Source organism: Plecotus auritus (genome assembly GCF_963455305.1).
Source record: "Plecotus auritus genome assembly, chromosome: 7".
NCBI classification, from domain to species: Eukaryota; Metazoa; Chordata; class Mammalia; order Chiroptera; family Vespertilionidae; genus Plecotus; species Plecotus auritus.
In genome coordinates this window covers 66,689,257-66,750,622 of record NC_137774.1, presented here as the reverse complement: position 1 = coordinate 66,750,622, position 61,366 = coordinate 66,689,257, and the positions used below count along the sequence as shown (strand labels likewise).

At 48.4% G+C, this 61,366-nt stretch overlaps 1 protein-coding gene across 2 annotated transcripts; it reads left to right on the top strand.

The window, feature by feature from the left end:
- The first annotated feature begins 27,805 nt into the window (after positions 1-27,805).
- On the top strand, positions 27,806-59,811 carry ITGAL (integrin subunit alpha L). 2 transcript variants are annotated; one of them, XM_080677857.1, is made up of 31 exons: positions 27,806-27,988; positions 29,077-29,179; positions 29,958-30,052; positions 30,164-30,231; positions 32,085-32,202; positions 32,326-32,456; positions 33,388-33,533; positions 36,592-36,724; positions 36,894-37,044; positions 38,928-39,001; positions 39,090-39,222; positions 41,862-42,013; positions 42,329-42,466; positions 42,948-43,145; positions 43,295-43,425; positions 44,999-45,159; positions 45,267-45,418; positions 47,192-47,281; positions 49,407-49,463; positions 49,558-49,631; positions 49,905-50,046; positions 52,210-52,320; positions 52,456-52,535; positions 52,642-52,728; positions 53,865-53,940; positions 54,687-54,800; positions 55,023-55,079; positions 55,167-55,265; positions 55,640-55,735; positions 56,397-56,507; positions 58,449-59,811. In XM_080677857.1, the coding sequence occupies exons 1-31, from the start codon at positions 27,934-27,936 to the stop codon at positions 58,620-58,622; spliced, it is 3,507 nt and encodes a 1,168-aa protein (XP_080533983.1). In that variant the 5' UTR covers positions 27,806-27,933; the 3' UTR covers positions 58,623-59,811. The 2 variants fall into 2 exon arrangements, with proteins under 2 accessions (XP_080533983.1, XP_080533982.1); XM_080677856.1 differs by having other exon boundaries at positions 55,164-55,265.
- Positions 59,812-61,366: the final 1,555 nt, after the last annotated feature.

Sequence of the window (61,366 nt, the reverse complement as noted above, 5' to 3'; positions counted from 1 at the left end):
CCGCACACCCCCTGACCAGGGCTGGGGATCAAGGCTGCAACTGAGGTATGTGCCCTTGATCACATTCGAACCCAGGACCCTTCAGTCCACAGCCTGACGCTCTCTCCACTGAGCCAAACCAGCTAGGGCAGTGGTCAGCAAACTGCGACCCGGGAGCCACATGCAGCTCGTGAGTGGCGGTTTGCCGCTCTGTTGACTAATGAGTTTGCCGACCACTGAGTTAGGGCTATCTAACCTCTTTATATGCTAGTTTCCACTTCTGTAAAATGAGTGTCATAATCTCTGCTTATAATCTTGTGAAAGGATCATATGAAACCTCAACTACAAAACGTTGTTTGCAAAATGTTCAGCATATTGTACATGTGAAGGATCCGCACATCACTAAACGAAAAACGAAAACATTCTATTCCGCCTGTCGTCACCTCACCTGGGTTAATAAGTGACTAGATAAGTTTGTTCCTGGTTATTTCTTTGGACTTTTCCCTTTGGACTGTTCCCTTTCAGCATTTAGCACAATTTGTAATTATTTTTATCATGACTTTTTTTTTTTCTTTTTGTTGTTGTTGTTTTTTTTAATCTTTATTGTTCAGATTATTACAGTTGTTCCTCTTTTGTACCCCATAGCTCCTCTCCACCCGGTTCCCACCCCACCCCATGCCCTTACCCCCCACCCCTACTGTCCTCTTCCATAGGTGTATGATTTTTATTCAGTCTCTTCCCGCACCCCCCACACCCCTTTCCCCTCGAGGATTGTCAGTCCACTCCCTTTCTATGCCCTGATTCTATTATATACACCAGTTTATTCTGTTCCTCAGATTTTTTATTCACTTGATTTTTAGATTGACTTGTTGATAGATACGTATTTGTTGTTCATAATTTTTATCTTTACCTTTTTCTTCTTCTTCCTCTTCTTAAAGAATACCTTTCAGCATTTCATATAATACTGGTTTGGCAGTGATGAACTCCTTTAGCTTTTTCTTATCTGTGAAGCTCTTTATCTGACCTTCAATTCTGAATGATAGCTTTGCTGGGTAGAGTAATCTTGGTTGTAGGTTCTTGTTATTCATCACTTTGAATATTTCTTGCCATTCCCATCTGGCCTGCATAGTTTCTGTTGAGAAATCTGCTGACAGTCGTATGGGTGGCTCCCTTGTAGGTAACTACAGTAACTGTTTTTCTCTTGCTGCTTTTAATATTCTCTTTGTCTTTTGCTCTTGGCATTTTAATTATGATGTGTCTTGGTGTGGCCCTCTTTGGATTCCTTTTGTTTGGGGTTCTCTGCACTTCCTGGACTCATAAGTCTATTTCTTTCACCAGGTAGGGGAAGTTTTCGGTCATTATTTCTTCAAATAGGTTTTCAGTATCTTGCTCTCTCTCTTCTTCTGGCACCCCCATAATTCGGATGTCGGAATATGAAGATAGTGTAAGGAGCCACCCCCAGAGGCTCCTTACACTATCTTCATATTTTTGGATTCTTTTTTCTTTTTTCTTTTCAGGTTGGGTGTTTTTTGCTTCTTTGTATTTCAAATCTTTTACTTGATTCTTGCAATCCTCTAGTCTGCTGTTGGATCTCTGTATATTATTTTTTATTTCAGTCAGTGTATGCTTAATTTCTAGTTGGTCCTTTTTCATATCCTCAAGAGTCTCGCTAAATTTATCGGCCTTTTCTAGAAAATTCATGAAAAACCTTATAACTGTGGTTTTGAACTCTATATCCAGTTGTTTGCTTTCCTCCATTTCTTTCATTTGTGACCTGTTTCTTTGTCTCTGCATTTTGGTTGCTTCCCTGAGTTGATAGAGTGGCTTTGTGTGCTAGGTGTCCTATAGGGCCCAGTGGCTCAGCCTCCCCAGTTACATGAGGTGGACACTCTTGGTGCACCCCTTTGTGGGCTGTGTGCACAGTCTTGTTGTAGTTAAGCCTTGATTGTTGTTGGTATCACTGGGAGGAATTGACCTTCAGGCCAATTGGCTGTGAGGATCAGCTGTGTCTACGCTGGGAGAACTTCTGTGCTGGAGACACCCTTATGGGGCAAGACTTGCTTCAGTGGGGCTTTGGTGCTCACTGAGTCTGCCCCCTGAGTGTATCCCTTATGGATCTGAGGAGTTGTAATCTGGATGGTCCTACTCTGACCCCTGGGTACACTGGCTCTTGGATCTCCAAGGAGGTGCTAATTTAGCCTGTGCCTGAGGCCACCCAGCAGGAGCTATGGAGAGATCTGCAGATTCTTCTTCTTTGTTTGGGTTTTGGAGATGCCCAGATGAGGCCCAGCTGTGAAGCAATGCAAGCTGCTGCGGGGCCTTGGGCCTTCTTTTGGATGTTCTGGGTCTCACTGACTCAGCTGCAGTTTGTTAGGTAAGTTTAGATTTCAAAGGACCAGGCCATTAATATGCAAAAGCCTCTGTGCTCAGCTTGGATGGGGCGGAGTCTCAGGGTGGAGCAAACAGCAATGGCTGACCGTCAGCCCTGCCCTAAGAGACCAAAGGGTCTCAGTGTCCCTTGGTAATCGCTGCAAGCACCTCTGAGAGAAAGCCGCCCTCGAGTTCCGCCCGCTGCTAGACAGTCCAGTTTCTCCTCGTATGAGTCTGGGTCCCCAGAGTCTCGCCCGGAACTGGAGTTCAGAGCAGTCGGGAGCTTGTGTCTCCCTCCGGATTGGAAAAGCCAGCTGTGTACTCAGTTGCCAGCCCTCTCCACATGCGCCTCTGTACCTCTGGACTTTACTTCTGCAGCTCCTCTGAATCTCAGTGTGCTTTTCTCTTCCCTTCTAGTTGTAGAATTTCCACTCAGCCAGCCTTCCTGTGGTTCTGGATGATGTCCGTTTTGTCTTTTAGTTGTAGTTTTGAAGTGGTTGTGCACTGCAGCAAGTTCAGGTGTTTACCTATGCCGCCATCTTGGTTTCACCCCTTTACTTTTTTAAAAAAGTATATATTTTTATTGATTTCAGAGAGAAGGGAGAGGGAGAGAGAGATAGAAACATCAATGATGAGAGAGAATCATTGATCGGCTGCCTCCTGCACGCTCCCTACTGGGGATGGAGCCCACAACCTGGGCATGTGCCCTTGACCGGGATAGAACCCGCGACCCTTTTAGTCTGCAGGTTGATGCTCTATCCACCAGCCAAACTGACTAAGGCTATTATCATGACTTTTTAAAAATAAGCATCCATATTAGCGTGGGCAATGAGGGTGGGGATAGAGGGGAGGGGAAAGGAGGGCAGGGCGTGGAGTAGGAATTCTCCTCTATTGGTAGTAAAGCTCTAGGTTCATTCCATTGAGGATTTCATCTCCAATTTGTAATTCCTTTTTTTTTTTAATCCTCACCTGAGGATATTTTTCCATTGATTTTTAGAGAGAGTGGAAGGGAGAGGGAGAGACACACAGAGAGAGAAACATCGATGTGAGATAGACACGTCATTGTTTGCCTCCTGCATTCACCCCACCCAGGGTCCGGAGCCTGCAACCAAGGTACATGCTCTTGATCAGAATCAAACCCAGGATCCTTTAGTCCACAGGCCGACACTCTATCCACTGAGCCAAACCGGCTAGGGCCAATATTCATGTAATTACACCATGACTATCTGTTTGCCTCACTAGTCTGTCAGAGCCACAGGGCAGGGACTGCCTTTTTTCTCCACCCTGGCTTCCCTAGCACTTTACGTGGCAATAACATTTGTTGAATAAATACAGCATTTTATACAATACACTTTGCTGAGCACATATGATGAGCCCGGGCAAGGTGCTGAGCATTTCACGCTTATGTACCTGCTCATAGCAGCCACAGGAAATTAGTGTTATTATTTCCATTTTACAGATGAGAAAACTGAGGTTCCAGAGGGGTTAAGTCTTGCACAATGTCACCATCTGGAAATCAACCTGTGAAAATGCAGACCCAGGTCTGTTTGAACTGAAGGCTGCTGTTCTACCCTACATTCTGGGGGCCCACTGGGTAATTTCAATAACCCGCACTATGCCGCTTGAGGAAGCAGGACTCTTTTAGGGGAAGGTTTTTATTCATATAGTTCCCTATTGCTTCTACTTCGAAGCAATGTTCACTTGGGCCAGTGCAAAACAAGTCATGAATTTGTCTTGGCTGATGACCAACCCACTGGGCACAGAACAAGTTCATGTGCAGGCAATTCACATGGGACTCTTGAGGGTGATTTTTGTGACAGTATCATGGACATTTGAAAGCATCCATTAAAAAAAAATATTTTTCTTGCCCTAGCTGGTTTGGCTCAGTGTATAGAGCAGCCGTGGGCAAACTACGGCCCGCGAGCCGGATCCGGCCTGTTCGGCTGTTCTATCCGGCCCACGGAGCCGAAAGAGCGGAGGGTTCTCTTGCTCTCCCCTCCGCTCCTTTACTTTGAATTTATATTAGTTCACACAAACACTCCATCCATGCTTTTGTTCCGGCCCTCCGGTACAGTTTAAGAACCCATTGTGGCCCTTGAGTCAAAAAGTTTGCCCACCCCTGGATAGAGCATGGGCCTGCGGACTGAAGGGTCCCAGGTTCGATTCTAGTCAATGGCACGTGCCCGGGTTGCAGGCTCGATCCCCAGTAGGGGGCGTGCAGGAGGCAGCCAATCAATGATTCTCTCTCATCATTGATGTTTCTATCTCCCTCTGCCTCTCTGAAATTAATAAAAATGTATTTTTTAAAATATGTAATAATTAAATTAAAACATCTTTTTCTTTCTTTCTTTCTTTCTTTTTTTTTTTTTTTTTACTGAGAGATCCACTAATCTAAATTTACCATTTGGATTAAAGTGTGTAGGTCAAAGATTGCAAAGGTAAAAACCTGGAGATGAGGTTGGGAGAACAGGCAAAGGAGAAGCAAGAGAAGGTCTGAGTACCAGTCCTCATTTGTTTTTCACATACAACAAAAACATTGGGGCAAGGCTATTAAAGTTTATTCCCCATTGTGATAATAATTTAGACTTATAACACTACGCTTTAAGGTTCAGTACACTTTTTTCCAATTAAACATTTATTCTTCATTATAGTTTACACGCATATTATATTAGTTTCAGCTCTACAACTAGTGATTCAACATTTATATACCTTACAAAGTGATCGCTGCAATAAATCTAGGAACTATCTGTCACCAAACACAGGTATTACAATAATATTATGACCTCATGGCTAGGTGGGCCAGGACATTCTAAATTTCTAAAAAATTCTATTCCCTATACTGTACATCACATCCCTGTGACTTATTTTATAACTGGAAATTTGTATTTCTTTTTTTTTTTTCAAACTTTTTAAAAATATATTTCTTTATTGATTTCAGAGAGGAAGGGAGAAGGAGAGAGAGATAGAAACATCAATGATGAGAGAGAAACATTGATGGGCCGCCTCCTGCACACCCCCCACTGGGGATCGAGCCTGAAATCCAGGCATGTGCCCTTGGCCAGAATCGAACCTGGGACCCTTCAGTTCACAGGCCAATGCTCTATCCACTGAGCTAAGCTGGCTAGGGCGGAAATTTGTATTTCTTAATCCCCTCCCCCTTTTCTACCCAATCCCCCATCTCCTACCTCTGGCACCATCAGTTTGTTCTATCTATTAGTTTGTTTGTTTCACTTGTTTTTGTTTTTTATTTATTTATTTTTTTAAATATATTTTATTGATTTTATACAGAGAGGAAGGGAAAGGGATAGAGAGTTAGAAACATCGATGAGAGAGAAACATCGATCAGCTGCCTCCTGCACACCCCTTACTGGGGTTGTGTCCGCAACCAAGGTACGTGCCCTTGACCGGAATCGAACCTGGGACCTTTCAGTCCGCAAGCCGATGCTCTATCCACTGAGCCAAACTGGTTTCGGCATTGTTTTTGTTTTTTAAATTCCACATATAAGAGAAATCATATGGTATTTGTCTTTCTCTGTCCAATACTTACTTCATTTAGTATAATACCCTCTAGGTCCATACATATTGTCACCAATGGAAAGATTTTATTCTTTTTTTATAGCAGAGTAATAAAGTATTTATGAATAGGTATGTACTTATTGCCATTTTATTGTTTCTGAGGATTTTTGTGGGTTTTTTGTAGTTCTTCTCTGTTCTTTTCTTCTTTTCTTGCTCTCTTTTCTGGTACAGTAATGACTTTCTTTAGTGATTTGCTTAGGTTCCTTTTTCTTTATTTTTTTTTTGTATATCTATTATAGGTTTTGATTTGTGATTGCCATAACATTTATATATTAGAATCTATAGCCCTGGTTGGGTAGCTCAATTGGTTGCAGCATTGTCTCAATGTGCCAAGGTTTTGGGTTCAATTCCCCAGTCAGGGCACATACAAGAATCAACCAATGGCCCTGACCGGTTTGGTTTAGTGGATAGAGCGTCGGCCTGCGGACTGAAGGGTCCCAGGTTCGATTCCGGTCAAGGGCATGTACCTTGGTTGCGGGCACATCCCCGGTGGTGGGTGTGTAGGAGGAAGCTGATCGATGTTTCTCTCTCATCGATGTTTCTAACTCTCTATCCCTCTCCCTCTCTGTAAAAAAAATCAATAAAATATATTTTAAAAAAAAGAATCAACCAATGAATGCATAAATAAGTGGAAAAACAAATTGATGTTTCTCTCTTTTCTTCTCTCTCTAAAATCAATACATAAAATTTTAAAAAGCTATATTTATAGCAACCTATTTTAAGTTGATGGTCACTTAAGTTCTAATGCATTCTAAAAGCACTACTTTTAGGTGGCCTGGGTTGTAAAAAAAATAAAAAGCACTATTTTTTTAAATTCATCCCTGACCTTTGTTTTTGACATCAGATTTTACATCTTTATGTGTGTATGTGTATCCCTTAATTCATTACTGTAGTTACACATGCTCCTACTACTTTTGTTTTTTGACCTTCATACTAGCTTTATAATTGGTTGATCCACTACAATTACTGAATGTTTGCCTTTATTAATGAGATTTTTCTTTCCTATATTTTCTTATTTTTAGTTTTGGCCTTTTATTTTTTAGTTAAAATATATCCCTTTAACATTTTGTTTTGTTAATCTTCACCCAAGGATATTTTTTCCATTTATTTTTTATTTATTTTTAGAGAGAGTGGAAGGGTGGAAGGGTGGAGAGAGACAGAGAGAGAGAAACAGAGAGAGACAGAGAGAAAAACATAGATGTGAGAGAGACACATCGATTGATTGCCTCTAACAAGCACCCTGACGAGGCCCAGGGACCAAACCTGCAACTCAGGTATTTGCCCTTGACTGAGACTCGAACCCACAACCCTTCCATGCATGGGCTCCAACCACTGAGCTACCAGCCAGGCCCTTTAACTTTTCTTTTAATGCTGGTTTAATGGTGATGAACTCCTTTAGCTTTTGCTTTTCTGGAAATTATCTCTTTTTCAATTTGAGTAACTTTGCTGCATAGAGTATTCTTGGTTGTAGGTTTTTCCTTTTGTCATTTTTAGTATATGATGCCATTCACTTCTGACCTGCAGAGTTTTTACTAAAACAATCAACTAATAATCTTTTGCAGGAATCCCTTGTATACAAATAGCTGCTTTTCTCTTGCTTCTTTTAAGATTCTTTAACTTTTAGCATTTTAGTTAGAATGTGTCTTGGTGTGGGCCTCTTTGGATTCATCTTCTTTGGTACTCTTTGTGCTTCCTGGATTGGATATGTTTCCTTCACCAGGTTGGGGAAGTTTTCAGCCATAATTTCTTTTCTTTTCCTTTTTTTTAAATGTATTTTTAAAATTGATTTCAGAGAGGAAGGGAGAGGGAGAGAGAGATAGAAGCATCAATGATGAGACAGAATCATTGATTGTCTGCCTCCTTCATGCCCCACACTGGGGATTGAGCCTGCAACCTGGGCCCTGACCAGGAATCAAACTGTGACCTCCTGGTTCATAGGTCAAAGCTCAACCACTGAGCCATGCCAGCTGGACCATAATTTCTTTTCTTTTTTTGTTTTTTTTATATATATTTCATTGATTTTCTACAGAGAGGAAGGGAGAGGGATAGACAGTTAGAAACATCGATGAGAGAGAAACATCGATCAGCTGCCTCCTGCACACGCCCCACTGGGGACGTGCCCGCAACCAAGGTACATGCCCTTGACCGGAATCGAACCTGGGACCTTTCAGTCCGCAGGCCGACACTCCATCCACTGAGCCAAACCGGTTTCGGCCATAATTTCTTTAAATAGGTTTTCTGAGCGTTGGCCTGTGGAACAAAGGGTTCCAGATTTGATTCTGGTCAAGGGCATGTACCTTGGTTGCTGGCTCCTCCCCGGCCCAGGCCCTGGTTGGGGTTTGTGCAGGAGGCAACCAATTGATGTGTTTCTTTCACATCAGTGTTTCTCTCTGTCTTTCCCTCTCTCTTCCACTGTCCCTAAAAATCAATGGAAAAATATCCTTGGGTTAGGATTAAAAATAAATAAATAAATAAATAAATAAATAAATAAATAAATAAATAGGTTTTCTGTCTTTTTTCTCTCTCTTCTCCTTTTGGGACCCCTTTGATTTAAATGTTCTCTCCACTAATATTAGCAGTGGATATTTTAGCAGCCGATTGCTACGTCATTAGTCTTGTACTGACTTGTTTGGTATGTGCAACAGAAAATATTTTGCTTTCAGAGAACAAGAAAAATAGCTTTATTTGTGTTATGCTTATTAATTTGTGCAGTTATTCAGTGTCTGGTAAGTTAATGTTCAAGAAAAAATATTAATTTTTATTAAAATGTTCTATTATTTTATGTTAACGATGACTCATTTATTTAAGCCCTTTGTATTCAGCATGTCTCTATTGAAATAAACCTATGTTTCTATGAAAATTGAAACTTTTGATTTTTGCACCCACATAAACTTAAACCTTGTTTATTTGGCCCGAGTTAGCCTTTGAGTTTGACATGTTTGCTCTAGGGTGTTTTTAAAATATTAGTTATTGTATTCTTCAGTTAATGATTGGTTCTTTTTAATATCTCTTTTTGTTCTCACTGAGTTCATCTAATCTTCTTGCATGTTCATTGAGCATCCTTAAAACTTGTGTTTTGAGCTCTTTATCTGATAGATTCCTTGTCTTTGTTTCATTTACTTCTTTTTTCTGGGGTTTTGTCCCGGTTGTCCTGGTCTTTTGTTTGGAACATATTTTTCTGTCTCCTTATTTTTGCTGTCTCTCTGTGTTTATTTCTATGAATTAGGTGAAACAGCAACCTCAGCTGGTCTTGAGGAGTGGCCTAGTGTAGGAGCTTCCCCTCTGTAGACTGCATGTGCTGTGTGCTGGGTCTGTTTGGCAGGCCAGCTGGAGCTGGAACTGGAGCTGGCATGGACCACAGGGAGACATGGGGGAAAGCTAGGCTAGAGCTGGAGTGGGCAAGTACCTATGGAGTCTCTGTGGCAAGCCTTGTTCAGGCTGCCTTGGCAGGCTGGTTGGGGCTGCAGTTGAAGACAGCTCAGACCATAGGTAAGCCACTTGGGATCTGGAGTAGGTGTGGGCCATGGGGAGTTCCAGGGACAAGCTATGGAGCTGGTATGGGCCTGAGGCCTAGTGCTCATACTGACTGCATTGATCAACTGGCCAGAGCACCTCAATTGTGCTACTGCCTGTGTGATCGAGGGGGAGAGCAAGGGCCACAAATGACACTTTCCAGTGCCTCTGACACAGGAGAGCATTCCTGCAGTCCCTCCCGTTTGGCAGATGCTCTAGGCTTAGTAAGGATTTCCTTTCCAGATAGTCTAGGTACCCTTTAAGCCACTGTTTATTTGTGCTTTTGTTGTTGTTTTTTAAATAGATTTTTACTGATTTCAGAGAGGAAGGGAGAGGGAGAGACATAGAAACATCAGTGATGAGAGAAAGTCATTTACTGGCTGCCTCCTGCACGCCCCACACTGGGGATCGAGCCTGCAACCGGGGCATGTGCTCCAACCGGGAATCAAGCCGTGACATCCTGGTCATAGGTCGATGCTCAACCACTGAGCCACGCCAGCCGGACCTGTTTGTTTTGACTGTGCCCTGAGCCTTTGAGTCTGCGAGCATGCCCTTCAATGATCCCTGTCAACAGTGGGGCAGTGTGTTGGGGTGGGGTTCCCATGGTACTCTATCTCTGTCTGCTACCATTTCTTAAGTCGTCTCTCTTTCTCATTTGTGGTGCAGAAGCTGTTCAGTCAGCCTTCAGACTTTTCCAGGGGCATTGCTCTGTCTGAAGATGTAAATGTGATGTGTTTATGGGAGGAGGTGAATTCAGGTCTTCCTACACCCCCATCTTGGACCAAAACTAACACTTTAAAAAATGGTCTTTTGTGGTAAAATATACACTCAGTATATTTTCAGTACACTGAAAATACTTCAGTAAGTTCAGTACACTTTTGATTAATTGTTGTCATTGTAGAAAAATGCAGCTTAGTAAGAAGGAAGTTGAAATAATTTGAAATCCCTCCTCTCAGACGGAAATATTATTAACACCTTAGCTAAGCATATTTTAGTTTTCTTCATGTGCATGGAGGGCCCACCTCACACTGAACTTCAGGGGGCACCCTGTCATTCCCACCACACTGTGTTAAGCAGTGGACTGTGTGCTTTGTGTACTACATATACTTTTAAAAAACAAACAAACAAAAACAAAACAAAAATGGGACCATCCCGTTTTTTTTTTCTACTAAGAATGTATGCACCCCTATGTTAATAGCAGCACAATTTACAATAGCTAAGATCTGGAAACAGCCCAAGTGCCCATCATTAGATGAGTGGATAAAAAAGCAGTGGTACAGCCCTAAACGGTTTGGCTCAGTGGATAGAGCGTCAACCTGCAAACTGAAAGGTCCCAGGTTCGATTCCAGTCAAGGGCATGTACCTTGGTTGCGGGCACATCCCCAGTGGGAGGCGTGCAGGAGGCAGCTGATCGATGTTTCTCTCTCATTGATGTTTCTAACTCTCTATCCCTCTCCCTTCCTCTCTGTAAAAAATCAATAAAAAAAAAAATATATATATATATATATATATTTTTAAAGTGGTGGTACAGTTACACCAAGGAATACTATGCAGTAGTAAAAAGAAGGATCTCTTACTCTTTGAGACAGCATGGAGGGACCTGGAGATTATTATGCTAAGGGAAATAAGCCAGTCAGAGAAAGACAAGTATCACATGATCTCACTCATATGTGGAATCTAATGAACAAGATAGATCCAGAGACATAGAGGCATGGAACAGACTGCGGAATCTCAGAGGGAAGGTAGGGGTGGGAAGAGATCAACCAAAGACCTAGTATGCATATATGCATAACCCAAAGACACAGACAAAAGGGTGATGAAGGCCTGGGGCAGGGACGGGGGGGGGGGGGCTAGAAGAGGTTAATGGGGGGGGGGGATGGACATATGTAATACTTTCAACAATAAAGATTTTTTTAAAAAAAGAAAACAATGTCACTAGACCAGAAAAAAAGAAATAAAATGATGGCTGAAAAATATCTGCATCTAATAGATGCTCAACACCCTCCCTGGGTTCATTCACAAGTATTTGTGAAAGACCTCCTTTGTGCCAATCACTGCACTAGATACTGGAGCTATAGCAATGAACAGAACAGACAAAAACCCCTGTCCTCATGGAGCTGACATCCTAGTGGAGATAGCAATAGCTATAAAGAACCATTTGTTAGTTAGGGATACATACTAAGGAGAAAAAATAAGTCTGCAGAAAGGAGGGTCAGAATGTGTATTGTGTGATTGTGGCCAGATAAGGCCTGACTGAAAAGATGACTTTGAAGTAAAGGACTAGGAGAGAAATAATGCAGAAAGAGTATCTCAGGCAGAGTAAAGGGCAGTGCAAAAGCCCTGAGGCAGGGGGATGCCTAGGGTGTTCTAAGAGCAACAAGGAGGCCAGGGTGATGGTGAACAATCAGAGGAGAGAGGAATGTAGGAATGGCGTGGCACAGGGCGGGAAGGTAGCACAGGATGTAGGGCCTCATAGGTCATGGTAGGACTGACGTAATCTGACCTTGCTATAGCTTTTCATCTGCCCTCTAACCCCAGAGGTCCAAAACCTCTCCAGTTAGTCTGAGACTCCACCACTCTGGCCCAACATCCAGGTCAGTGTCCCCATTGCTGGTTCCTGACCTGGGCCTGACACAAGCCAGGCACAGGCCCGGTTCCCAACCCTCACCTCCCCTAGGCTGTCCCATGGATCTTCAGCAATAGGCTCTGCCTCAGAATACTTGAGAAATAACACCCATGGCCACATCCCAAGTGGCAGGAAGCTTCAGCTTTGTATCTGGGGTAAATGTGAGAAGCCCTGGTGAATCACCTCTTGTCATACGAGCGAGAGAGAGAGAGAGAGAGAGAGAGAGAGAGAGAGAGAGAGAGAGAGAGACTCAGAGTAATGACAGAAGTCAGAGGAAGGAGGATTCGGAGCTACAGACAGGGAATGAGAGGATGGTTTATAGGTGGTGAGGGAGAAAGTGATGCGATAATCTGGGGAACAGTATTCCAGGCAGAGAAACACCCATGGCAAAGATGAAGCAAGCCTTGTGTGTTAGAGGAACTGAAAGGAGGCCAGTATGGCTTGTGACATGTGGTGAGGGAGAGAGCAGGAGGAGGTGATGTGAGGAAGGAAATGAAAGGCCAGATGTGTATAGAGGGCACTGTAAGGCCTTTGGATTTGGCTGTGGGTAAGATAGGAACCATTGGAAAGTTCAGACCAGAAGAGTGACATGCTGTTGAGTGAGGTCAGATGGGGTGGGGAGTAGATGCAGAAAGACAGCGAGGGGGCTCCTGCAAAAACCCAGAGGAGAGAAGATGGTGGCTTGTATGAGGTGGTTACATTGGAAATAGTAAGAGGTGATAAGATTCTGGCTTTTTTTTTAAGGTAGAGCCAACTAATTTCCTGATGGGTTGGGTGCAAGATCTAATGGTCATATGAAGGATTTTTGGACTTTTTATCCTAAAAGAGAAGCCACAGGATTGGTTTTAAGCAGGGGGGTGACATGGTTGTATTTGTGTTTTTGAAATATCATTTTGGCCTGGCCAGTGTGGCTCAGTGGTTGATCATGGACCCATGAACCAGGAGGTCAAGGTTTGATTCCCAGTCAGGGCACATGCCTGGGTTACAGGCTCGATCTCCAGTAGAGGGCCTGCAGGAGGCAGCTGATCAGTGATTCTCATCATTGATGTTTCTATCTCCCTCTTCCTCTCCCTTCCTCTCTGAAATCAGTAAAAATATATTAAAAAAAAAGACCATCTGGCTGCTAGGAGGAGAATTGATGGGAGGAGTAGGATGCAGCAGAGAATCAGGAAGGTGGTGGCTTAAGCTTGGATGGAGTAGCGGGGAGGGGTAAACAGAAAGCAGTGCAGTTCTCCCAGCTCCGGGCCTTTGCACAGGATGCTCTGAATCAACCAAAAGTCCTTTATTCCCAACAAACAGTATTATCTTCAAGACTCCAGGAAGTCGCTCCCCTGTGATCCCATAACCATGGGATTTACTCTGTTCTAGCATGTGTCATGCAAGGTTTTCTCTGACACCTGTGAGCTTCTCACAGCTAGTCTCCATAGCCCAAGGCCCAGTATGGGATCTGGTGCAGAAAAGGCCTTAGGGAGCATTTGTGGAATGAATAAATGGAGAGAATGTGGATGAGGGAAGATATAAATACCCTGATAGAGCTCACAAAGCACTGCAAATCCTTTATTATTACTGTTTTCTGTACTTTTTTTTAATATGTTTTTTAAAAATATATTTTTATTGATTTCAGAGAGGAAGGGAGAGGGAAAGAGAGCTAGAAACATCAATGATGAGAATCATTGATTAGCTGCCTCCTGCATGCCCCCTACTGGGGATCGAGCTTGCAACCTGGGCATGTGCCCTTGACCAGAATCGAACCTGGGACCCTTCAGTCCCCAGGCCAACACTCTATCCACTGAGCCAAACCGGCTAGGGCTTTAAATATGTTTTTATTGATTTTTAGAGAGAGAGGAAGTGAGAGGGATAGAAAGACAGAAACATTGATCAGTTGCCTCCTGCACACCACTTACTAGGGATCAAGACAACAATCTGGGCATGTGCCCTGAGCCACATGGGCTGGGCTTTCTGTGCTCTTTAGAAATAAATTCAAACACTACAGATATATATCATAGTATGAAAGCCCCCCTCCCCAACCTCATCCTCTATACTCTAGAGATAACTCAAGACATATCTACAGTCTAGAAATACCTATGCAGAATTTAGTAAAATTCTCCTCCATTTGTTTTAATGTGTACACTACAATAATAAAATGTTTAAGAGGCAGAGATGTGGGACAGAAAGACTGCCTGCTTAGCAGACAAAACAAGATGTAACACACAGTTTTGTAATTTGTTTTTTATAAAAATTTATTGATTGATTTAAGAGAGAGAGAGAGATTTGTTGTTCCACTTATGTATGCATTCATTGGTTGATTCATGTATGTGCCCTGACCGGCGCTCAAACCCGACACCTTGGCATATCAGGAGGACTCTAACTAACTGAGCCACCCAGCCAGAGCCTAATTTGCTTTTTTTAAACTTGCATTATCATGACAATCTTTCTATATTAGTACATGTCAATATGCTATATTTTGTTAAAGACTGAATAGCATTTTACAAAATGGATTTTTAAATCAATATAGCTAACTTCCTATTATTGCTGGATATTTAATTGATTTTCTTTTCTTTTATATGAAAAGATTTCTTGGAACACCTTTGTTGCATTTATTTTGAGGCACCAGATTTTAGGAGGGTAGTTGAAACAGGTGTTTCTCCTGTGGTGGCAGAGGACTTGAGTCTGTGTCTTATGGGGAATAGTAAGTATAACTGAGAATGTGCAGCCTGAAAGAGAGGAGAGTAAGGGGTGACATGAGCCCTGTCCAAATTTTTAAAAATATTTTTTAAGTTGATTTCAGAGAGAAAGGGAGAGGAAGAGAGAGATAGAAACATCAATGATGAGAGAATCATTGATCAACTACCTCCTGCATGCCCCCCACTGGGGACTAAGCCTGCAACCCAGGCATGTGCCCTAACTGGGAATTGAACCATGACACTCAACCACTGAGCCACGCCGGCTGGGCCATCCAAGTGTTTGAAGGGAGTCACCTACAGTTGCTAAAGGAGCGTTAGCATATTCAGCTGCAAGAGTTGTGGCAGAAGGGGTTGAGAATAGTCTGGTTGGTGGTGAGACCAGGGAGAAGGCCTTGTTATCATTTAGATATTTAGCAACAGCTGCTGCTTCCTGCAAACACTTCACCTCAACATGCAGTGCAAACACATCTGACAATAATGCAGGCTCCAGGTTCTGTTTGCTTTGTTTCCTAGAGAGGAACTTAAGCTACCTATTGAGAAGATAGGAAATGCTTTTCTTTTACCCACTGAGGTAGAATGATGGAAGGGAGTTCATTTTCCTTGATGTAGCAAATAAAATACACTGGGTAGCTGGTTTGACTCTGTGGATAGAGTGTGGCCTGCAGACTGAAGGGTCCTGAGTTCAATTCCAGTCCAGGACATGTACCTCGGTTGCAGGTTCAATCCCTGGCCTCATTCAGGGCGCATGCAGGAGGCAACCAATCGATGTATTTCTCTCACCCTAATGTTTCTCTCTGTGTGTCTCTCCCCGTCCCTTCCACTCTATCTAAAAATCAATGGAAATATATCATCGGATGAGGATTAACAAAAAAAGACAAAGCCCACCTAACTGGTTTGGCTCAGTGAATAGAGCGCCGGCCTGTGGACTCAAGGGTCCCAGGTTTGATTCTGGTCAAGGGCATGTACCTTGGTTGTGGGCACATACCCAATAGGGAGTGTGCATGAGGCAGCTGATCAATGTTTCTCTCTCATCAATGTTTCTAACTCTATCCCTCTCCCTTCCTTTCTGTAAAAAATCAATAAAATATATTTTTTAAAAAAAGACAAACACAACACACATACTGGGTATACTGATATCCCCATTACATATGTAGCAGGCCAAATTTGGGTGTAGGCCACTTCAGAAGTTCAAGAATGACTGGAGAATTAGGAGGTGACCCTACAGAAGACTCTTCAAGAGGGAGTAGAGGAATTTCCTAAGGGTGGGGAGAGACTCATAATAGAATGGACTTAACCCAGAAACAAAGTCTTAGTTGTCAGAGAGGAGTAGTGATCCTTCATGTACATGGTGGCTATTTTTCAAGTATATGTTGTAACTATTTTCTCTCTTTTCCGCGTCCAGCGCGGCTAGAGAGTGGGTCCAATTCCTGAGTAGAGGCAGCTGGGGATTGAGAAATAAAAGAAAGAGACAAGACACAGAGATAGAAAGAAAAGCTGGGGCCGAGTGGACCGCTGCCCTCTTCTGATGGAGAGACAGTGACCCAGAGCCAATGCAGCGTGCTTATTTTATACCCCCAATTACATTACCAGGAAGTTTCACCAAAAGGTCAAGACAAAGGAGATTATTTGCATTCTTGAGTAGGCCCTGAGCATTCCTGGTGCTAGGCTGGATTTAGATATCAAAACCCACTTCCCTACACCATGGGCTGAAATGAAGGTCAAGCTGACAACACCCTTGCCCTTTTGGCAAGGCTTGTTCCCAGGGCGTGGCTTTGCCAACGCCACTGGGTTCAGCTGACAATAATTAAAGAATGCCCATGTGCCTTCCCAGTGGGCCCTCTACATATGTCTGGCTCAGTCCCTTGAACATAATCAGGGTCGAATAGAGAGAGATTGAGAACACCTGAAAGAGCTGCCCTACTAGCCTGTACACACTGGAGCCCAGGAAGTAGTGCCTGGGGGGGACACCTGTACCATGATGTAACTCAACCCAGAGAAATTCTCCTAAACTCCACCACACCGTCCCCGCAGCTTTCGCATTTTCGAGGGTTTGAGACCAACAGTCAAGAATTGCTATATCTACGGTCTTGGCTATAAAACAAGAGCCAATGTGTGAGCTGGAGCAGTTCACATACCAGGGAGTGGAGCACAAGTAAAATACCACTGGAGACTTTCTGAAATAACACAGGAATTTGCAGGAAGCTGGAGACCTTGTAGCAGCAGGTGGGAGTAATAAGGCAACAAATGGGAGTCTTAAGATTAATATGGTCCCCCTTGACCTCACAGATTGGTGAGTCCTATAGAAGTCTGAGCTGTGTACAGAGGAAGGAAGGAAGGTCCAGAGAGGTGAAGAGATTCATCTGTACAACATAACAAAACAGTATTGCCAGGAACTGGTTCACAGGTCTCTGGCCCCAAACTGTATGTTCTTTTGGCCACAAAAATCAACCACATGCCTAGAGGCTGGAATGGAGCCCCTGGAGTGAGGTCACCCCATGACAACTGGCCCCATGGACTGGACTACATGTGAATGCCCAAGGTGTGACATACTGAGCAAATCCCTACCTGTGGTGCGTTCAGCTCAGCCCACCCTCAGAAAATCCAGGCAGAGTTTCCAGAACTTTAGAATGCTCTGCCCACTTGGCCATCCTATATAATAAAGAGGTAATATGCAAATTGACCCTCACGCCATTGCACAAGATGGCTGCCCCCATGTGGTTAAAGATGGCTGGCAGGGGAGGGTAGTTGTGGGCAATCAGGCCAGCAGGGGAGGACAGTTGGGGGGGACCAGGCTGGCAGGGGAGGGCAGTTAGGGGCGACCAGGCCAGCAGGGGAGGGCAGTTGGGAGTGACCAGGCCTGCAGGGGAGGGCAATTAGGGGCGACCGGGCTATCAGGGGAGGACAGTTAGGGGTGACCAGGCTGGCAGGGGAGGGCAGTTGGGGGCAACCGGGCCGGCAGGGGAGGGAAGTTGGGAGTTACCGGGCCAGCAGGGGAGGGCAGTTGGGGGCAATTGAGCTGGCAGGGGAGCAGTTAGGTGTCGATAAGGCTGGCAGGGGAGTGGTTAGGGGGTGATCAGGTTGGCAGGAAGGCAAGTGGTTAGGAGCCAGCAGTCCCGGATTGTGAGAGGGATGTCCGACTGCCAGTTTAGGCCCGATCCCCCAAGGGGTCCCAGATTGGAGAGGGTGCAGGCTGGGCTGAGGTACACCCCCCCCTAGTGCACGAATTTCATGCACCGGGCCTCTAGTGAGATCATAAGGGCATTGGAATAGGGTGGCCTCCAAGCCCCACCCACTGTGGGTTCCTCTGGGCTTCAGTGACCTCCTTTCCTCTGAACCCAGCCTTCTTCTCTGGGGAATTCCTCCTTGGAGCCTCCTGGCAGGTGGGAAGGAAGGGAAAGAGCACTGTGGTGATTCAGACGTTTCTGTCAGAACCATCCTGACCTCCTGTTGCTGTACCGGGAGGAAGTGGTGGGTGGGGAGCCTGGGCCAGGAGATGACAGCTAATGGCAATCAGCAGCATTTGCACCAGCAAATCTTCTTTGTGAATCTGAAGAGAGAAGGTGGGCCTTGTGGACAAAAAGGGGGTTCTATGGAAAGTAACTGCACAGGGTGACCTGATCACAGATTCCAAACTGGGCAGGTCATGGTGGGCAGTCCTGCTCCAGGCTTATAACTTCTTTAGTAAAAGGCTTCTCTTTACAATAGCAGAGATTTGGAAACAGTCTAAGTGCCCATCAGCAGATGAGTGGATTAGAAAACTGTGGTACATGTACATAATGGAATACTACGCTGCTGTAAAAAGGAAGGAATTCCTACCATTTGCAACAGCATGGATGGACCTGGAGAGCATTATGCTAAGTGAAATAAGCCAGTCAGAGAAAGATAAATATCACATGATCTCATTCATTTGTGGGATATAATGATCAACATAATTTGATGAACAAGAATAGATTCAGAGACAGAGAAGCATCAATCAGACTATCAAACCACAGAGGGTGTAGGGCGTGGTTATAGGGTTAAGCCTTGAACTGACCTGCTGGCAAACACGCAAACAAGTCCCAGCTTAGAGGGCACAGCCCTCTTAGCATAATTAAGCTTGATCTTGTGACTGCTCCCTAGATCTTTCCTGGGTAGCTAATGGGCTGTGGGAGGTGCAGCAAATGCTGCCAAAACAAGTGAAACTTACAAGAACATTGTACATTACCTTGTTTACCTCTGACTATAAAATAAAGGCTCAGCTTGCAGTCTGGATCTGTTCTGTGCTCTCAGCCAGGCACAGAAGATCCACCCCAGCTTATTCTCTTTGTCTGTCTTTTCTTCACCCTTTGCTGGCCCTCCCAAAGGCTCGCCAAACCCGTGGCTGTGCTGGTGCGGCACAAGAGGGAAGATAGGGGAGGGTGGGGGGAAGGGGAAAAGATCAACCAAAGGACTTGTATGCATGCATATAAGCCTAACTAATGGATACAGACTCTAGGGGGGTGAGGGCATGAGAGAGGGGGTGGGGCACAACTCGGGAATAAGGACAAATATGTAATACCTTAATCAAAGAAAAAAAGCCTTCTCTTTGCCTTAAGCAAGCCCTGTCCTTTGTTTCTGTGCATTTAAGTTAACACACCTTTGAAATGCCTCCTTTCAGACCCCTCCGTCTAAAGCAGACCACCCTCAAGAGAGCACACAATCTTTTTTCTTAATATATTTTATTGATTTTTACAGAGAGGCAGGGAGAGAGAGTTAGAAACATTGATGAGAGAGAAACATCAATCAGCTGCTCCTCCTACACACCTCCTACTGGGAATGTGCCCGCAACGAACATGCCCTTGACCGGATTCGAACCTGGGACCTTTCAGTCCGCAGGCCAACACTCTATCCACTGAGCCAAACCGGTTAGGGCAAGAGAGCACACAATCTTAACTGGCCTGCAATCTGATCCCACCTTGCTTCCTCCCACCTCCATGCAATCTTCCCTCCTTAATTTTAAATGCATAAAGGAAATTGCAAAACTGTTATTCTCTGGAGCATTTGAGATCCTGCTCCCTGGCATAGTCAGTCTGACTCAAACTCATAAAAATTCTCTACAGGTTTGGATGTTCCTTATCTCCAGTGCTGAGTCTGTAGGCAGTCAGGCCTGGCGGGCCGGCATGGGGGTGGGGAGGCCTCAGTCTGCTTTTCCTGCTGCCATTTATATCAGCCAGAGCCCATGCGTCCCCACACATGCCCAGAGGCTTTTCTTTTTAATACGGTTTTTAAAATTGATACTTTTAGACAGAGACGCGGGGAGAGAGAGAGAGAGAGAGAGAGAGAGAGAGAGAGAGAGAGAGAGAGAGACATCAATATGAGGGAGGAGCATCAATCAGTTGCCTCCTATACACACCCCAACCTGGGGACCAAACCTGCAACCTGGGCATGTGCCGTTGACTGGGAATCAAAATGGCGACCTTTTGTTGCACGGGACAATGCTCAATCTACTGAGCGCACTGGCCAGGGCACACCCCTTCTTTTCTACATTTTATTCATTTAAGAGCCATGAGAGAGGAAGAGTGCAGTGTAAGTGTATGTGTGGACGGGGACTAGAGAGGCCACTGAGAATGGAGGTCGCCTTCCAAGTTATTGCTGTTCCTCGCTCATAGATCTCACGATTCCTCTCTCGTGACATCTACTTCTCTGCAGGTCTGCACCATCTTCCCTTATTTCTAACTGTTCAATCCTCTCTACATTCTTAGAAGGAACCAACTGATCGCTTCCTTGCCTCCAATTTATTATTTAATTTTATATATTTAGTAAATACATTCCTGGCTCTGGAAATTCAGCCCTCTTCCTTTGACTCCTTCCACCTTTCCCTTTTGGAGGTACAGCTGTTTGCTTCTAAGAGCCTAGGCCTTGGAAAGCTAAAAGGCTCCACTCTCCTCAGGGGCGAGGGCAGTCCCAAGCAACCATTCACTCACTGGGTAAATAGTTACTATGTACTTACCTACTGTGCTCCAGGCACTGTTCTAGGTACTGGGGATACAGCAGTGAATAACAACAAATACTACTACAGCCCCAGTGGAGTTTACATTCTAGTAGGGAAGAGGGACAATAAACTGGATGAGTAAATAAATTAGAAAGGTAAGCAGATGTCTGTAAGTGTTAAGGATCAAAGATCTAAAGGAGATAAAGGAATGAGTTGTGAGGCTTTCTTTTTCTTTTTCTTTCTTTTTTTTTTTTAAATAAATCTTTATTCAGATTATTACAATTATTTCTCCTTTTCCCCCCCATAGCTCCCCTCCACCCATTCCCCCCCCCACCTTCTGCCCTTACCTCCCCCCCACTGTCCTCATCCATAGGTGTATGATTTTTGTCCAGTCTCTTCATGAACCCCCCATACCCCTTTCCCCCTGAGAATTATCAGTCCACTCCCTTTCTATGCCCCTGATTCTATTATATTCACCAGATTATTCTGTTCCTCAGGTTTTTAATTCACTTGATTTTTAGGTTCACTTGTTGATAGATATGTATTTGTTGTTCATAATTTTTCTCTTTACTTTTTTCTTCTTCCTCTTCTTTAAGAATACCTTTCAGCATTTCATATAATACTGGTTTGGTGGTGATGAACTCCTTCAGCTTTTTCTTATCTGTGAAGCTCTTTATCTGCCCTTCAATTCTGAATGATAGCTTTGCTGGGTAGAGTAATCTTGGTTGTAGGTTCTTGCTATTCATCACATTGAAAATTTCTTGCCACTCCCGTCTGGCCTGCATAGTTTCTGTTGAGAAGTCAGCTGACAGTCGTATGGGTGCTCCCTTGTAGGTAATTAACTGTTTTTCTCTTGCTGCTTTTAATATTCTCTCTTTGTCTTTTGCTCTTGGCATTTTAATTATGATGTGTCTTGGTGTGGTCCTCTTTGGATTCCTTTTGTTTGGGGTTCTGTGCACTTCCTGGACTTGTAAGTCTATTTCTTTCACCAGGTGGGGGAAGTTTTCGGTCATTATTTCTTCCAATAGGTTTTCAGTATCTTGCTCTCTCTCTTCTTCTGGCACCCCCATAATTCTGATGTTGGTACGCTTGAAGTTGTCCCAGAGTCTTCTTACATTATCTTCAACTTTTTGGATTTTTTTTTTTTTTTGCTTTTTGCTTTTTCGGTTGAGTGTTTTTTGCTTCTTTGTATTTCAATTCTTTGACTTGATTTTTGTGTTCCTCTTGTCTGTTTTTGGGTCTCTGTATAATATTTTTTATTTCAGTCAGTGTATGTTTAGTTGGTCCTTTTTCATATCTTCGAGGGTCTCGTTATATTTATAGGCCTTTTCTAGGATATTCTTAAAAAGCCTTATAACCGTGGTTTTGAATTCTATATCCAGTCATTTGTTTTCCTCCATTTCTTTCGTTTGTGATCTGATTCTTTGATGCCGCATTTTCACTGCTTCCCTGAGTTGGTAAGGTAGATTTGTGTGCTAGGTTTCCAATATAGCCCAGTGGGTCTGCCTCCCCAGTTAACCTGAGGTGGACACTCTTGGTGCACCCCTTTGTGGACTGTGTGTACAGCCTTGTTGTAATTAAGTCTTGATTGTTGTTGGTATCACTGGGAGGAATTGACCTCCAGGCCAGTTGGCTGTAAGGATCAGCTGTGTCTATGCTGGGAGAAGATCGGTGCTGGAGACAGCCTTATAGGATTAGACTTGCCAAATTGCAATAGCCTCTGTGCTCAGCTTGGATGGGGTGGAGTCTCAGTCTTGGCTTCCCGTCAGCCTTGCCCTTGCGCGCATGTGCGCGCCTTCGTGCGCCTTCAGACCTCTGCCTTTCCCAGCTCGAGTCTCTGCCTGAGAGTCCAGATTCCCCCCACAAGAGCGTGGGTCCCCAGAGGCTCGCCTGGAACTGGGGTTCACTGCAGTCAGAACTGGGGCTCAGTGCAGTCACGAGCCTCTGACTCCCTTCCACCAGGGAAAGCCTGTGGCAACCTCCGCAGCCTTTGTGCGCACTGGCCCGCGCACGCCTTCAGACTTCTGCCTTTCCCAGCTCGAGTCTCCGCCCGAGAGTCCAGACTCCCCCCTGTAAGAGCGTGGGTCCCCAGGGGCTCGCCCGGAACTGGGGTTCAGTGCAGTCAGAACTGGGGTTCAGTGCGGTCGGGAGCTTCCTTCCCCCTTCCGCCAGAGAAAGTCAGCCAGGCTCTCAGCCGCCCTTCCTCTCTGTGCGCACAAAGACCCTTTGCCGTACCTCCAATTCTCTGTGAGCTTTCCTCTTTCCTTCTAGTTGTAGAATTTTCACTCAGCCAGCTTTCCTGTGGTTCTGGATGGTGTCCGTTCTGTCTTTTAGTTGTAATTTTGAAATTGTTGTGCGAGGCAGCAGTTTAGGTGTTAACCTATGCCGCCATCTTGGTTTCTCCCTTTTTTTTTTTTTTTTTTTTTTTTGAGGCTTTCTTGAGGAAGCCAAGCAAGACAGCAGCAAGTGCAAAGGCCCTGAGGCAGTAGTGTGCTGGAATGATGAAAGAGTGTAACTGGAAAGGAATAAGCTAGAGAGGCCAGAGAGATAATGAGATGTCTGATAGGTTAAAGCTTTCTGGGCCACGTGGAGAACTTTGATCTGTAGCTTGAGTGAAAGGGAAAGTCAGTGGAAGGGTTTGAGTAAGAAAGTGACAAGGTCTAACATAGTTTTAAAGGATCCCTCTGGCTGCTGTGTGGAGAAGAGGCTGTAGCAGGGAGAAGGTTGGAAGCAGGTGGACCAGTTAGAGGAGTAATGCAAAATTCAGGAAGCACAAGATGATACCGTCTTGGACCAGGGAATGAACAGTGATGAAGATGAGAAATGGCTGGACACAAGGTCCTGTTTACCAGTCTTCTATTATTATTATTGTTGTTAATCCTCACCCAAGGATATTTTTTCCAAGTCCATTGATTTTTAGGAAGAGTGGAAGAGAAAGGGACAGACAGAAACAGTGATGTGAGAGAAATACATTGACTGGTTGCCTCCTGCACGAGTCCCGAGCCCCGACCAAGGCCTGGTCCAGGGAGGATCCTGCAACCGAGGTATGTTCCCTTGACCGGAATGGAACTGGGAACCCTTGAGTCCGCAGGCTGACGCTTTATCCACTGAACCAAACCAGCTAGGGCCTGTTTACTCTCTTAAGTGGAGCAAGAGGAAATGCTCTCTCATTGTTTTCTCATCCATATATAGAGAAATAAGACATAATTAAAATAATTTTACTTGACAAAGGACACAGAGGACTTGAAGCATCCAGACCACTGGCTCTGTCTTAGATGCACAGATTCTGTGTACCCCAGGACTTCCCAGTCTATGATCTCATTTGAGATTCGCCTGTGAGATTATATGTTTGAGTCATTTCATGATCCTTTATAAAACAATACTATATAATAAAAGCATAGTATGCAAATTGTCCCCTCGACCGGGAGTTTGTCCAGGAGTTCGACCAGGGGACGGAGCTGGCCGGGAGAAGGGAAGGAGGCCCCGGCCAGCAGCCGCTAGGGATCCTACCAGTGCACGAATGGGCCTCTAGTTCATAAATAACCAAGCCATCTGAAGAGAGCTGGTATCTGTTGGGTTCCGTCTATCCATGGCTGCCTTTGCCCTGGGCATTGATTTTGGGTCCCGTCAGCCATCACCTCACCAGCAGGGTCAGTTCTGACTGTTTATCTGATGTAGCCAAGATGACATCATGCTGCTGAAACTGCTTTCCTCAAAAGGGCTGCCAACACTTGGAGCTTCATGCCCTCCTCTCTAGACACTTGGTCTATCTGAACGCTGGTGAGAGATTTGCTAAGTTAGAGCCCGGGGCATGAGAGATCATGAGGCTCTTGAAAGCCATGCCAGCAAGCGTGGACTGGATTTTGTGTATGCAAAGGGGCATGGTGAGAGGTTTTAAAGCCTAAGAGTGCTCAGGCTTCTCAAGGTTAACTTGGTGGTTCGTGGGAGATAGAACCTTCCTAGGGGAGCCAACTGAGGAAAAGAAGAACTGGAGTCCCAGTAAAGGTTCTGCTGAGAACTCATGGAGATTCAAACAAAAAGAATAGAACCGAGAGACAGTTCAGGGTACTTGGGCCCTCAGAGAACTGACAGTCTGAGATATGAAGTCAGCCAGTCCCATGTGTGTGTGTGTGTGGGGAGAGGGGGGCCACATCCTGCCTCAGGGCATCCCCACGTGGTCCCAGCCTGAGACCTCTGAGGTCCAACTCTTCAGGGGAATTACCTGCTCTCTGGGCATTGAGCCTCTGGCTACTTCCCAGAATCCTTGGGGCTTGCTTGTACTTTGTAGCTTTCTCAGCTTTGTAGTCCTCAACCAGAAGGGGGAAAAATAATTCTTTTTTTTTTTTTTTTCTTAAACAGAACATGATAAATATGTAAACGAGTATACTTGCCTGCTGAAACACACACAGGAATTTGTAATCCAAGCAGTGGAGACTGAGATTATTTCCTGAATGCCTTTTATCCCAGGTGTTGCTACTGACACGCTTAAAGTTTCTATAAACTTAAACCCTAATTCAAGCACCCCAAATAGTTTTTAAAATAAATATTTTTATTGATTTTGAGAGAAGGAGGGAGAGGGAGGAGAAACATCCATCGGCTGCCTCCCGCACACCCCCTGTCCAGGCATGTGCCCTGACTGAGAAGCCACACGGGCCAGGGCGCATCCAAATGTTGAAGACCGCCTAAAGGAAACCTTCACACTGGAGAGAGCTGATTGGACTGTTAATTCTCAGTTGATGTTCTCTGCTGAGATAATTACAGTTTTTCCAAACAGGTGAGACCGGTATGGTTAACTAGAACTAACAATATCTTGTCATGAAGATTGTATGGCTCCAAACTGTTAACAATGGTTACTTTTGAGATTTAGAAGCAGGAGGTGGATGTTAAAAGAGAGTCTTTATCCTTTTACTTTACACACTTCTGTAACTTTTGAGTTTTAAAATGCATAGTTTTGTAATTTCAGAACAAAACAAAAGAATTCTGTTAGATGTAAATTGGAACTGCCATACAGAGCATCAAAGAAGCCAGTCTGAATTATCTGATTTTAACTGAATTTGAAAAAGACTATCTGACATCACCTAATTCCCAGGAGCCAGCTTGCCACCTGGTAGCTGTCGGGCAGGAGATGATGAATAACCTGCGTGCACACGCCTGCCCCAGGGCGGGACACTGGCCGTGGCCTTGCATGGGGAGCAGGCCCTCCTCCCACACAGGGAAGTCTTGGTGTCCTTCCCACTTCCCCATAAACAAATACAGTGCTTCAATTCCGTTATGTTTTTAATATCTTTATTCTTTCAAAACTTCCCATTATACATCCTCGTTGTAAAATATGTTTTTTCAGGCAATACAGAAAGTATAAACCTTATTCTGTTTGGAGTTTATGTAGGGAGCGGCTCTAGAGTTAAGGCTCGATTGACCTGTGGCAGAGCCACAAACGAGTCCCAGCTTAGAGGGCACAGCCCTCTTAGCATAATTAAGCTTGACCTTATGCCCCCACCCCCAGATCCTTCCTAAGTAGCTAATGAGCTGTGGGAGGTGCAGCAAGTGCTGCCAAAACAAGTGAAACTTACAAGAACATTGTAACTATGGTGACCACTACCTTGTTTTTCTCTGACTATAAAATAAAGCCTCAGCTTGCTGGCTGGATCCTTCTCTGTGGCCTCATCCAGGCACAGGAGACCCACCGAGCCCCCGCTATATTCTCTTTGTCTTTTCTTTAATCCTTCGCCACCCCCCTTCAGGCTCACAGGCTTGGCTGTGCTGGCACGGCACAGTTTAGTTGTGTGTCCTTTCGGATTTGCTTTACACTCACACACATACATACATAATTTCAACTTCTCTTCTTCATTTTTTGAGGTGTAATTTACATATCATAAAATTACCATTTTAAAATGTATAATCCAGTGGTTTTTAATATATTCATAAAGTTGTGCAACAATTACCACCATCTAATTCCAGAACATTTCATCACCCCAAAAAGAAACCCTATACCCACCATAGCCACTCCTCATTCCCTACTCCCCCAATCCTCGAAACCACTAATCTACTTCCTGTCTCTCTAGATTTACCTATGCCGGGCATTTCACTTAAATAGAACCATGCAGCAAGAGACCTTTTGTGCCTGAGTTCTTTAACTTATTATAATGTTTACAAAGTCCATCCATGTTGTAGCATGCACCAGCACTTCATTCCTTTTTACAGCCAAATAATATTCCATTGTATGGCTACAAACCACATTTTGTTTATCCATTCATCATCTGATGGACATTGCATTGTTTCCAGTTTTCCTAAAATGAATAATGCTGCTATGAAAATTCATGTATGTTTTCAATTCTTTTGGGTCTATACCTAGGAATCGCTAGGTCATATGGTAACTCTATGTTTGCCGTTTCTCTCTGTTGAGAAACTGTCAAACTGTTTTCCGCCATTTTACATCCCCACTGGCGAAGTACAAGGGTTCCAATGTCTCCACCTTCTCATCCACACTTATTTTCTTTTTTATTCTAGCCATCCTAACGAGTGTGAAGTGGTATCTTCTTTTGGTTTTGATTTCAACTTTTCTAATGACTAATGGTGTTGAGCATCTTTCCACATGCTTGGTGGCCATGTGTATATCATCTTTGGACAAATGTCTATTCCAATTCTTTGCCCACTTAAAATAATGGCTTGTCTTTTTATTGTTGCGTTGCAAAAGTTCTTTATATATTCTTGATTGAAGTCCCATATCATATATATAATGTGCAAATATTTTCTCTCATTCTGTGGGCATTATTCTTGATTTTTTAAAATAAAAATGAATTTCTAAATATACTGCTCTGTAACTTGCTCTTTTTACTTCACAGTGTTATTATGGGCATCTTTCAATGGCGAGAGAAGGCCACCCCATTATGGCTGCACCACAGTTTATTGGACAGTCCTCTACTGAGCTTTAAAGTGTCTCAGGTTCATGTGCCGTGAAAGATGAAGATGCGACAGCTCTTGGTGCTGTTTGCTCCTGGATGATGTGAAAATGCAAGCAGCACAGGAAATCTCTAACCTGCTTACACTTCCTCTCTGACACTTGGCGGTTTCACAACCCCTTCAACCCCTCCTTCACCACTACCCAGTGATATCAGCTGGGGCCTCTGTGAGAAAGTTCCACTTCAAGAGGCCCCAAGGCATTATCATTTCCTTCTCTCACCCCGTCTAGGTCGCCAGCAATCCCCAGGGTCCTCTGAGACCCGCCTGCTTCAAAGATGAACTCATTCACCACTGTAGCGAGGCTGCTGCTGTCTGGGCCTTTTCTCCTTGGTAAGCAAGAGAGGAGAGGCGGGGAAGGGACATGTGGCTGCGGCCAGGGAACCACAAGGCTTTACAGAACCAGAGCCCAGGAGGAGCTGCTCTCAGGGTGGAACTGGCCGTAGGTGATGTGGGGCCCAGGAATCTAGAGGAGAGGGGGGCAAAGAAAGAAAGTCAGAGTCCAAAGCATAGGCCAGGTGTGGAGGAAAGACCGGGAAGGGGGACAAGGATGGCAACAGTGAGAGATGAGGGAGTGGGCCCCTCCTCCGGCAGGTGATAATGGGTGCACAGAGCTGTGCTGGGTCTGGTCCACCTGGTCTCCTCTCTATGCCATCTCAGGCAAGTCCTGCCCCCTTTCTGGGCCTCCGTCTCTTCATCTGAACAATGTGGGGCCTCGGCTCTGACACCTGGGATGCTGTGAAACAAGCCTGGTGCCTGGAAGGCGAGCAGTTCAGAGGAAAGCTTGGGACTGGCAGCCCAGGCTGCCTGAGTTTGGGAACCTGAGATCTGAAGCTAAGGAGGAGACTGGTCCCTGGTGGGAAGTGTGGGAGCAGAAGAGGAGGGAGGAGGGAGGAGGGAAAGGAGGAAGGAGGAAGCAACTTCGCGGGGATCTTGAAACCCTGAGGCTGTGTGTGGGAGGAAGCCTGAGGAAAACCATTTGAGTTCTCTGGGCGCCTGGGCCGCAGGCTCAAGGAGAAATGAGTGTGTGGGGAGCTACACCCTGCCTTGGGGCATCCCCAGCTCCTCATGGGGCCCCTTCCGGCTGCTCCTCTCCCACGGGCCTCTGCCTTCTCATCCTTCCTTCTTTGCTGAGAGGCCAACGGGAAGTTGTGTCCTTCCCAGGCCCTGGGACTGCCAGCTCTCCGGGTAGCAGGGAGTCACCGTCCCCTATCTCCCCGGGGCCAAGGCCCTCAAGGGGAAGTCAGGGAGGCTGGTTCCAGCCCTTGCTCTGCCTGGTCAGGAGGCAGCCGGCCCTTCGGGGTCTACCCATCCCCTGGGGCACGTGGGCGGCAGCCAATCAGCGTGCGGGGCGCGGGGTGGGGTTGGGAGTGGGGGTCCCTGGCCGGAAGTGGCTGACGTTCCCCCTTTGTCTCCCTCAGCCCTGGCCTGCGGCTACAACCTGGACGTGCAGCACGTGCAAAACTTGTCCTTCCCACACGCTGGCAGGCATTTTGGGTACCGCGTCCTGCAGGTTGGAAACGGGTGAGCGGATGCCCCAGGTCCCCCCTGCCCCGCAGAGCCCGGGAGGAGTTACCCCATGTCAGCCCGGGGCTGGCCAGTGAAAGCCGCAGGTTCAAGGAGTCCGTGGTGGGACTTCTCAGAAACAGGAGCAAGGCCTGCGGACAGTAGGATGAGCCCATGCACCGCTAAAGCGCCACATGAGTGGAACGGACCCAGCCCGAAAACACCTGACAGTGCTGCCTGATTCCCGGGTCTCCCTGCCAGACAGCGTGCTCCTGCCCCAGCCTAGCACAGGGTGGCTAAGCCGTAGATCTTTTGAATTGACTGGTTGAATGAACTTATAACATGTTGGCATATTCTCTGGTCCTCAGTCTTTCTAGACTGTAGATGGAAACAATTCTTTTTTTTAAAATATATTTTATTGATTTTTTACAGAGAGGAAGGGAGAGGGATAGTTAGAAACATCAATCAGCTGCCTCCTGCACACCCGCTACTGGGGATGTGCCCGCAACCAAGGTACATACCCTTGACCGGAATCGAAACTGGGACCCTTGAGTCCGCAGGCTGACGCTCTATCCACTGAGCCAAACCGGTTAGGGCAACAATTCTTAACTTTATAGAATTCTGGCATATTGGGTGATTTCTCTGGGATTCCATAAGGAAGAAATAGGTGGGGGCCCGGAGGAGAAGGCTGCATTGCTTTGAGGTACCTGGCAGGGGATAAGATACCCCTTATTAGGTAGGAGTGGGGAGGTAAAGACCTGGGTAACTCCATCTCACAGGTGAGCTTTCTCATCAGGGTTGTTGTGGGAGCTCCGGGTGAGGGGAGCAGCCCAGGAAACCTCTACCAGTGCCAGCCAGACACTGGACGCTGCCTGCCAGTGGGCCTGAGCGGTGAGTAACGGGTGAGGGAGCTGGGAGGAGGTGCCTCGGGGAAGTCCAGGCTGGCCCCCTCCACTCCTGGATTGCCTAAATTCCTCCAGACCAATCTTATGGTGCCTACAGGTTCCAACTACACCTCTCAGTACCTGGGAATGACCTTGGTGACAGACCCCACAAATGGAAACCTTTTGGTAAGAATTTCGTGTAGTGTGATATCAGAGCTTGTGAAGCTCAATGCTAGGAAACTGATTGAAAAGAAGAAAGAAAAAAAGTGGATTAAAGATCATATAGAAGGCCCTGGCTTGTGTGGCTCAGTGGTTGGAGTGTCATTCTGTGCACCAGAGTCTTGGGTTTGATTCCCGGTTAGCGCGCATTTCCACATTGTAGGTTCAACCCCTGGTCAGAGCATGTACGAAGGGCAGTCGATCAATGTTTCTCACACCAACATTTCTCTCTCTCTCGCTCTCACTCTCTCTCAGAAATCAATAAAGTCACACTATCTTTGGGTGAGGATTCAAAAAAAAAAAAAGATCCTATAGAAGATTAAAGGCATCAGAGTGATTTGGAGTCAGTGTTTATTGAGAATAAACTATGAGCCAGCTATTTTCAAGACCTTACTTAAGTTTTTTCCAAATATTAAGTATCTATAACAATTTTTTTAAAATATATTTTATTGATTTTTTACAGAGAGGAAGGGAGAGGGATAGAGAGCTAGAAACATCGATGAGAGAGAAACATCGATCAGCTGCCTCCTGCACACCTCCCACTGGGGATGTGCCCGCAACCAAGGTACATGCCCTTGACCGGAATCGAACCCGGGACCCTTCAGTCCGCAGGCCGACACTCTATCCATTGAGCCAAACCGGTTTCGGCAGTATCTATAACAATTGGTACACAAGATGATTTTTGGTGGTACACAAACTTAATATTTGAATAGTTACATATTTATTTAATGGACTAGTAGAAAAACTTACAACAAGCATTTCAAATTCATGATTTCTTAGATTGCATTGGTTAGGATGAGGCTAAAGTATCTTTTAAAGTAAATTTAAAGTAAATAAAATATTAGGAAATAATGGTATGAATGATATACCATATGGCAGAAATTGCAAAGTGCTACACAAATGCATAAAGTTTGAAAAACACTTCTTTATCTCTTTTAACCCTCTTCACAGTTTTACACATGAGGAAACAGGACCAAAGTGGAGAGACTTGGCCATGGTCACATGGTTTTAAAGAGATAGAGCTGGGATTTGAATCAAATTCCCATTTGATTCCAAGTCCATTGCTCTTTACAATTCATTTCAGCAGCATCCAACAGCTACCTGAGAAATAAAAGACTGATTGAAATATCAATCCCGTATTTAATTGGAGCTTGTTTACTTAGCTGCTATTACATGCCAAGCACTGTGCTAGGTTATGATGGGGGAAGGGGAGTGAGATCTAAAGATGACCATGACATGAGCCCAGACTTTCAAAAAATTGCAGTCTGGCAGGAATCTATAATAATAAAAGCATAATATGCTAACTAGACCGGACAGCCGAACAACTTTCTGGATGTCCTTCTGGACAACCTTCTGGACTAAGCTGGGGGCTGCAAGGGCCAAGGCAAGCCGCTGCGGCTGTTGAGGGCTGAGCCCCTTGCACGAATTTCGTGCATCAGGCCTCTAGTTACAGTCATAAATGAAAGGAACACTGTGTGTATTCTGGGAATAGTGAGTAATTTTGGCTTAAACACAGAATGTGTGATTGGGAATGGAGGCAATGGGCCTGGAAATGTAGGATAGTGCCCACCTGTAAACAATATGAATGCCAAACTAAGGCTTTAGATCCTATCCTCCAGGACCTAGAGTGGGCAGTGAGCATTGGTTGGCATAGAGCATTGGCAGTGGATGGAGATACTGGAATAAGAAACCTTGGCTGGGTAACCAGTTGGGTACAGGGAGTGAGGTCAGGGGATGATGACTCTGAAGGGTTTTGGCTGATGATATCCAAAATACACCTCAAGAGGAAGCTGAAGCCTTTTTACCTGTGCTTCCTTCAGGCCTGTGACCCTGGGCTGTCTCGGACATGTGACCAGAATATCTATCTAAGTGGCCAGTGTTACCTCTTCCACCAGGATCTGAAGGGTCCTGTGCTGCAAGGGCGCCCTGGCTATCAGGGTAAGGAACTGGGGATGCAGTGGGTAAACATACCTGCAAGTGGCTGGCCATACATGGGAACCAGCATGGGCAGGCCAGTGTCAGAGACACTTGACCAAGTCCCTTTGTTTCTGGCTTCTGAAGAATGTCTCAAGGGCAACGTAGACCTGGTATTCCTGTTTGATGGCTCAGGGAGCTTGCGACCAGATGAATTTCAGAAAATTCTGGCCTTCATGAAGGATGTGATGAATAAACTCAGCAACTCTTCCTACCAGGTAAGTGTATTAGTTAGGATTCCTGGTTATAGGTGCCTCCCCACGCTAGCTTAAGGCATAAAAGGAAATTTTAGTATGTCTAGGAAATTTTAGGAGTTTCCAGACCCTAAGGGCATGGCTAGGCATAATTGGACCTCTGGAAGGGACAAGAACAAGGAATAGAAAGCTTCTAGAATTTCCTCTAGTTCTCATTTCTGTTTCTTTTTTACTTTTGCCTCCCTTTTCGCTTTCTCTCTCTCTCTCTGTAGAATGGCTCCCTCAGCTTCTTTGGATCACATGGGCCTGTGGAAAGTTCCTAAGTTCACATGTTAAAGTTTCAGGAGGTTGTCTCTTTCTCTCAACCAACCCCTCCCACTGCAAATTCCAAATGCTCAGAGAAAACATTATTGGCCTAACCTCAGTCAAGTGGCTATCTTTGGCTCAGCCAACTATACCCTAATTAGCAGGGTCACTCAGAAGTATAGCTACTGGGAACCAGTTCTGTTGGTGAGGTAGGCAGACCCAGAGAACAGGAGCTCAACAGATAGCACTACATAAAGAGTCAGAGATTTATTTTATTTTGTGTTCGTTTATTTTCAAAGGAATGGTTTGAGGCAGGGCAGTGGAGTTGGGTGGTCCAAGTCCTGGATAAGAAGTAGAGATTGGAGCCCGGCCGGCTGGCGTGGCTCAGTGTCTGAATGTCAAACAATGAACAAGGAGGTCACGGTTTGATTCTCAGTCAGGGCACATGCCTGGGTTGCAGGCTCCATTCCCAGTAGGGGATGTGCAAGAGGTGGCCAATTGATGATTCTCTCTCATCATTGATGTTTCTATTTCTCTTTTCCTCTCCCTTCCTCTCTCTGAGATGAATGAAAGCATAAAAGAAAAAGAAGATTGGAGCAGACAAGTGAGAAGGCTTATATAACATTTCATTTCTTCCTTCTTCTTATAGTTTGCTGCTGTTCAGTTTTCCACAACCTACAAAACAGAATTCAGTTTCTTGGATTATGTTAATCTGAAGAACCCTGATGTACTGCTGGGCAAAGTAAAACATATGAGCGAGCTGACCAACACCTTTGGTGCCATAAACTATGTCGCGTGAGTTCCCTTTTGCAGGAGAGACCCCCCCCACTCCCCGCCGTCAGTCGCTCTGTGCGCACCAGCTTCTTTAAGTTGGGGTGTAGAACTCAACAGGTGGGTTCAGCAAGGGCAGGCTATTGTAAGAACTCAAGTGGAGCAGTTTTAGTGGAGGCTCTGGGTTGTAAGTAACAGAAATTGACTTTATACTGACTAAATCCCAAGGGAGGCTGCAGGGATACTCATGAGCCTCTGAGACAGAGGGGATGGCCAGGCCTCACAAGGGACTAGAGCCAGGCCTCAGAAAGCGATTGTGAACCCCGGCAGCCACAGCAGTCACTTCTCAGATGGGAATCAGCTTTGAAGTCAGCGCATGAACAAAAATCTCAAATACTCAACAATCATCCTTGAATTGCTCATAAAATTCAATATGTTCAAGACCCATACTGGGAACTAGTATATCTCGATTTCCTAAATTTACTACAGAAAAAAAAATTTTCCCCAGTTGGATCAGATTGCTGTGTTTAAATTGAGACCTAAATGTACGTAGCTGGGTTGTGTTGAAGGGCCACATTGTATATTTTAAAAATACCTATTTTAAAACATTAGACTGGCCATGGAAACTGAGAGCAATTTGAGGAATAAGAGAATTATATCTCCTCTCCCATGTTCCCCTGGATATACACTCAAGTTGAGTGAAATCGTTAGATGGGTCTCCTATACTAGTAAACTTCTCTCCTTTGCATTTCTTTGCCAAGGATGTAGAGTTGAATTTGCACAAGTTAAACATGCGTGGGATACATCCCAAGGCTCTGCATGCGTGTTTCTAGCTCTTTTCTTCTGGGGCGTGCTTGACCTGTCATTATCCACTTCATTCTTTTCTCTCTGGAGACAGCTTTGGTGGGCACACAGTCAGGCGACGTCCACTGAAAAAATGGCAGCTTCAGTTCCTCAACCTGAATTCCAGCCTCCAGGCGAGAACGTGATTGGCTAAGCCTGGGTTAGGTCCACCCAGCCATGGCCTTGGTCTACTTTATGGTGCAGAGTCACATGACACAAACACGGATTCTGGGGTCCCTCCACGGGAAAGGGGTAATTCTTAGAGAAAGGGGTCACCACAGGATAGGAAGACACCCTAACAGGTGTCAACTGTGGGAGCAAAAAGGAGCAGTCATGGAAGTGGATTTCATAAATACTTCTTGACATTCTGGCTGTGTGCCAGGCAGTGTTCCAGATTAAGGGTTGGCAAGTTTTGTGTTTTTTTTCTGTAAAGGACCAAGTAGTAAATATTTTAGGTTTTTCTGGCCACATATGGTATCTGTTGCATATTATTCTTTGTTTGTTTTTGTAACCCTATGAAAACAAAAATATAAGAACACATTTTTAGCTCATGGACCATATAAAAACTAGCTGAGGGCTGGGTTTGGCCTGCAGGTGTTTATTTGCCATGTTCTAGGGGCCGGGACTATAACAGTGAATAGAACAAAGAAAAATCTCTGCCCTCTTGAACCTTAACATTCGAGCAGAGAAGAGAAATGTAATAAGCAGGATAAATAAGTAAATTAGTTAATACAGTAGAAGATATGTTTGAGTAAAAATAAAGCAGTACTTAATAGGAAGATCAGGAAGGTTAAGTTTGAGCCAAGACTTGTTGGAGTTGAGGAAGCGAGCCATGTGGAAACCTGGGGGAAGACCAGGCGGAGGGAATAGCAAAGGGCCGGAGATGAGGTGCTTAGGATGTTCCAAGAAAAGCCAGGACACCAGCGTGGCTGGAGAGAAGTGGGTGAGGGGAGAAAGCAGTGCGGGGGGGCGGGGGGTGCAGAGAGACCACGGGTGTCTGGAGGAGTTGGAGGCCTAGTGGGGACTTTGGCTTTTCTTCTGAGTAAATGAGGCATCATGGGAGGTTTTGAGCAGAGGAGTGATTATCTGATTCATGTTTTGAAAAGGCTCCCTCTGGCTACAGGGTTGATATTAGACTGTGGAGGGGCCAGAGATGGAAGCAGGGAAGCCAGTTAGGAAAAATCTAGATGGGGTACAGATCCATGAGCAAGACCCATGTTGGGCCATGTCTGTGTGGATGGAGGTTAAAGAAATATTTTGCATCCAACATGGAACTAGAGCTCTTGACAGCCGGTGTTTCGGGCCTGCCCACCAGAGCTCCTCTGTCTTTGGCAGCTTCCAAGTAACTCTTCAGCGCTCCTCCCCGGGTCTCTCCTTCACCTCTCACTGTGGCCTCTCTGTGTAGCTTTCAGCTTCTGCTCCTAAAGCAGGTCATGTCATAGTCAGGGCTTGTGGACTGGCTGCTCTTGGATTAATTGTCCGTCGCGGTTCGCTGTGGGGTGGGGGAAGAAGGGTCAGATCGTTCAAATACAATTGTTGTCCCAGCAAAATCTGTGGGCAACCGGTCTTGCTTCATAAGAAGGCTGCAGAAGGGCGGAACCTGGAGCCGGGCCTGTCCAGTATTCAGTCCTCCCGTCCTGTTATTTAACACGCACCTGCTCTGTCAGCAGCCATAGGTATAGCAGCAAATTAGACATGGCCCTTTCCTTGAGGAACTCCTGTCCGTGCATTTGGGGGGAAATTGACACAGAAATCAGTTACTTCACTTCCCCGGAGACTTGCTGCGGCACAGATCTACAGGCCGCCGGAGCGCTGGGCAGCAGAGACGATGCTGTATGAGCTTGCTCTGGACTCGTGACTTTCCCGTTTTCTTCGGCATGGAACCCCTGCCCCGCCCCCATTGAAATCTCACCTAAATCACCAACATATCTGATTGGAAGATAGTTGCCATGTGGTTGAAATGGAGGGTAGGATGCCCAGAGTCTCCCCTCACCAAGCCTTCCCCTTCCCACTGATGGGTTCTGGGGCAGCTTCCTGATGCCCAGGTTCAGCTGAAGATGTTGGTTGAGGAGAGGTGTGGCAGCAAGGACAAGGTAGGAGGCTCAGAAGAGAACTTGGCAGGCTGGGAATGGCTGCTGGGAGAATGTGAGAAGAGCTTTTGCATAATCAGCAGGGCAGTGAGTTAATGAGATTCATATGATTTGGGGGGAGTCTCTCACATCCCCCCTCTTGAACACAGGACCCAGGTCTTCCGGAAGGAACTTGGGGCGCGGCCAGATGCCAGCAAAGTGCTTATCATCATCACTGACGGGGAAGCCACTGACATTGGCGACATTAGTGTGGCCAATGACATCATCCGCTACATCATTGGGGTATGGGCCCCAGGTGCCAAGCCTCTGACTTCTTCCTACATCTCATCTTCCCTCTCCTATTTCTGATCCCCACTTCCCTTTCTCCTTGGAGCCATGGTCTTGTGAAAATAGGAGAAAATTGGCCTGCGATTCTGGGGATGTCAGCACTTTTCTCTTCTCTCCCTCACAGATCGGAAAGCATTTTGAGAACAAGAAAAGTCAGGAGACACTAAACAAATTTGCTTCAAAACCGGTGGAAGAGTTTGTAAAGATTCTGGACACATTTGAGAAGCTTAAAGATCTGTTCACTGAGCTGCAAAAGAAGATCTATGTCATTGAGGGTGAGTGGCAGACCCTGGAGAGATAGTTCAAGAAATTATATACAGAAACTCACCTGGGACGTTAGATGAGAGGCACGCTGAATAGGAGTAAGGAGCACTTACTCAGTGGCTGACAGTGCTAAGAGCTCTCCTGAACAAAAACCTCGGGCAGGAATTTAGGAGAGAGTGACTTAGGAGCAGCTTCTGTTCCCTCTGAAACTCCTTCTTCCTCTTGAAGTTTAGCTTGGTCCAGGCTGAGGCCCAGGACTGAACTCTATCATGCTGGAGTCAGCTGAGCCCTGTGGAATGCCCATAATGCCTTCCTGCCCCCCGCCCCCCACCTTACCCCCACCCCCACCCCCCAGCCCTCAGCTTCTTCATTTCCGTTATCCTAGGCCTCAAATGAAGTAAGATGGGTAAGCGGGCTGTAGCCAATTGAAAGTAGCCCATAGGCCCTCTTCCTTGGTCCAGAATAAGAGAAGACTTTGATTAGCATCACCAGATGGAGGACTGGCCATGGGAGGGTATTCCCCTGGGAGGCCTAGTCTGCTGGAAGGGACCTGGTTCCCACAGGGAAGGCCCCTTTGCTGGGACAGAGCTCTGGTGTCCAGTTCTGCACTTTGGTGACATCTGGCCCAGCCCCACAGTCTTGCTGGAAAACCTCAGTTCAGTGTCCAGGAAGGGCGAATGTGAGAGTTCAAGCAGCTATGTGGTGTATATAGTAGAACCAGGCAGACCTGCTCAAGAATCCGCTCTGCCTGTGCTGTGTGACCTCAGCCAGGTTGCTCTCTCTCTCTGAGGCTCCTTGTTCTCTGTTAAATGGGGATGATGACACTGGTCTCACAGGATTGTAAGGTTTGACTGCTGTACTAGTTTCCTAGGTCTGCTATAACCAAGTGCCACACAGCCGTGGTTAAAGCAGCAGACATGTACTGTCTTATGGTGCTAGAGGCTAGGAGTGAGAACTCAAGGGATCAGCAGGACCAGGCTCTTTCTGGCAGGTCTAGAAGAGAGTTCTCCCTTGCCTCTCTGGCTCCTGGTGTTTGCTAGAAGTCCTTGGCCTTCCTTGACTTGTACTGCGTCGCTCAGTCACATGGCTGTCTTCTCCCCTGTGTCTTCACGTTATCTTCCCTCTGTGCATGTCTGTCTCTGTGTCTGAATTTCCCATTTTACAGGGACATCAGTCATATTGGATTGGGGCCCACCCTCATGACCTCATCTTAACTTGATTACCTCTTAAAGACCGTATTTCCAAATAAGGTCACATTCTGAAGTACTAGGGTTAGGACTTCAACATTCCCTTTTTTAAAAAATATTTTTATTGATTTCAGAGAGGAAGGGAGAGGGGGAGAGAGAGAGAAACACAAATGATAAGAGAGCATCATTGATCAGCTGCCTCCTGCACGCCCCACACCAGGGATCAAGCCCGCATCCCAGGCAGGTGCCCTGACCACCAATTGAACCATGACCTCCTGGTTCATACGTCAACACTCAACCACTGAGCCGCACTGGCCAGGCAGGTCTCAGTTTAGATGTCACTTCCTCTGGTAAGTGTTCAGGTGTAGTTTGAAGGTAGAACCAATGTGAGTTAGTGATATATTAGAGATAGAACAGGGGGACAGGGCAGAATCAAGGTTGATTCCTGGGTTTTTAGCATGATTCCCGAGGAGGCGGGGTGTCATCCGTTGAAGTGGGGAAGTCCTAGTAGGCACAGAAGTCGAATGCTGCGTCTTAGGCTGATAGCAGTCACTGGACACCCATCTGGGCTCATGGTGTGAAGCCACTTCCCAGTGTGTCTCATTCCCAAGTCCATGCTCTTTCTGCCTGGCGAATGCTGCGCTTCTCCCTCCATCCCATCATGAGTATCACTGTGTTCACTGCTCTTGGTCCTGCCGGCCCCTTAGGCACAAGCAAACAGGACCTGACGTCCTTCGACCTGGAGCTGTCCTCCAGCGGGATCAGCGCTGCCCTCCGCGGGGTGAGTGGTGGCCTGAGCCACGGGCCACGGGAGGTCGTGGGCGCGCAGCCACCCCTGTTCTGACCCTGCTCGGCTCCTTCCCGGACAGGACCATGGCGTCGTGGGGGCAGTCGGCGCCAAGGACTGGGCTGGGGGCTTCCTAGACCTGAAGGCAGACCTGCAGGGCGACACCTTTGTTGGGAACGACCCCCTGACACCGGAAGCGAGAGAGGGATACCTGGGTGAGTGCCATCCTTCATGCCGGGTCATTTGGTTTTAGGGGCCAGAGAGTCGCTCAGACTGACTTTCAAAAAAAGTAAATGAAAGCGGTGAAACAAGCGGCGTGAACACGTTCAGAGTTTCAAGGTGGTGATAGCGTTCTTAGCTTCTCCCTTAACAACCCCCCAGATGGGTGTTAGTCATGCTTTTATTTCCCGTGTTTTATGAGGCCTTAGATCCTGAAGCTTTGCTCACCCCAGAGAGACTGCCCTGCCCGGGCCGGCTCATCCCTAAGTAGACAACATGCCTTCTATGCCAGCCCACGGCCCCAGAGGCGGCAGAGCCCGAGCGCCCGTTGGAGTTCTTACACCCCACCAGTCTCCCCCTGACCTACGCACCCCGGGGCCAGGCACTCGGCACCCAGAGAAACCCCTGCAACCCAGAGCCCACCAGCATAATTCAGACTGTGCCATCCCAAACTGGCTCAAGCCTCCCGCCTCAGTCACTCCGCCCTCAGACCCCCCAGGGCAGGCTCCAGGCCCACTGCCCTCCCTCCTCCCGCCTCCTTCCTCCCTGTGCTTCCTTCCCCTGAGGATGGCTGGCCTGCTCCTGCTTTGGGGAGCTGTGAGTCAGAAACGTCGCTCCATGGCAGTGACCTCTGTTGTCACTGGTCGTACCTCTTCATGAAACCCCAGGGACAGGTACACAACCCACGCGGTATGGGAGGGCCAGCAGCACCGTCCGGCTTCCTCCTGCTGCGCTTCCAGGAGCTGCGGGGTTGGTGCGGTCCCCGGAGCTCTTCCCATGTCAAGCGCGAGGCAGCCAGTGCAGTCGCTCCACATTGCCGCCCCGGGGCCACTGCTGCCCTCTCGCCCGCCCGGGGAACGGCATCTCAGGCTGCAGCGGGGCCTCACCTTAGAGCTCTTCCCCATCACATTCATGGCATCAGCCTGCCCCAGGGCTGGGCTGCTGGCAGGCTCTGCCTTCCATTGACTGAGAACCACCTGCGTCATCCAGGACCTGGGCGGGGCCGGGGGGGGGCACTCCTTTATTAAACAATCAAAACACGAAGATCTTATTAAATTCTTCGTCTGGCATGTACTCTTTAAGGGCGGCTGCCCTCGGTGGTTTGTCTCTTTTTCTTTTTCTGATGTTCTCTACTGAGCAGGGCGCTGCTCTGAGTGCGTGACGTGCATTGACATACTTGATCTCATTTTATCTTCACGACAACCCTGTGAGTAGGTGTTTTATTATCTCTAGTTTATCGCTAAAGAGACTGGAGAGGTTATACACTCACCAGGGTCTCAGACCTGGGAGGCGGAGCCCAGGGAGTCTGGGCCCAGGTGAGCCAGTACCTACACCTCTGCCTTCCAGGTGGATTTTTGTACTTTAACACCCGTAAAATAGCTGCAGTGTTGCTCAGTAAGGGGGAGAAATAACTCCAAACGTTAATCTCCACCCCACTACGTGTGCGCATGCACACACACACGTACATATATATGAATACATTATGAATAAATATAACCTTGAGTGCCTGTTATGCTACTATCCTTCAGATCTTAGTTCAGATATCACCAGGCTAGTGCTAAGCATTTTATAGCAATGGTCTTATTTACTTCTCAAAAACAACCCTGTAAGGTTGATACTATCCCCATTTTTAAAAAATCTTAAACCGAGGATATGTTTTTATTGATTTTTAGAGTGAGAGGAAGGGGGAGAGAGAGAAACATTGATGTGAGAGAGAGAAACATCTATCGATTGCCTCCCATACGTGCCCTCTGACTGGGGACGGAACCTTCATCCTTTTGGTTGGAGCATAGAACGAAGCTCCAACCACTGAGCCACCCAGCCAGGGCAATCCCCCTTTTTTTAGATGAGAAAACTGAGGCTCGGTAGCTTGAAGTAATAACACCAGGATTAAAACCGTGTCGCTCTGATTTTAAAGGGCAAGTTCTTAACCTTGTGCTTCAGCAACAGACACGAGTGAGTGGGAGAGTGGCTCAGCCTCTTCACCCTCGTCTCATGTGCCGTAGGGTCCCAGAAATCTCTGCTCTCTCACTCACTTTCAACTGCTCTAAAGCAGAGAAGATAAAATTGGGTCAGTGCGCTGCTTTCTGAATCGGAGCATTCCTATTGGCTGGCGCCTGGCTCTGCTGACTCCTGCAGCATTTTCTCAGATATTTCATCAGTGCTGGGAGGGAGGGGCCGGCACCTGGCCACCGCCAGCACCAGCGCCAGGGCCAGCGAGGTGTGATGCACAAAGGTAGCCTGAAGCCTTATCTTTCTTTAAGCAGGAAATGTTCTCAATATTTATGCAAACTTTGCATCCTTCTTACTAATCTATCCCATTTGAATGTATTATGTATTTAAAAATGTAGTCTCCTCACCACCCCAGGGGAACTGAGCCGCAGGAGGGCGAGCTGTGTTTGCACTGTGACTGCTCTGCTTGGCTGGGTGCTGCCCCGGCCTGGGAAACGCAGCGTGGCCCGATGGAGGGTCTGCACGGCGCCCAGCACGCAGCTCCTGTCCTCAGGGGGCCGCCTGGACGTTCAGTGCATCTTGGCTACTAACCGGTTCCCAGGGTCTCTACCCCTACCCCTGGGTGCTACCCTCCCCCAGCAGTCCTTGCGTTGCTGACTCCAAGTCCGTTCTCGCTCCATAGGTTACACAGTGACCTGGCTGCCCTCCCGAGGTCTCACAGCACTGCTGGCCGCTGGAGCCCCCCGATACCAGCATGTGGGGCGGGTGCTGCTGTTCCAACAGTCGGGGGACAAAAGACAATGGAGCCAGATCCAGAGAATAGACGGGATCCAGGTGAGCATGGCCCGCAGGGGCAGGGGCTGCTGTGGCCGGGACCTCCCTGCTGCCTCTGGACACTGGCCCACCTGCTGTGTGGCCGGCCCTGGGCCAAGCCTGTCAGACCTGTTCCGCAGGAAGCCCTCTGAGGCAAGCTTTGTCATCTCCACTTGCCAGTTAAAGAAACCGGACCTCGAGGAGCCCAACTTGTCCTAGTTCATCCAGGCCCTGAGTGGGATCGGACACAGACCGTCACTGGAGACGTTGGATGCCGCTGAGGATACGGGGTCTCCTGCTCACAGGCTCCTCCTCAGCACCTTCCTCTCCCTGCAGGTCGGCTCTTATTTCGGTGGTGAGCTGTGTGGCATTGACATGAACCAAGACGGGGAGGCAGAGCTGCTGCTGATCGGAGCCCCCCTGTTCTACGGGGAGCAGAGAGGCGGCCGGGTGTTTATCTATGAGAGGAAGCAGGTGAGGACCGGGCCATGGAGCTGAGGGGGTGGGATAAACAGATTTCCAGGCAGCCCAGGTCCCAGTTATTTTGAAAGTCTTTCCCTGTCGGATTGTGTGTGAATCGGACCCTTAAGACAACAGGCAGGCAGGCGGCAGCTAATACTCACGGACGGCAGACTGTGTGGCAGGCCCAGCGCCACACCTTGTCTCTGTGTGAGCCCTTATTTGACCCCCACAATCACCTCGCGAGGTGCCATGAGCTGTATCTTCCGAATGCGAACTCTGCGGCTCAGCAAGGCTGGGACCTTCCAAAGCCACCACGTCACACACAGAGCGAGAGGGAGAGCTGGGACTTGAACCGGTTCGTCGGGTGGCATCATTGCCGTTCCGCGAGGGACCACGGCCGGCATTTCCTTAGTGTTCTTCACATGTGAGAGGCCTCGCCCTGCCGGAGCTGCTGAGTGATTGAGGTGGGGCCTGTCACCTTGCTCCTTCCCAGCCGGGGTTCGAAGTGGTCTCGGAACTGCAGGGGGATCCTGGCTACCCCCTTGGGCGATTCGGAGCAGCCATCACGGCCCTGGCAGACATCAACGGCGATAGTCTGATGGACGTGGCAGTGGGCGCCCCTCTGGAGGAGTGGGGGGCTGTGTACATCTTCAATGGGCAACCTGGTGGCCTGAGCCCCCGGCCAAGTCAGGTGAGGTACCCTGCCTGCCAGTTAAACCCATTCCCAAGGGTCCGGCAGCCTCTAAACCCAGACCCCACCCCACCCCGCCTGACCCCTCTTGCCCCACCCTCCAGCCAGTCCCCTTCCTAGCTTAGCATGAATGTCTCTCTTGGTCTCAGCGGATAGAAGGGACCCAGGTGTTCCCAGGAATTCGATGGTTTGGACGCTCCATCCACGGGGTGAAGGACCTTGGAGGGGACGGCCTGGCAGACGTGGCTGTGGGCGCCGAGGGGCAGGTGATCGTGCTAAGGTGAGACAGGACTCCCAAGTGCCACCTAACTGTAAATGTAGCTCTCGTCCTTCCAATGAGTGCTGTGCTAACTGCTTACAGGCACTAGCTCACGTGGTCTTCTCTCCGACCCTGTGAGCTGGGTTCTCTCTGTACAGGCTTCATGCCTTACCCCAGGAAAACTGCTGCGATGCAGCAACAGACTAGGATTTGAATGCAGGCCTGTCTGACAGTAAAGCCTAGAGAAGCAACAGCATGTGAAAGCTCTAGAACCAAATGACCGGGACTCAAGCTCTGCCATCTACTTCCCGGATGACCTTACCCGTCACTTAGCTTCTCGGGACCTCAGTTCCCTCATCTGTGAAATGATGAATAAGTCCCCTGCCTTACCCATCTCTTAGAGTTATTGGAGATGTTGTGTGACATCAGATAGTGAATAGATATTTACTAAGCACCTACTCTGTCTTAAATACTGACTTGGGTACAGAGTGTAGAAATTAAAGAAATAGCAGTGTAATTGCAATTGTAAATGCCGAGGGAAATGAACGGGGTTCTGTGGGAGAGCCTAGCAGGGGAGACCTACTATAGGTTGAGGGGCCAGACACGGCCTCTCTGAGGAGGTGAGGTCTGAGCTGGGACTTGAAAGATGAGAAGGAGCCAGGCTTGCGGAAGTCTGGGGTAGAGCTCTCCAGGTGGGAAGCCCAGGCTGTGCCGAGGCTGTGAGGCCAGCAAATGTTTGGTGTGGCTGGGACATGCTTCAGTCAAGGGAGCGTGTGCAGGAGAGAAGACGGGCAGTGTGGCGTGGATAGTAAAAGGTTTGGATTTTATTGGGAGTATCATGGCATCAGTGAAGAGTTATAAGCATGGGAGTAGCTCAATATGATTTCTCTATTTTTATTTTTTAGTTATTTTATTTTATTTTTTAAAATATATTTTATTGATATTTCACAGAGAGGAAAGGAGAGGGATAGAGAGCTAGAAACATCGATGAGAGAGAAACATCGATCAGCTGCCTCCTGCACACCTCCCACTGAGGATGTGCCCTCAACCAAGGTACATGCCCTTGACCGGAATCGAACCCGGGACCTTTCAGTCCGCAGGCCGACGCTCTATCCACTGAGCCAAACAGGTTTCGGCTGATTTCTCTATTTTTAAAATATATATATTTTTATTGATTTCAGAGAGGAAGGGAGAGGGAGAGAGAGATAGAAACATCAAAGATGAGAGAGAATCATTGATTGGCTGCCTCCTGCATGCCCCCTACTGGGGATCGAGCCTGCAACCTGGGATGTGCCCTTGACTGGGATCAAACCCGGGACCCTTCAGTCTGCAGGCCAACGCTCTATCCACTGAGCTAAACCAGCCAGGGCTGATTTCCCTTTTTAAAAGCTCACTCTTCTGTATGGAAAATGGGCCACAAGAGTGCAGACTGAACCAGGCACCTAATGAGTTAGCATCATCGTTGCAAGGAGACACTGACGTTGCGGTCTGCCTTAGAGAGGTGGCCCCTCTGGACGCAGTAGATGGGGCTGTAGGCCTGACTGGGGGTTGCAGCTGAGGCCAAGGGAGAGAGTGGTTGTTTCCTGCCCTGCAGCTCCCGGCCTGTGGTGGATGTGGTCACTCGGATGTCCTTCTCCCCCGCCGAGATCCCCGTGCACGAAGTCGAGTGCTCCCATTCAAGCAGCGGCAAGAGGAAGGAAGGCATTAACATCACCGCCTGTTTCCAGGGCAAGCCCCTCATGCCCCAGTTCCAAGGTCAGTGCTGTCCTCCTGCTCCCCAGAGCTTCTGCCCCCCCGAATCCAGGCTTATGGCCCCAGGATCCACCACCATTCAACTCCTGCCTTTCCCCCCCGCCGCTCAGGACCCCTGGTCACCAACCTCACCTACACTCTGCAGCTGGATGGCCATCGGACGCGAAGCCGGGGATTGTTTCCGGGAGGGAGACGTGAGCTCAATGGGAACATAGCTGTGACCAACGTCGAGTCCTGCATTGCCTTATGGTTCCACTTCCCGGTAAGGGAGCCAGCGAGGCTGCACCAGGAAGTGAAGGGGGGATGAGCTGAGCCGAGAGAGGCAGCTCTGGGTGCGAGGCTTAGCTCTGGGTCACAGCTGAGTCATGAGTCACTTTGATCTCTCTATACTACCATTTCCTCTTCTGTAAGACAATAGTAATAACACCTGTAGCTTATTTCCTTCCAGTCCTTAATCTAGATACGTGAGCGTTTTCCACAGGACTATGATTATAAAGTACTTAGCATCCTTTCCTACTCTTTTCCTATGTCATCTATTAATGCTGCTGCCCAGCTTTCATAATTATTTGTCAGGACTACAGAATACTCAGGTGAGAATGTCACTATTTGCCAGTACACATGGGCAGTTATTATTCATCTCCATCTCAGAAAAAGGTCTTTTAATATTGACTTAAACAATTACTAAAACACCCCAATTCAGTTTGCTCATCACGGTCCTGTGTAAAATAGGTTTGACTTTAAATTATTTTGGTCTCTTGAATATTTCATAAGAGACTCGGTATATGATTGGTGTATAAAATCTTGCAGTTGGCTTTATATTTTTTATTATGGGAATGTTCAGGCATACGAAAGTACAAAAAAATAGTTGAATGAACCCCCAAGTACCTCTCACCCAGTTTCAACAATTATCAACTCAATTTTAGTTCATTCACAGCTCAACTAGTGCCCCTCTGCCTCCTCACAGCGCCCCCCCCCCCCCGCCCCCCGATTACTAAACTTGGAAATTTCTACACATAAATTTGCTAGGGAAGAGGCTCTGTGATATGCTAGAAAAAAATAAAGTTTTGACTTGGGAGTTGGAAATATTTGGGTTCACTTCCTAGTTCTAGTCCTTGGAAAAACTGTGTCACCTTTTTAGACCTGGTCTTCCTCCTCTTGAATGTGGAGGGTTGGTAGAAACTAGGTGAATACGATTTGAGTAACTTCAAATGTCAGTGTCAGGCACTGGTAACAACAAAAAAGACTAAGACCCACCCCTTTCTCAAGGAACTAGGCTATCCTATATAATAAAAGCCTAACATGCTAAGTGTCCAGTCGTCCAGTTGGCCATTCACCCAATCAAAGTGTAATCTACTAATGATATGCTAAGGCCACTCAACTGCTTGCTATGACGTGCACTGACTACCAGGGGGCAGACACTCAGACCTATAGGTTAGCTTGCTGCTGGGGTCTGGCTGATCGGGACTGAGCAAGATGGGCCAGACATGCCCTGGAGCCCTCCCGCGGTTCTTCCTTGGCTGGCCAACCTATTGGTCAGTGGCTCAGCCACAAGCCGGGCTGATGGCTGGCTCGCACAGTGGCCTGCCTGATGTCCGACTGATGGCTTAGGCCCGCTACATCCCCTGAGGGCTCCCTGATTGCGAGAGGGCACAGGCTGGGCTGAGGAATGCCCCCCCCCTCCTGAATGCACGAATTTTGTGCACCGGGCCTCTAGTTCTAGAATAGTCTTTTTTTTGGTGCAAACTTTGATAGAGGTTGCCTAGAGCAGTTGGACAAAGATTTGGGGCTTCTGTCAAGACTCCATGGAAAAAAGTGCTATGGTGGCTTAGCGATGTCTGTGTGGAACTGGGGCTGAGGAATGACACCTGGGCTGAGAAGCAACCCCGATGTGGAGTAAATGTATTCCCACTACTAGTACGAAGACAACTAGTTACCAGCATTCCATCAGTTATAAAACTCGGACAAGGGGTGCATGTCCCTGGAAGTGTGGCAAAGGTTAAACTCTTGCCATACGATGTATTCTTAACTCCCTCAGGTATGCATTCAGGACCTCATCTCTCCCATCAATGTCTCCCTAAACTTCTCTCTCTGGGAGGAAGAAGGGACACCGAGAGACCAAAGGACGGTAAGGAGACATCAGCTGGGGTAATTGCTAGCAAATAGAGCAGAGTAGAAATTCAGTTTAGCAACACTGTTATAGAGGAGTCTTGGTTTAAAGCTGTGGTCGGCAAACTGCGGCTCGCGAGCCACATGCGGTTCTTTGGCCCCTTGAGTGTGGCTCTTCCACAAAATACCACGGCCCGGGCGAGTCTACTTTGAAGAAGTGGCATTAGAAGAAATTTAAGTTTAAAAAATTTGGCTCTCAAAAGAAATTTCAATCGTTGTACTGTTGATATTTGGCTCTGTTGACTAATGAGTTTGCCGACCACTGGTTTAAAGCAATAGAAATCAAATATGGCTTACTTAAGCAGGAGAGGAATTTATGGAAGTTTGTATTTAAGAGAAATTTGGGAAAGCAAGATTGGGAAGAAGAGGAATCTGGGTGGAGGAATCTGAGGCCTCTCCAGGGGAAGAAATGATGGATGGACTCTTCAGGGCACACATCTCATTGGTCAGAACATAGTCACATGGTCACACCTGATTACAACAGGCTGAGAAACACATGTGGTCATGTGACCAGATTTTTTAAATGGAGGCTCTACTTTATTTTTTTTAAATATATTTTTATTGATTTCAGAGAGGAAGGGATGGGGAGAGAGAGAGAGAAACATCAGTGATGAGAGAGATCAGCTGCCTCCTGCACGCCCCGCACTGGGGATTGAGCCTGCAACCTGGACATGTGCCCTGACTGGGAATCGAACCATGACCTCCTGCCATTGGGACTAATTTTTGAAAAGCCAAAGTGTGTGATATAGGAACTCAGGGTAGAAACGTGATCTGCGGCCACTATTGTCAGAAAAAGACTTTCTGGGGGAGGCGCCATTGCCTTTGGGTCCTGCAGAGTGAGTGGGCTCTGGGTAGGCGGAGAGAGGAGAGGCAGAGGGCACAGCATGAGGAAGGGTATGGGGGTAGGTTCCAGGCAAATAGGAGGTGGGCTTGGCTTCTGGCAGAAGGACAACTGAGCAAGACAGAGGCCCTGACTGCCCATTTGGGGGCTGGCTGTGGTCCAGTGGTTGGTGGGAATCTGTATGAATGTTGAGGTTGGGTTGGAGGAGTCAACAGAGGCTGCCAGGACCCCTGCCCCTCAAGGAAGTCAAGAGGCTGCTTGGCAGTTGACCTGGAAGCAGAGGAGGCTGGAATCTCTCTAGAACAGCGGTCGCCAACCTTTCGGACCTCACGGACCACCAGTGGCCCGCAGACCACCGGTTGGCGACCGCTGCTCTGGAACATACAACTGATAACCCATAAAATACTTCTATGATCTCATTAGGCTCAGGATAAACTCCCAACTCCCTCACAGGGCTTGCAAGGCCCAGGGGATCTGGGCGGGCTTCCCTCTCCTGCCCCTCTGACACATGGCCCTGCACAGGCACATCTCTCTTGCCTTGAGCCTTTGTATGGACTGTTCTTCCGCCCCCCTCCCCCCAGTGGGCTCCCTCCTGCTCATCCTTTACATTTCATTTGAGAGGCCATTCCTTCAGGAAGGCCAACCCCAATCCCCACGTGTGGGGTGGGATTTCCTCCTACATGATCTAAAGATTCCCCTGTCCCACCATAACCCTGAGGATGCCAGGTCGTTTCTCCCACCAGATTGGGAGGACAGGAGTGTGTCCATTTCGTTCTTGGTGCGTGCCCAGTGCCCGGCATGGGGCCTGGCCCAGAGCGGAAGCTCTGGAAATATTGCAAAAACTGACCTTGATCTAGAGAGCTGTTGTAGGGGGCGCTGGGGGTCCCAGAGGGAGCACAAGCCGGTGAGCCCAGAGGACATTCCTGCCAGGGAAGGAGATGGGCCGGGAGGAGCTGTGCGGTTGCTTGGTCAGGCCTGACCTCCTGTTTAGAGAGGGAATGGACACCCTGGTCCGCAGCCCCCCACAAGGAGCTACCACCAGAGGACAACTGCTCAGATGGCTTTGGGCTGATCCCGGGGGGTGGGCCCTGCCCTGGGAGGGGGTTGCTCCTGGGAGGGGCGACCACAGCTGACCCAGCTGAGCCCAAGCACTGAGCTACTCCCTGCCCCTCCACAAGTTCTGATGCCTCAACTAACTGCTCCTGTCTCCCGGCCTCCCGGCCCTCCCACTCCTCGTATTCAGCAGCGCAAGGACATCCGGCCCATCCTAAGACCCGCCCCACACTCAGAGACCAAGGAGGTAAGAGGGGAAGAGTGGCTGACGGAGAGGCCGGTGCCAGGCCCTCCTGGGTCTGGGGGCCTGAGCCTCCGGTCCTTTCTTCTTGGCCTTTCAGATCCCTTTTGAGAAGAACTGTGGAGAGGACAAGAAATGCGAGGCAAACCTGGGGCTGTCCTTCTCCCCTGCAAGGTCTGTAAGGCTCCCCTCCTCCTGTGCCACTCGGAAGACCCGCATCTGCACTCACTAGATGTGTTATCTGGGCCTCAGTTTCCTTCTCTGAGAAATGCCAGTCCCTGCGGCTCTCCTGTCAGGGTTAAACGAGGTTGCAAAGCATCAAGCCTGTGCACAGGGGCGTATTTTTGTGGATTTATTTTTTTCTGGACTTTGCAGTGCCGAAAGCCCCGCCTCCGATCCCGCTTCCTTCACCTTAACCCCCATAACTTTCCCCGATCTTCCCCCCAGATCCAGAGCCCTGCGGCTGACCCCGTCTGCCAGCCTCGCCATGGAGCTGACACTGAGTAACTCGGGCGAAGACGCTTACTGGGTCCAGCTTAGCATGGGTTTCCCCTGGGGACTCTCCTTCAGAAAAGTGGAGATGCTCAAGGTGAGTGAGAAGGCAGAGCCCTCCCGGTTTCCTGTGAGTCCCTGCAGATTCTGCCCCCTCTGGAGACTCAGCAGCCAGGCATGGGCAGCCGCGGCATGCAGAGGTCTTCGGGCCACGTTTGGGTTCGCAGCCTGATGGCCATCCTCAGGTTGTGTAGCCTGAGATACAAGGTTCTCCTCTCTCAGCCTCAGATTCCACAACCAACAAATGGGGTTGGGGACACCCTCAGTGTAGTGAGAGGGTCCCGTGACAGAGGCTCTTGGACCTGCTGAGCAAGAACATGTGCACAGGGTCAGTGAGACCCAGCTCCGCCCTCCTCCAGGTGACCAATGTGTTCTTGAGGCCTGGGTTGTCTTAAATACAACTTGTATTTTTAAAATTATGATTACAAAAGTAATATGTGATCCCCACAGAAACTTGGGAATTATAGAAACATTTAAAGAAGATAATCACCTAGACTTCTACAACTCAGCAGTTACTACTTTGACTATTTTGGTATTTATCCTTCTGTTTATACATACAAATTGCATCATATATATATATATACAGTATATATACTAGAGGCCCGGTGCACGGATTTGTGGGCTCCCTCGGCCTGGCCTGTGGAGATCGGGTCAAAACCGGCTCTCCAACATCCCCCGAGGGGTCCTGGATTGCGAGAGGGTGCAGGCCAGGCCGAAGGACTCCACTGGTGCACGATCGGGGCAGGGAGGGACCACGGGAGGGCTCCAGGGTATGTAGGGCCCATCTCACCCAGTCCCGATTGGCTGGATCCCAATAGCAAGCTAACCTACTGGTTGGAACATCTGCCCCCTGGTGGTCAGTGCACATCATAGCGATTGGTCGAACAGTCAAACCAATGGTCAGACACTTAGCATCTTAGGCTTTTATTATATAGGATTATATATTTTTATTGATTTCAGAGAGGAAGGGAGAGGGAGAGAGAGATAGAAACATCAATGATGAGAGAGAATCATTGAGCAGCTGCCTTCGCACACCCCCTACTGGAGATTAAGCCCTCAACCCGGGCCCCGGGCATGTGCCCTTGATTGGAATTGAACCTGGGACCCTTCAGTCCACAGGCCAACACTCTATCCGCTGAGCCAAACCAGCTAGGACAATTTATTTATTCTATATTTGTTTTTTTACTAAAATGGCATTTTCCCCCACGTTTATTTTTTAATGTTTTTATTATGGTAAAATATATGTAATATAAACGTTACCATTTTAACCATACTGTTCAGTGGCCTTGAGTACATTCATGATGTTGTGCAACCTTCACCACGATCTATTTGCAGGACTCTTTCATCATTTCAGAAGTTCTGTACCCTTAAGCAATAGCTTCCTGTTCCTCACCTTCCGCCCATGTGACTCTAATCTGCTTTCCATCTCTGAATTTGCCTATTCTGGATATTGTATATGAGTGGGATCATATACTTGTCCTTTTGTGTCTGTATGACTTCACTCAGAATAATGTTGTTGAGGTTCATGTGACAGCACGTGTAAAGTTCATTCCCTTTTAAGGCTAGGTAATTTCCCATTGCATGGATAGACCACACTGTTTCTCCATTCATCTGCCCATGGACACTGGCCTTGTTCTTATACAGCAACATCCAGTGCTTCCTTAAGGGGCATCTAGTGGAGTGATAAAGAACTTGAGATGCGGAGTCAGACAGGCCTGTGCTCCAGTCCCTACCAGATCCCTGCCAGCTTCTTCAGCTGTGAGACCTTGAGCAAGTCACTCAACTTCCCCGACCTCTGTTTCCTTATCGAGTTCCCTTCCCCACCTGTGGCTGAAACCTGTTCCTTGCAGAGTGTGATGACGAGGAATCGTGTTGCATTGCTTCCATCAAGCGCTTTAAAAATGGTTGCTGAATGTGTCGCTGTAAAAGCAGTTTAACACCCTCACAATAGCCTCTCCTGTGATGGCATCACAATCAGCTGAACCATTCCTGCCTCTTTGACTACTCGGTCACTCCCGGTTTTCCCTATTGTAAATAGCGTGGCAGCGAACACTCAGCACTAACCCTCCGCTGTGCCCCTGTTCTTTGGCCCCACCCCTGAGAATGTACCCTGAAAGGGGCAAAGCTGAGGGTCGGTGGCCTCTGGGGAACCCTTCACCTTGGCCGCTAAAAATCTCATCCTCTCTCTCCTTACCCCCAGCCCCACAGCCAGCTACCTCTGAGCTGCCAGGAGCTTCCGGAGGAGCCCCGGCTTCTGACCAGAGGCCTCTCCTGCAATGTGAGCGCTCCCATCTTTAAAGCAGGCAGCTCGGTGAGTGCTTCAGGCCCGGGTGCAGTGAGCACTCCATGGGTGGCAGCTGCTGTTATGACGTTATGGGGTTGGATTGGGGGCTGTGTGGTGCCCCTGGGGGCTCAGGCCCTTCCTCACCCCGCCTCTCCCCGCCAGGTTGTTATCCAGGTGATGTTTCACACGCTGCTGAACAGCTCCTGGGGGGACTCAGTCAAGCTGCACGCCAATGTGAGCTGGTGAGCAGGCCCAGGCAGCCCACCGCATCCCTGCCCTGGACTCACACTGCCTTGCAGTTCAGGCCAAGCCCTGCTCTTAACACGGCCTTTCCCTGCCCCGATGCAGTGACAACGAGCACTCGGGCCTCCTGGAGGACAACTCAGCCACCACCAGCATCCCAGTCCTGTACCCCATCAACATCCTCACTGAAGAGTGAGTCTCGCCTCCCCATCCAGGGCCCAGACCTTGCCTCCCCAGCTGTCCCTCAAAGCCCCTCCCTGTTCCAGGGTCGTCCCCCCCTCACCCCGGGGTCATTAGAATTGACTCCAGCTACAACCCAACAGTTTTCAACGCACAAAAGAGCGAAGGCCCTTTAAGAGCTCTGAGTCAGATCACCGTTTACTGAGGGAAGAAAAGGCACATAGAATGCTGACCTTCGCAGACCTTGTGAGGCACTGCTCAGCCCATGGCTCCCCCGGGGCTTTCAGTGCCTGGGGAGCAGCTGTGCCTCCCCATTTCACTAATGAGCAAACGGAGGCTCAGAGTCCACGGCTAGGAAGCACTGACGCTGGAATCTGAACTTGAATCTGAGTCCAAGACCCCAGCCAAGCTCTTTAGTTTTCAGCTGTGCCGGGCTCCCTTCCTTCCTGCCCAGCACTGCGGGCAGAGGTGAGAGAAAAGCTCTCACATGGCTCTGCCTGCTCAGAGCTGATACTCAGATAACCGAGACCGAACTCACGCGCACATGGGAGCAGTGGGTTTCAGGATATTGTGGAAGGAAGGGCCCAGGGGCTCATGGAGAAGGCCTGGAGGCAGCCAGCAGCCGGGCAGATCTTGGACAGGGAGCGGGCGACTCAGGAGACGGCAGGTCTGTGCGGGGCCAGCAGGCAGGCAGACCGGGATCTGGCTTTGGACCTGACCTTGTGGGGGCTGGGAGCCTCTGATGGATTCTGTGTGGTGAGTGGCAGGATCAAGAGTGCTGTTAGGAAGGGAAAGATGGCGTGGGGAGGCAGCCGGGGGCTGGCGCACTTGAGTAGGCAATGAGCCGTGGCGCCAGCACAGGGAGACCCTGTGAGGTGGTGTGTGCTGGGAAGAACATGGGTCCAAAGGCACGCCCCTGGGTTCCGGTCCTGGCCCTTCCCTGCAGGACTTTGGGCAAGAGGCTAACCCCTCCCACCAGCCTTAGCCTCCAAAGGGAAATAGCGGGTCGGTCGTTGTGAGGATTACGAGGTGCCAGCGAGGTCCCTACCAGTGCTGGCCACTCAAAGGCTTCCCGTGGCCCAGCCCCCTGGGTTGCCTCTCGGTTGCTGTCCTCTCCACCTTCTACCTCTGTTCTTCTCTCTCCACAGCCAGGAAAGCTCCACACTCTACATAAGCTTCACCCCCAAGGGGGCCAAGATCCACCATGTCAAACACATCTACCAGGTATGAGCCACACTGCGCAAAGGGCCCTGAAGGTCATATTTGTGCAGCCCCTGGGACCGAGGCTGCAGAGACAGTTAGACGGGGTCTCGCCCGCAGGGGGTCCAGCCTCTGCTGTTCTCCAGCCCTTTCTGCGCTTTCACAGCCCGCACAGCAGTCTTCCAGGACAGCACAGGTAGCTCTTTTGTACAAAAGGTACTCAGGAAATATTTCTTAAATTAGGTCAACACAGTTGCCAAAATGTGTCTTTCCCAAGCCTCGTTGTGTAAATAATTCTTGCATCTAGCCTTGTTAAATGTCATTCATGCTTTTGCTCATTCAGAAAATGACTTTTCTTGAGGCCTGTTATGTGCTAGTCTCTGTGCCAAGCAGTAGTGCATCGCAGGTGAAATAAACCACAGCTCCCGCTCTCAGGAGCCCACAGCCCAGTGGAGATACCGACGACGCGCGAGCAGACACGTGGCCATCCTGCTGGGGGTGTAGAATGCTGTGGGAACACAGGAGTGGGAAGCTGCCCTATTCTTGAGGCAAACTTTCAGGATGGTATTTGAGCAGTGACTTGTAGGACGTGGGAGGTTTGCCACGTGGAGAAGGCAGAGAAGCACATGGGACCCACACATGTCATTGAGGACAGGGCAGGGGTGGTGCCCACAGCCTAACAAGTGGGCCTCAGCCAGTGAGGACTGGACTTGGGGGGGCATTAGGGTGGCTGGCATTAGGGCTCAGCAGCCATTTGTCCTCTGTACCAGGTGAAGATTCAGCCATTTGTCCATGACCACAATGTGCCCACCCTGGAGGCCTTGATTGGGGTACCAGGGCCTCAGAGCGAAGGGCCCATCACTCACAAGTGGAATGTGCAGATGGTGAGTGCTGCCCAGAGGAGAGCATGCCCAGGTCTGGGGGGTAAGTCAGAGAAGGTACAGATGTTGGGGAGGGAGTGAGGAGGGATGAGTCCTGTCCCACTCGGTGATGTCTGAGTCTGCCACGGGCCAGGAGGAGAGAACCGGAATGCCAAGGTCTGTCTTGGGGGTGGAGAGGAAGGCCAGTGTCCTCTCAGCTCTGGACTAACTGATCCTCATTCCTAGGAGCCTCCTGTCAACTGTCACTATGAGAACCTGGAAAGGCCAACCAACATGGCTGAGGTATGGATATGCGAGTAAGGAGGGGGCTGGCAGCGTGCGGCTGGAAGGACAGGCCCTCAGTCCCCTGCTCTTTCTTATTCCCAGCAGCCTTGCTTGCCTGGAGCCCAGTTCCGCTGCCCAGTGGCCTTCCAGAGGGAGATCCTCGTCCAAGTGAACGGGACTGTGGAGCTGGTGGGGGAGATCAAGGTAGTGCTGCTGGAGAGACAGGAGGGCTTGCAGGGGGGCCTTGTGGGGTGGGGGGTTCTCACCTGAGGTCTTCCTGCATTTCCTGTTTTATCTTGAAAAGTCCCCGATGTTTACACAGTTGCAGGTGAAAGAGAACCATGATGTGTTCGAAATTTGCAGGGCTGTTTTCATGGGTTCTTTATGGGAAAACTTTCCTTCCAGCAGTGGGAGTGGCCCACAGGGCTGCAGAACCCCGCGGCTGGCCGGCTGGCCGGCTGCGATGCACCCGCTCGGACCCATTCTCTTCCGCCTCGCCCCTTGAGTGGAGGTGGGGCAGGAGTCAGCGGGTATTTGGGCCTGTGCTCCGCCCTGATGCCTTCCCACCCCTCCCACAGGCCTCCTCCATGATCAGCCTCTGCAGCTCCCTCTCTGTCTCCTTCAATAGCAGCAAGCACTTCCACCTCTACGGCAGCAACGCCTCCCTGGCCCAGGTATCTTTCCACCTCCTCAGAGGCCCGGGAGCGGAGGTCAGCAGAGAGGCCTGAGGGACACAGGGCAGAGCTGGAAGTGGGCAGCAGAGGGAGGAGGTGTGAGCTTAGCACAGTGAGAACTCCCCACAGCCAGAGCCACCAGCCTTGGCAAGGCCTCCGTGGAAGCCGAGGGCTTTCACCGCCGCTGGTAGGCAAGCAGACTGCAAGGCCACCTGTCCGAGGTGCGTCAGGTAAAAATGGATTTGACGGCAGCTCAGCAAAGGGGGCCCCACGCCACAGGCAGAGCATGACCGGAAGACGCTAAGGCGAGAGAGCAGCAAGGGCAAGGCCAGGTTTAAGAGCAGAAGGCTCAGCGCAGAAGGGAAGTTGCAGCTAAAGAGGTGAGCAGAAACGCTTCTGGGAGGCTTTGCCGGCTGATCTGCGATTCTGGCATTTTCTCCTGGTGCTGAGGGGAGCCACCTCAGGGGACTGTGGTGCATGTTTGCCAGCTCACGCTGGTGGCCGCAGCGGGAGGTGTATGGAGAGAGGGCCTGGCTCAGAGCCTGGTGTGACACAGTCCAGACTGGAGATTCAAAGACCTAGAGATTGAGGCCAGATTCGCAAGACATCTTGGAGTCAGGGGGCCTTCTTCTCTGCACTCCCTCCTCTCGTCCTCCCCCAGGTCGTCCTGAAGGTTGATGTCGTATATGAGAAGGACATGCTCTATCTCTACGTGCTGAGTGGCATCGGGGGGCTGTTGCTGCTGCTGCTGATTTTCCTGGCGCTCTACAAGGTCGGAGCTTCTGGAAGGATGGGCATGGCTGAGTAGACAGGCTGGGGGATGGGGAATGGCAGAGCCAGGGAGGAGAATAGCAAGGCCAGGGAGCATCAGCGCTTAGAAGGGTCTTACTCCCTCCTTCTACAGAAAAGGCCACTGAGGCCCAGAGAGCAAGAGAGACTTTCCCCCATCACTCCCCCGAGCCTGCCCAGGGCAGGGCTGGGGACCAGGGAGAGAAAGAAGCGTTCACCCACATATCCAGAGCCAGGCACTGGGGTGCAGAGGCGCGTGCCACAAGCATGGCCCTGCCTCTGTGGAGCTCACAGTCTCTTGGGGGAGACACAGGGACACGTGACGGAGGCTCCTCTGCGGGGCCTGCGTGCTCTGGAGCCTGTAGCACAGCAGCCTTGCGTAGGCCTCCCAGGAGAGTGGCCCTGGAGTTGGGATTTGAAGGATGAGTGGAAGTTAGCTAGAGGAAGAGCGCTGGAGGGCAGATGTTGCCTGTAAAACATGCAAATGTTCCAGGAAAGAACATAAAATTAAAGTTTCTTTCTATTGAACCCCCAGAGGGTTGTCATTAAAACAACCTTTTTGTTTCTATTCCATAGGTTGTGGTTTTGTTGTTAACATATGTGTGTATGTGTGAGCATGAGAGAGAGAAATCAGCGTATGTGTGTATATGTAGGAAATGTGAATGGATTAGACCAGTGGTCGGCAAACTCATTAGTCAACAGAGCGGCAAACCGCGGCTCGCGAGCTGCATGTGGCTCGCGAGCCGCAGTTTGCCGACCACTGGATTAGACTGTGTTACAGCCTGGGATCTTGTATTATTCCCCGATATTATACCTTGATGCCCTCCCGTCTGAGGACAATTATATCTGCTTCTTGCTTTATAACCAGTGGTTCCCTGCCCTCTGGGTGCCCCAGTTTATTTAACACATTCTCCACTGGTGAACATTTAGATTGTTTTTAATTTACATCTGTTTCAAGCATTATGACAGAAAAGGTTCTTGTTACCCACATCTTCGCATACTGGTCCAAATATTCTTTCAAATTAATTCCTAGCCCTGGAATTGCTGAGCCAAATAATATATATGTTTTGAGCTTTCAACAGAGACCGCATGACATATACTAAGCGCTGTATAAGCATGAGCTCTTATTAATATTACTAGATATTGTAATATGCACCCCAAGCCACCTAAAGGGGAGCCACCTCAGGGGACTGTGGTGCATGTTTGCCAGCTCACGCTGGTGGCCGCAGCGGGAGGTGTATGGAGAGAGGGCCTGGATCAGAGCCTGGTGTGACACAGTCCAGACTGGAGATTCGAAGACCTAGAGATTGAGGCCAGATTCGCAAGACATCTTGGGGTCGGGGGGCCTTCTTCTCTGCACTCCCTCCTAGATATTACTAGATGAGAGTAATATCCTAGGTACCTAAAATTGCCTAGGTACCTAAAGTATTGGTACCTAGCGTTTTCCTGAGCCGAAAGAATGAACTAGTAGCCCTAGCCGGTTTGGCTCAGTGGATAGAGCGTTAGCCTGCTGACTGAAGGGTCCTGGGTTCGATTCTAATCAAGGGCACATACCTGGGTTGCGGGCTCAATCCCCAATACATTAGGGGGCATGCAGGAAGCAGCCAGTCAATGATTCTCATCATTGATGTTTCTCTCTCTCTCCTCCCTTTCTCTTTGAAATATATATATATATATATATATATATATATATAAATTTTTTTTTTTTTTTTTTTTTTTTTTTTAAAGAATGAACCAGGAAACGTACAGCTTTTTAGCATTTTGCCAAGAACCAGGTGTAGCAGACACGCTCACCTATCCCTGGAGTGGACACCACGTGTCCGTGGCTCACATGGATTATTAATATAAAGAGTGCTTTCATGTTTTGCCAGGACCAACTGTGCTCCATGGACCGTCTGCTCACTCAGTTCTGGTCTTCCTACAGGTCGGCTTCTTCAAACGGAACCTGAAGGAGAAGATGGAGGCTACCGCCGATGCCTCCAATGGGATCCCTGGAGAAGGCCCTGGGCAGGTGGCGTCTGAGGAAGAGGCCATGGACCCGAGCTGCGTGGATCTCCTCCCCAAGGAGGAGGCCCTGGATGGAGGCGGCACAGACTGAGGCCCAGGCCTGACGCAGAGGGTCCGGGACTGGACTTGGGGTGCTGGTGCCACTCTGCCTCTACCTGCATGTCACTGTGTCCTCTAGCCCAGTAGTCGTCAGTCTTTCGGACCTCGCAGACCACCAGTTGGCGACCGCTGCTCTAGCCAGTCTGCCCCTCCCTAGGCCCCCGTGTTTCAGTCTTGAACATGGAGCTCACTCCTGCCTGCCTTCAAGGGACGGGCCAGGAAGCTGCCGAAGTGAGGCCTTGTGGTTACTGGCTGGTCCTGGCTTCTAACAGCCCCTCTTAGCTTCCCCCCTGGAAGAGAGCGGCTGATCTAAGTTTGGAGAAACTAGTGACACTCCCAGCCCTCACACCCACCTGCCCGCGGAGGCCCGCAGAGGCCTCGGCTCCCAGGGCCTTGCCCCGCTCTCTCCCTCCGGCACAGAGCCCGGCTTCCATTCTGCGCCAGAGAGCTGATCTGACCTGTCACCGCTTCTGCTGCAAACCCTTGCGCTTTAGCTAGAGACCAGTTCCTTCATGTGCCTTCCAAACCTGTAAAACAGCCTCAGGGTGCCAACGCCAAAGGGCCCCGCTGCCTTCCCGGCCTCTGGTAGAGCCCTCCCACCTCCCTGCTAAGCTCCAGTTACACAGGCCTTCTTACTCGCGAGCTTTTTCCTGCCTCACTGCCTTCACCCAGCCTGCTCTCTGCCCAGACATTCCTCCCTCTCTTCCTGGCTGACTCTCATCAGTCTTCAGATCTCATCTCTCACATCCCTTCCCCAGAGCAGCCCGCCCCTGACTCATCTGGGTTCCCATATCATGCGCGCTGACGCTAGCCTGCAGTTCTCCGTCAGAGCAGGGATCCTACTTGTTCATTGTGAAAGGATTCGTTTCATATCCGTATCTCAAATCCAGCAGTGAGCTCCACGGGTAGGGACCGTACCTTGGAATCCCTGATGATATCACAGGGCTAGACACGTAGTAGGTGCTTGACACAATGTCACTCAGTTAATGAGGGAGCCTGTGGGAAGATAGAAGAAAAGTTTGGATGGGTCCATGGCATCCCTTCGTAAGGCTCAGTCTTCCACAGGTGCCTACTCCACAGCCCCCGCCAGGGCTCGGTCACACCCCCACCGGCCTCCCCTGTGGGACTCTGAGCTCAGGGGTGGGGACCTGGCTCCCAGTGCCAATAAATGGGAAAGTCTCTCCAATTTTGTGATGTTTCTGTGCTGGTGCCACATTCCAGCCTGGCTCATTAAATGAGCATTTTCTTCTCAACCCTTTCACTAAGTGGGACCCAAACAGCTTCTCTCTCTCTCTCTCTCTCTCTCTCTCTCTCTCTCTCTCTCTCTCTCTCGCTCTGCATCTATCTCTTTATCTCTATCTCTCTTTCTGTGAGGACCCTAAGACCTGCACCTACTATTGTGGGCTAGTTCAAAAGAGAGGCAGAGAGAGACACACAGGAAGTGAGGAAGTCTGGGGAAGCACTGACAATTTATTAAGAGGTGAAAGTAGACTAGACTCTCCCTTTTTTGAAAACCTTGTCCTTTAGACTGGACAGAAGGGCCAGTCATACTGCCCTCTCGTGGTCCCTTTTAACTGTCAGGACTATCACAGAACTACTGAAAGGACAGAGTGTCTGTAGGGGAAGCCTGTCAGGTTGTGTTCACTTAGATGATATTTCTTTGAATGCTTTGTGTCATACTCTGTTCTGTGCTCCGAGGACATGGGATGAACATGCCCTCAGGAAGCTTCACTCCATCGAGAAAACAGTAAAAAAGTAGAAATGTGATTCCAGGTAGTGATAGGGCTGTGAAGAAATAAATCAGGATACCAAGTTAGAGGGTGATGGAGAGGGTCCTCTTACATAGGTGGTCAGGGAAGTCTCTCTAAAGTGATATTCGGGGGCGGCGGGGGGGGGAGGGGGAGTCGATAATTGCATCCAGATTGGAAGCAAAAAAAGCACAGAAGATCTGGGAGGCTTGCCCTGGCCGGTGTTGCTCAGTTGGTTGGGTGTCATCCAGTGCAACAAAAGGTTGATGGTTCGATTCCCGGTCAGGGCACATGCCTGGGGTTTCGAGCTCAGTTTCCAGTAGGGGGAGTGCAGGAAGCAGCTAATCACATCAATGCTTCTCTCTCTCCCTTCCTCTCTAAAAAAAAAAATATTTTTTTAATTAATTGTTTTAAAATGATGGAGGCTGAGTTCAGGACCAGACCTGCCATCATCACCCCCAGATCTCCCACCGCCCTTACCAGCACCTATCCTCGCAGATCTGTGTGTCCTTTCCCGCCCTGTGCCTTTGCACATGTTCCCCTCACCAGCATGTGCAGTTCCACCCCCTTTCCAGCCATGAAAACCCTCCTACTTCAAAGCTTTTCTCAATCCCACAATTTCTGGACAAAAGTACCCAGTCCACACCACGTTGTTTATACCTCATTGGGGCACATAACACTGACTGTGTGAGCTCCTGTCTCGAGAGTAGGAGGTTCTGGAAGGCAGGCCTCAGGCCTCACTCAAATATGTTACCAAACACTGATCCCTCACCAGGGCTGGTACAAAGGAAGTGTTCAATGTGGCCCTCAAATGTTTTGGTTTCAGGACCTCTTTATACTCTTAAGAATTATTGAGGATCCCCAAAGAGCTTTTTTTTTTTTTTTTTTACATGGGTTACATCTAGTTACATCCAGTTAGAAATTAAATGGAGAAAAATGTAAAGCATAACACGCAAGCCTACATGCCACACGGCACATCCGGGTGATG

What these genes read in the sequence shown, in the direction of transcription:
- ITGAL (XM_080677856.1), top strand. Translation starts at nt 27,934, where the DNA reads ATGAACTCATTCACCACTGTAGCGAGGCTGCTGCTGTCTGGGCCTTTT. An exon ending in TCAGCGCTGCCCTCCGCGGG is followed by an intron (nt 39,002 to 39,089) that starts GTGAGTGGTGGC and finishes CTTCCCGGACAG; the next exon opens with GACCATGGCGTCGTGGGGGC. An exon ending in ATGTCAAACACATCTACCAG is followed by an intron (nt 53,941 to 54,686) that starts GTATGAGCCACA and finishes CCTCTGTACCAG; the next exon opens with GTGAAGATTCAGCCATTTGT.